Genomic DNA, 70746 nt, shown 5'->3' with positions numbered 1-70746 from the left:
CTATATTGCTCTTAGGATGGGATCATCTTATGATTATGACTAGAACATGTGAAACCCTTTTGGTAGCTGAACCTATGCAAAATAGGTTCACATGTATCAGGACCAAAAATTCCCATTTTTTCTATTTTCGTATTGTCCATTTTAATTGGTGTAAAATGTACTTGTTGAAGACCTATATACATCATCCTTAGAGACCAAAAGTACCAATCTATCTATTTTTGTGCTATTGATGTTAATTGATGGAAAAATGTATTTGTTACAAGAGCCATATACGTCAGCCTTAGCCAAAAGCATCTCTCTCTCACACTACTGAATGGCTATCCGGCCAGTCAAAACACGGTGAGAAAAATTTTTAATTGCGCTTTAGGGCCGTTGCCGATCAAGTACTTGGGGCTCCCCCTACAAGTCAAGCCAACCTCTACAACATCATGGGCACCGGTTGTTGACAAGATGAGTCTTAAGCTCCAGTCTTTGCATGACAAATATTTATCTTTTGTCGGCAGGCATGTTTTGTCTGCGATTTTAGAATTTTTTTATGACGATTTGTGTCATGCCTGTCAACGTTGAGCACCAACTTAAGCACGTCCTGTCGAGGTTATTGTGGCGTTGTGTAAATGAACCTTATAAGAGTCACTTGGTAGGATAGACTCCATCGTTATGCCAAGGACTATGGCTGACTTAGGAATCTTTGCTTTGCATAAAAAGAGTGTGGCATTGACTGTGAAGCAGTGTTGGTTGGCTCATACTTCACAGGATGCATGTGCAAACTTCTTTTGGCTGAAATATGATCAAATCGATTTATTTGCAGTTCATCGGGGGGCTCATGGGCCGTACACATCACATTTGAGGAAAATGTGGTTTAAGACATTGCGTTTGTTTCTTGACAGGGATATGAATGTGGGGGGTAGATGGATCTTGACTTCAATGAGCAATCTCTAATGCGGGAGTTTTCGAAGTCCACAGGGTCTACCATTCTCTTTTACCTCCAGGGCTGGGCTGGCTTCCCAACAATGCTTTATGGGCGAAGGGACTATCCGAGGACCAAGGTATTGGCTTGGTTGATTCTTCATGATCGGATACAGACCCTAACAACATCAAGAAGATGGGTTTTCAGTTTTTCAGTTGATGTGTGCTTTATCGACAGGATGAAGAAATTACACATTTTTTTTGGCCGTGTGCAGTATTTCGAGAATTGTTTTCTAAAACTTGGAGGACTCCATCAGTTGTTGTGTGGGAGGGTCACTTTGCATTGGATCTTATCCTCAACCCTGCTATAATTAGACACGAAAAAAGTGAAGGACTATTTGAAGAGTTTGGTTATTTACAGTGTGGTGGTTCATATGGATGGCCAGAAATGATGTTACTTTTTGGGATGTCCCGTTCAACCTTAACCGTCTGACTTATAGGGTCTTGGCTGATGTGTATGCTATCCTCCACATATACCTCAACGACCTGCCTCTGCCACGCCACCAACCGATCCTCATCTAGATGTCTGTGGTCCTTGATGAAGGTTTTTTTTGTTTTTGTGTTAATGGTGTTCTCATGTTGCTGTTGTGTTTGTGCTTGTGGGACTCAATGCTGTGTTGAGTTTCATTTTTAAGTAATGTTGATCGCTTCTCGGCTCTCTCTCTCTCTCACACAGAGAGAGAGACATCAAGCATGGCCGTTGCTCTCTCTCTCTCATCAAGCATGGGTATTGCTTGCTCGTGCTAATGAGTGTGTGTATGCATTATGCAATGAATGGTTCGAACTTCCTGTTCTCTTTTTAGAGTCGTCCTTGAGCTTCTACCTAGCTGTTTAAAGTTTAAACTGATGCTACACATGCACCATGTTCTCCAAAGGTGGAGCAGGTAGCTTTTAGGCTTCCCCAACATGTCTGCTTTTTCAAATAATGATTGGTGGTACATACACCTACATGTCACATCACTTTAAACCGTGCAACCCTGCACACCTTCTGCAACAAGATCCTTTTACGTACCGGGAAGGCAAAGTGAAGCAAATATTACTCAAAAGTTAAAAAGACATCTACCAGCATCACCCCATACACAAGATTCAATCGTGCATATATGTTTGTTAATATCATATCATGTGCCAGAGCATCTATTTTAGCTGCGTGTCTCTGGTGATACGATTGGACAAAGACCAGACACGTTATGAAACAAGTTTTCCTGTACAGACATTATTGTCTTTGACTCGCTTAGCAGGAGACATATATTAGAATAGTCATTTTTTCATGCTTAGATGTGTTTCTAGATTCGAGGGAAAATCAATGTCTCATAATGCATTGAAGCATGGTGAAATAAAAATTGAGGTTTATCATTAAGTTGATTCGATGCATGGTTTTTAATGAGTATGCAATAAACATATCTGCGGGTTAGCATTAACAGACAACTTTGTTTCTTAGTTTAAGACATTTCACAATATAAAATATTACTCTCTCTCTCTCTCTCTCTTTATATATATATAGGGTAATACATTTGTGTTAAATGAAACATGCTAAATGGGATTTTTAGTTTTTTTGTTGTTTTTTTCTTGGTTCCAACCCCATAAATGTGTTGTGTATGGCCGACTTATGAGTAATCCACACCTGGATCATGTGTTTTTGATAAAAATATGATATTTGGAGCTTCAAAAATTTACAGAGTTTGGATCATTGATTTTCTGAACCTTATAAAGACCCACCCATGTGTCCGAATCCAATGCTTCAATAGCTGGTCCCTATAAAATCAAGTACATAGACTACATCTATACAGTCAAAATTTACAAATAAAATGAAAAAGCTTGAAAACCCCATTTAGCATGTTTCATTGTATATGAAATATGCTGAATGAAACATGCTTAATAAGTTTTTTTTTCGAAACATATATATAACCGAGAAAAGGCATGAAGGGTCTAATTAATAATAAAGATAAAGCATGAATGAAGAAGGTTACTAAGGAACGAAGGAGCCTATTTGAGGTGGGATGCTCAAGAATAGAAGTAGCCGTATGCCGAAAATCGTCTTCTGCGATGTCAGGGAGAAATCGTCCGCTCACTTGCAACAAGAGGTTTTTCATTGATTCTAGCACAACCGATTCGATGTCAAAGGACAAAGGAAAGGCGACAAAAGCTCTTATTTCAACAAGCTCAGAAAAGAAAGAGGAGAAATTGGCTAAATTCTTACCGATGATATTACCAGTTATTCCAACAACAGCTTATATATATATATATACTCCTAATGGTCAGGGTGCAGACTATCTCAAAATTTTTATTTTTTCAATAATTTTTCTTAAAAACCTTAAAGATGTGATGTACATGGTTTGTTTAATAAGAATCAACTTTTGGATCACCTGATTATGACATGCTAATAGATTTTTTTATAAGGATTCAAATATCAATGGCTCAAAGTGGTAGAGGGCCTAGGGATAAGGTGTTCACCCCTTTGTCCATGCCCAACTCTCACCGAGTGCCTTTCCGTAAGTGCTTGGGTGCCAGTGACCCCAACCAGAGATTACTTGCTTTGGCAGGGAACTTCATCATCATCACACACAGTGCAGTTGGAATGATCATTGATCATGTTTTTTTTTTTTTTGTTAAAATAAGATCATTTGATTATGTTGTATGAACAGTTTTTTCAAAAAATTATAAAAATCAATCACCTGCATTGTACTAAAATTTCACAATTAAAATATTAAGTTTTTTTTTTATGTGAAAACAATTAAACCAAGTATGTTTCCTAATAAACGACATGAGGTTAGATCGAGTAGATAAAGCTTGTTTTTTAGTAGATAGCATGCTTACACCAATAACACAAAGTAGTCTCTCTCTCTAAGTTGATTTTCTTAGTGGGAAGGCAATTATTGTAAACATGCCTTTAAAATTAAAGTTTCGATCATGGTTGGGAAATTAACCCTATTCAACCGACAAGATGACGTTAGATAGCAATTTAAAGTTTGAAATGAGGATAATGCAGCCACTAATGTAATCATGATATGGATGCTCTTGCATCAAGCTAGCCACCATTTACATTATGGATCGCCTTAATTATCTCAACCGGTACCGATCGAGAGCAGATCAGGTGATCCGTGAAATCACTTTAAGAAAGTGATTTGACATCTTCACCGTCCATTGCTACATTGTGGACGGTGAGGATGCTAAATCACTTTTCTAAAAGTGATTTGGCAGATCACTTGATCTGCTCTCATCGTACCTAATCAACTCAATAATGTCCTGGTCTCTATTCACTAGAATTGCTTACTCCATTTGATCGTTACGGTAATGCATGTTACAAGAAAATCTGGGCTGCAACTTGGATCGACTTTTTGAAGAACAGCTAGTCCGTGATGGCGATTGCAAGAGAGAGAGGCCTAACGAGTTTTACACTATCAGGACAACAACAACTGTAAGTACAGCTGGCTAATTAACGAGTTTTACACTCCTTGGGTTTCGAACTCAAGATGTCCCCTCCAACTCAAGACAATTGAACCACTTCCTATCCATGTGCACAGAACTGGCGTGGGCTTACAGTGATACTTAACATGAGTATCAAAATGTTGATCTAGCAAATAAACTTGGATCCTATGTCACAAAGACACGTGAACACCTGATGCAGGTTCCATTCGAAAGTTCAATTTTTTTTTTTTAGAAAATGGGACAGGAGGATACAGTTTTTTTGAAGTTTTTAATCAATAAAGGCTATTTTTTTTATATTTTAAAGTTAAAAAATGCATTTTTTATTAGAATAAAACTTTAAAACATTAAAAAACACTGGAATAATATTAAATTATAGCCTGTCATGTCCATGTGCCCGAGCGTGTCACCATGAACACCTCACTAAAATGGTGTATCCCTATGACATAGCTTGAATCTTATAGTGACACCGAGGATCAGGTGCAATGTGATTGCACACTTTTATTATCTTTGGTAAACGGCCTGTCAACTGTGGAGCCCAACAGCAGATGGTGCTGATTAGGTGGGGCAGCACACTTAAAAAGTATGCAATCACATTGCACCTGATATCTAAGACGAGGTCTTAGACTCATCGAGAGACTCGTGCAAGAACATGCACTTGCTAGTTGAAACATCGTTTGTGTTGAGTCTTCTAGACCTGGTTGGACATGAAACTAAAATTCCAAGGTCATGTACTCATGAATTTTGTCATGTGGATTACTTTTTTGGATATTTACACGGAGAACCCACCCCAGGATAAGAGACCTAGCCGCGCTGGCTCTGCCTGCCGTACTTACAATTATCGTCTTGACAACGTAAAACTCTGTGGGCTTAGCCCTTGACTCCAAGGAGTCACCACGCTTTGGCTAAATGAACATGACTGACACATAGCATGCAAATTTTTTTATTTTGTTGATGGTATATGGGTGCCACGGGATTGAAACGGAGTTTTCATTAGGGCTGCAGGACAGATAGGATATGGTCCGGTTCGTGGCCGACATGGTAATTCCAGATATAGATCCTTTATGTAAAATTTTAGGATGGAATTCACATTTCACTACAAGAAATTCATGGATTAGCGACGGTCGCATTCCATCGCTAATCCGTGGCCAATCCCTCACTGAAGAGTTTAGAGACAGATTAGCGATGGCTAACTTTCATCGCAAATTTTTAGTCGCTAATTACCGACGAAACATATCTGTCGTTACTTCTTTCGCTAAATTGCGACGAATTAGCGAATGCTATGATTCGTTGCAAGGCTGTCGTTAATCTGCAGAGATTTGGGTTTGCAACAAATATGAATCAGATTCATATCAACAATTTAAGTTGGATCTGAAATTGGACCGAATCAAAATCTGACCCGATTGCATTTTTACATGTGAAGAGCTTGATTTTGTTCTATTTTTTCTGGATCCAGTATTGGCATATGTATTTCAGAGCTGGATTCAACCATACCTCATCAAATCTGATTGAATCTACTGTGTGAATTTTGGATTTGATTTCGAAATCTGGAAATATTGGCACGACCTGTTTGCACCTCTAGTTTTGGTATTTGGGTTGTAAATGAGTTGGATTCGATCGGTTTGGGATGCAAGCATTATTTGTAATTGAACTACACTGGATCCAAATTTATTGTTATTCAGATGTTATCTTCTTTATCGAATCTGAGTGAATGGAGTTGCATTTGGTCACGATCTTTAATTTGCCACAGTTATTTGGTCATGATCTTTAGCGACGGCCATGGCTAGAGAACTATTTAGCTACGGCATAAGCCATGGTTAAAGCTTCCAGCAATTGTTGCTAAAGCTTGGGCCGAAACCTTTAGTCCCAGTTAAAGCCGATGTCACACTAACACGCCATTTATGGGGCGTGTCATGGGTGACATGAATCAGGCATGCTATGACATGCTGACACAACTTTGTCATGTCCGGACATTTTTTTAATATTTTTAAATAAATTTTTAATGATAAACATATATTAAAATATCAAAAAATAGTACCTAAAAAATCCACATCCTCATATCCTATTTTTTAGAAAAATTTTGAACTCACGTATCAGGTACCCGTATCTTTGTGACATAGGTTAAAACCATCACTATTCAGCCAAACATGTCAATAAAAAGGAAAAAGGATGAAAGGGTGCATTAATGCCTAGGATTTTAAATCCTCAGACCTTTGTTTCATGGCATTTCCTATGAAAGAGGCTCTCCTTGTGAAAGAATAACCTTTCTTAAGAGGTTTATAACAAACATTTCCATGGAAAATATGTAATGGGGCCCACATTATAGATGTAAAAAAGCCTTCTTCCTATCAAACAAGGTCATACCTTCTCCATGGGAAATCACTTTCCTCTCTAGGCATCTTTTTTTACAAGAAAGTGGCTTCTTATGGGTAGAGATGTACCAAAAGCTCCCTTAGTGGTTTGGGGTCTTAGATATATATGTGGATCTCCTGATCTTTTTTTGTTCGAGGGGAAGGTAAGTGTATTTGAGTTTTATTTGAATTGAGATGTGAGGATTAGAGATTTCTTATATCTTATTTGCATAAAAACAAGGATTTGGTGGGAGTCTCACACCAAAACCATTCTTGAGATTTTTCTACAATTAAATTGGCAACTTGCCAAGAGAGATTGGTTTCTTGGAAGGTAATGATTTTTCTTGTCCTTATCTCTATACAGTTTACATGTTTCAATATTCTCATCCCTTCTCAATTTAGGTGAGTTGGCTACTGTAACTACCATTTGAGCTTATATTTCCCTTAGGGTTTGTTTGATGGCACATTCAATATTGTATGGAACAGCAAAACATAATAGACATAACACAAGTTTCACCTGTTCTGTAATAACTATACTATGCTCAGCATTTATTTCAACTGAACAAGAAGTTGTGTTTCTTGCAGTGTTTGATTTTTACTTTGTGCGGATAACTTGAATACATATGGGTAAATAGGCTGGATAACTTCATTTTGGATAGTACGATTCAATCGACTCAACCATACGAGTGTTTTAACATGTTTATTAAGGATTTTACTTTTAGATATGAGTCTCAGATTGGATATAAAACTAAAAAATATTTAAAATTTAAGTAATTTAAGAAAAAAATAAGAATTGATATTTTTTATATATAAATGCTTTAATTGGTTTCATATTGAATCGAATTATGAAAGTTTATCAAAAAGTTATGGATTTTTGCCTCAAATATGGATCTCAAGCTGGATCAAGTATAAAAAATATTTAAATTTTGGATAATTTGAGAAAAAATAAGAAATCATGTATTTTCATTTACAAATGCAAAAATCATAAAACCCTAAAATATAAAAAAAAAACTCAAATAAGCCATAAATAAACCAAAAAATAATAAACTACAAGAAAAATAAACTATAAAATCCAAAAAACCATAAATAAATCATAAAATTAAATATAAAAAGCCCTTAGTCAAAGAAGATCAAAGAAAAACAACCCTAATCAAATACAAGAAAAACTTTAATCAAATTAAGTATAAAACAGTGTAATTAATTTTTTTATTCAAAACCCTCATAAAATAAATTCAAAGAAAAAAAGCCTAATCAAATTAAATATTAAAAACTTTAATTAAAGATATTTGTTTCAAAACCCTAATAAAAAAAATCAAAGAAAAAAAACTAAAAAAATCAAAGGAAAACCCTAATAAAATTAAATAACAAAAGCCCTAATTAAAGATAGTTGATTCAAAGCTCTAATAAAAAAATCAAAGAAAAAAAACCTAATCAATGAAAATGGAAAAGCCCTAATCGATGAGAATTTAAGAAAACAATCTAATAAATAAAAAACCCAAAAAAACAAACAAAAACCTTAATAGAAGAAGAATGGAGAGAGAGAGAGAGAGAGAGAGAGAGAGAGAGAGAGAGAGAGAGAGAGAGAGAGAGAGAGAGAGGAACAAAGGGCACATTTGAAAGCGAGAAAGATGAAGGAAAAGGGAACCAAGGTCGAAAATTCATACATTTTTCCGACCATTCCAAACAAGTTGAGAAATATTTTGAAAAAAATACACCTTTTGATAGAAGAGACTCATACAAAGGGGGGGGGGGGGAGGAGAGTGGAGGAGTCTTTCCTATTAGAGTGTATCATACCAGGATAGACGCCCTTTGTTTGCCTTTGCAGTAGCTTGACCTATCTAAAATGGTCGGACGGCACCCCCATCATCGACGATGCCATCATCATGGACGACACCCTCATCATCGACAATGCCATCATCATCAGTGATGCCACTATTGCCTTCCTAGAATCGGTTTGTGATTCGATGATGCCACCACAGCGTGGATGATAAACAGCTTTTTGTGTAGCATGAGACAATTTTTTCATGCACAAACAAACAAGCAGATTTTTTTCTCTTTCATTTTCAGCACATTTTTCTCATGCTACAGAAACAGGCAAATTTTTTTTTTGGAAAACTTCTCATATCAAAACTTCTCATAGGCCAAATTTTCTTTTTGTGAGAGCTTTTCTCACTTCCAAACACGCCCTAAAAAGAAATGGAAAAAGAAAAAGACGAGAGAGAGAGAGAGAGAGAGAGAGAGAGAGAGAAAGAGAGAGGCAGTTCGCCTGGCTGCTGGCCTCGGTTGATGCCCACTGCCAGGCTCACTGCCTAGTTGTTGGAGGGAGAGAGGGGTGTGTGTGTGGGAGGGAGAATGAGGAAGGCTCAAGGAACACCTCCTTATAGAATGGTAAGTAGATATGGGTGTCCTTATCTCTTCTTTCCTTAATCACTCTTTCGTTCCTTAGCCTTAAATCTTCAGTAGGCTCAAGGAACGCCTCCTTATAGGAAGGCTCAAGCATTATCTTTTCTTTTCTTATCCTTGTGTCATCTAGATATTGGATTTAGATCTGGGTTTGCTGATTAATATGATCCAACTCCATCTCAATCTTCAATTCTTACCCAAACAAAAACTTTGGTGGGCATTTGCGAACTCTGAAACATTTGGTGTGTGCATGAGTTAGGCCGAAATGTTTTGGGGTACTTAAATTTTTTGAAAAAAAAAAACACCCCTAGTTTTCTGCTTGGGGATAGAGTTGGGAACCCCAACAATATATTGCAACATCATTCACAAGATGATGTTTTTGGCAATTCCACCAAAATCATGCAATTCCATGGAATGGAACTAAGAGAAATTCCACTATATGTTTGAAGTTATGGAACCCAATTTGCTAAATTCTATGAAATGCTTGGATTGTCCAACCACAAAGGGAAAATTTTAATGGAAATTGGATTCCAATTCCATCTGAATTCCCTTAGTCCAACCAAACACACCTTTACTGGACCCAAACTTTGATTGTTGTGTCAAGAGTTACAAGCAAAAAATAACCTAAAGCGAAGGGAGCTTTGCAGATTCGTGTATCTTCAAGTTTTCATTGCATTATGGCTATAACAACAACGGTAGATCCAGTCCTTCGCAGACCCCGAATATAAACAGTTCCGGTTCCACTTGTTATCCAAACCAAACCCGTACCGCAGAAATCCTAAATACTCTACTCGCCGAGATTGCGATTAATCGGCGATTTTTTGTATCCCACCCCTCTCACAAAACCCTAACCCTAGGTTAGGGTTTTTTTAGGCTAGCCCGAAGAGTCTCTCTCTCACTCTCTGCCGAAGTTCGCCACTCGGCCACCATGGTATTCCTCTCAAACCCTAACCCTAATTTCTGATGGATCTTTAATCTCTCTCTTTCATTTAATCTCCGTTGTTTCTGTGGGGATGTGTTAGGGTATCGACTTGGTCGCAGGCGGGAAGAGCAAGAAGACGAAGCGCACGGCCCCCAAATCCGACGATGTCTACCTCAAACTCCTCGTCAAGGTTCTCTCTCTCTTTCATTTGTTTTTGGGTTCATTTTCATCCGTGCTTTCTATTTTGTGCTTTAGATTGAGCTGTCTGATTCCTTGTTTCTTCGTCTTCTTCATTTCATTTGATAATTGATGCCTTTCTTTTGCATTCCTCTCTCTCTCGTGCTCCGCAGTTGTACAGGTTTCTGGTGCGAAGAACGGGGAGCAGCTTCAATGCCGTCATCCTAAAGCGCCTCTTCATGAGCAAGACCAACAGGCCGCCGCTCTCCCTCAGGAGGCTGATCCGTTTCATTGAAGGAAAGGTCTGCCAGATTCCCCCTCTCTCTGTCATCTGTTTTTGTTTTTGGCGATTGTTGGATTCCATTGTTTTTTTATGGGATTTTTGGTTGGTTTCTTCTCGGTAGGAGGATAAGATCGCTGTGGTCGTGGGAACCATCACGGACGACACTAGGGCCTATGAGGTGCCTGCTTTGAAGGTCACGGCCCTGAGATTCACTGAGACGGCCAGGGCGAGGATCGAGAAAGCCGGGGGAGAATGCCTGACCTTCGATCAGCTTGCTCTCAGAGCTCCTCTCGGCCAGAATACGGTAACATTAATGTCTTTTTAGACGCTTTCCTCCTTTGATGATTATCTTTCTTTCTTGTTTCTGGTTGGGACGCATTATTGAGATTATGCACCATTGCCTTTCCCTTAACTATGGTCATCTTTTAAATCTGTTCTCTGTTTAGTTTTTGAAGGTATACTGATTTGATTAGAATGTGCAATTTCACTATGTAAAGGTGAAGTGAATCATGGCATAATACTGTGTTTGATTCGTCTTAAGTTCAAGACCCGTGTGTTCTAGTTACTGGTCTCTGATATTTCTTTTGTCCAAAAGAAGACAAATTTTCTTATAGAATTGTAATCTGCAAGTTATAGTAAGCAATATGTCCAAATTGTATTGGGCACAAAAGCTTTAGTTTCCATGAGTATGATGAGTGACAAGGTTTCCTGCTTAAGTGGTTAACACGCTAAGTGGAGACAAAAGGTAAATTTCTAGTTGGTGGAAAACATTGTGCTCATTTCTGATGTTGTTTTTCATGGGGGATATCTAAGGCTTGGTAACGTTGAAGGCTATTTCCAGAAAAAATGGTTTTAACTGTCCCGATCCATAGTAGTTGTGTAGGAATCCATCTCATGTGTTTCAAAATCACATGTACATTGTGATTTCGAGTCATATTAGAAGTGAGTAAAATGTCCTCTAATGTGATTTCAGATCTCACAGCCCCATTTTCTCATGTTTTCTTGCACATGAAAAATGAGTTATTGCAATATTTTCCAAAAATGGGTGGTACCATGTTGTTACAACATTCTCTTTTTGAGACGTTTGGTTGACATTTTTGCCATGTAATTTTTTAAGTTTTATTTTGGGATCGTGTGAAAGTTTATCTGCTCACGTGAAAGCATTAAGGAAAGAGAACAAGCAAGTATAGTGAAGTTGATGTTAAACTATGCCTTGTTCTTATTCTCTTTTTTCTTTTTCAAATTTTTTGAATCCATGAGCTAGAGTTTGTTTTTCTAGTTTGATTTGCTGGTGCCACCTGTCCGATACATTTCGTAAACTGAGGAAATTATTTATGTATATAATAAATATCACATTCTGGTTAAGAAATAACTAACAGCATGATGACAGTTTTTTAACCTAGTCATGCCCTTATGGTATAGAACATGAACATACTTATCTGACATGTTTTTTTATCTTTGCCTGATTGCACGTTTATTGTCATGGCCTATTAAGTGTTGATTTCAGAATCTTTCCTCCTATATTATGATGTCTTCTTCTGGTGTTGTAATAATTCACAGATGTGGTCACATCCATAGCTACTGGAAGTGCCATATAAAGGTGGAAATTTCGTCACTCTATAAGCTTGATTTGAAGGTGTGGGATTCCTCACTTCTGAACTGTGATGAAAGTCGTGCTTCCCGCTTCATGCTCCTGCCTTGCTTCCTGTCATGCTTCCTGTCATGCTTCCTCATGCTTCTGTCATGCTTCCTCGTGCTTCTGTCATGCTTCCCTTTGATTCCTTTTGCTTCCTCCACGCTTCTCGTGTGCTTCCTCTCACTCTTCTTGTGTACCTCCTCTAACTTGGTGACCATGGTTCTTATATTTAAAGGTCTTGATTCATACTCAAAATGATCATAAATTTTAAGAATAAACCTTTTTATTTTTAGTTTTTAAAAGAACATATGAAAAAGAGTTAAAACTTAAAACTAGCAAAGAGTATTATGATTTCACATTCTTTCCCTTTTTTCCCTTGGCTTGTATAGGCATTCGATCATTTTGTTGTTAAATTTTTTCATGTGAAACTCTATTTACTTCACGAGTGCTAATGGTATACTTGGTTTGATGACTAAGTATTTTATGATTGGCATTGAACTCATCAAGTGAAAAATGGCCCATAACATCATAGGCTCTTTTGTCATTTAAAGTCAAATACAAATGTAATATAGTATCATTATTTAGTTTTGTGTTTTAAGATTGTAGCCATGTTAGTTTCATATGGTAGAACATGTACAATATATTTTGTTCAATTAAAGAATATTATGTGTGGTGTGTGTTTCTCATTTGATTTCATTTCTTCTTTCACTTCCTCTCTTGTTTTGTTTCTGATTCAATGTCACCTGGGTACGGGTACAACATGACAATTGCAAAAAATGTGGGTACGGGTACATAGCTATATATATATATATATATTAAGTATCACATAAATACAAAATAAACTTAATATAATCTAAATATATATGCTGTATCTGAATTATATATTATAAACTGAAAATATAATTATAAATTATAAATTATAAATTGAATAATACTTGTATGCTATGTCACAGGGACTCTTCAACTAGGTGCCGCACCCGCACCTGATGCGCTCAACCTGACCCTGGGTGCAGTCAACGCACCCAGGGTCATTTATGTCCATCTTTTGGACTATATATATATATATATATATATTTGCTGCACCCCCGCACCCAAGTTTTTTGAAAGTGCCCCACACCGCACCCATGTGACATAGCTTGTATGTATGCAGGGTAAAATGGCATGTCCAGGTGTCGACACGGGGACACGCATGTCAACGTGGGTATGGAGGGCAAAATTGAGTGTCCGCGTGACAGGATTCAATCCTTATTTCGTTTCTCATTCAATTCCGTCTCGCTTCCAGTTCATTCTATGCTTTCATTTCCAGTTCAATTCCCATTTTGTTTTTGGTTAGATTCCTGTTTAGCTTTTAAATTGATTCCCACGTCTTTGTTCCCAGTCTGGCAACCTTGGTCACATCTACCGTTTAGACTATTGTGGTTAAATGTACTCCTAGGTGACCTAAGACTCCCATTCACTGGCTTAGGCATCACCTACTCAATAATTAGCTATAAACCATAATATTATAACAAAACATGGATTCACAATGTGGTACTTTTTATTTATATATTTATTTAATTTATTTGCAAACTATTTTGTTAAAAATTGGTTTCTATGCATCACCTGTGCACTTAGGTGTTGCCTAATATCCTTTTAGATTAGCCTTGGCAGTGAGTTTGACGACTAATGAGAAGTGAAAGTTTAGTGAGACATGTGCATTGGTTTAGCAGTTCGACTCAAGTGAACCAGAAATCTTTGTCTACAAATATAAAAAAATTTTGCCCCCAGATTTTGTCAAGCAAGCAATGAGATGCCCTCAGAGAATCAGGTTGAGTGTTGGTGCTCTCAAGTGTATTTGAAAGCTTGCCAGCATGCCTCAAAGTTGAGAATTGGGCTTGAAGTAAAAAGTTATGGTGTCATGTCTCCTTAAATGACCTTGTCTACACACTTAAAACACCAAACAAAATTGCAATAAAAACTACTCCCAAGCAATACATGGGTTCGTAGAGTCTTGTATAGAAACTGTCGCAATAACTGTTGAACTTGATCTTTAATGTAGTTTATGATGTTTAATGATACACTGAAGAGTGAGGACTCAATAATGTATCATAGCTCATTTTTTGGTGTCCCATGGATGCTGTAAACTGTACGTTGTACCAGTCAAATCATGTACAAAGTTTTGCAGTGGAATGTGTCAGACGTGAGGATCAAATGAGATAACCGGATGGTAACGTTACACTATCCTAACAGGTCTCTCAGGTTTCAAACACACCAATGCTATCCCCAGCTTGACTGCTAAAAAAAATACCTTTAGATTTGCTGTGTAGTGAACACATAAATATATCCCCAGCTTGACTGCTAAAAAAAATACCTGCAGACTTGCTGTGTAGTGAACACATAAATATTGATGTGGATTTACCAATTAGTTGATTACCTTCTTAGCTTGGGTGACTGAACACATGGAAGTAACAGTTGGCCTTGTTTACCAGCTAACCTATGTCAAAGGGATTCGGCCAGCAGGGTGCCGCACCCTTGTCGACGCTACTCGGGTGCGGGGGTGGGTGCCGCACCCGTGTCAATGCACTCAGGGTCATAAATGTCCAAATCTGGACTTTAAAAAAGAACTGTTAAAAATTAGTGTTACTGCTGTTAACTGTTAAAAATTATATATATACACCCTCCCGCACCCCCGCACCCAAGTTTTTTAAAGTGCCGCATCGCCGCACTCACACCTATGTGACCTAGCTGCTAACATTTTCTGAGATTTGTTCATTTCATGTTGCGCTGTTATTGTGGATGATTGATCATTGAGTTTGTGCATGTGTATCACTGTTGATTTATGAATTATGTGATGGTTCTATCAAACAATATGATAAATCTGGAATCTGCCCTTTTCAGGTTCTGCTTAGAGGTCCTAAGAATGCCCGGGAGGCGCACAAGCACTTTGGAAAAGCTCCTGGTGTGCCTCACAGCCATACCAAACCTTATGTGCGGTCGAAGGGAAGGAAATATGAGAGAGCTAGGGGGAGAAGGAACAGCAGGGGTTTCAAGGTGTGAGCGGGTTACTTCCTGTGTCATATTGTTGTTGGTTTTGCTTTAGGACATTGAATTCTCCAGAACTTTTTCGTATGAAGTTTTGCTTTTGATTCTGCTTTTTGGGGGCGAAAACCCTATGAGAACAAAAAGAGCATTTATGTGAAATTTTTTATTTTAAACTTTGTCTTTAGATTAATGTTTTGTTTTGTTTCATTGTACCGCTGCATGTCTTGCAAAATCGTTAAGGGTTCTCTCTCTCTCTCTCTGAGAACTCTTGTTGTAGTTATTCTAGTCTTCCTAGATTTTGCTTTCATAGGCTCAAGATGTTTATGGGCATGCGAAGGAAGCCAAATGTTGTTGAAACTTGAATCTGTGACACCAACCGGGTGTGGCGGGGGGCGGTGCGGGGATCCTACCCTGTTTGGTAGGGGCTGTTTGTGCACGTCACCATGTGTTGGGACGTTGCAAGTTCATAACCCAATGGTATGTTGTGTAACCGGTGGGGGTCTGCCTAACCCCAGCTTGCCTTTCAAAAAAAAACTTGAATTTGTGACCTTGAAATGAATGATTGATGCTGGTCTTGTACTTGGGGCTTTCAATGTGTTGGTACTTGTTCCTGGGAGAGAAGGTTCGATAAGTTAAAAACGGTGTCAATCTGTAGGATCCAAGCATTATCTGTTTCTGGATTTGATTTGAATGCTTATGAATTAGACCTGTGGCGGAGTGACAGTCCGGACGTGAGGGGCTGCATAAGGTTATTTGGGTTGGGTCTTGGGAGATTTAGATCTGTTTGAACTGTTTCAGGTCCAGACTAGAAATTATTGTTGCTTAAGCCTCTGCCATTAATGGCCATATTTGTTGCATTTGTGGGGCAGCCTTCTTGTATCCTTACTTTTTGGCATAAAATGGGTTGGACGTGAGTGACAGTCCGGACGTGAGGGGCTGCATAAGGTTATTTGGGTTGGGTCTTGGGAGATTTAGATCTGTTTGAACTGTTTCAGGTCCAGACTAGAAATTATTGTTGCTTAAGCCTCTGCCATTAATGGCCATATTTGTTGCATTTGTGGGGCAGCCTTCTTGTATCCTTACTTTTTGGCATAAAATGGGTTGGACATTCCATCCCCTCTTTTTTTATGAAGAACCCTCTCCAAGCGAGGAAAACCCCAGGTGGGGCCCCACGACCACCTTGCCTTAACTGGCCCATCTTTGAAGGCTATGGTCCCACCTGTGCACCAGCGAAGTTTGCTGGCCATCTGCTTTTTTACCTTCACAATCAACCTGCTGTCCATCCCCTTTTTTAACCAGAGAGAGCGAGCCTGGCTCCTTCAGTTGGGTTCTATTGGTGATTAATGAATAAGTGGCTCCCTTCTCTGTTGGGTTTTAATGGTTATTTATGAATAATTGGTGCACCAATTTGGTGAGTTATAGTAGAAATCTACTGTTTTCCGCTTCTGTTGGGTTTTATAGGTTAGTTATGAATAATTGGTGCACCATCTCTGCTCAGGAGCAGCCTGTGTGTCTGCTCCTTAGTTTCCAGCTGCCCTGCTGGGGTGGGGCTCGGCCTCGGCCTCTGAAACGTAAGTGGGATGAGTTTCTGCCTCATACAGCTCGGGCAAAAGATGGGGGAGTCAAGGAGAGATGGGGAGACCCAGTCGCTTCAGGCATGAAAGAGGGGTTACCCCAATAATTCTAAATAAGAATACTGACCGTATAGTTCCAACTCTTTGCGCTATATGATTAGGTGAGAACCATAGTAGAAATCTACGGTCTTAGTAGAATAATGTGCAAGTCCTTTCATTCCTTCTCCCATATTAAAAAGGATTCTCACCACCGAGGTGGTATCCATATGGTAACCAGGGTCCTGTGCCAAGCTGAAGGCCCATGTTCGAATCCCTCTGCCACATGGGGCTTAAGAGATATCTGGTAGGGGTATGACTAACCCCAGCTTGAGATTCTCATGGAAATGCTTGAGCTTGCAGTATTTTTTGGAAATCTGTACTATTTCTCATGAAAAGTCTATCTTCCACGAGAATGAAACAAACTGGCCCTCACAAGTGAGACTAGTAATCACAGCTGAGAAAGTTCAAGATTGTTGGTTAAACTTTCGCAAGATTCAAGGCAGAAACAGTTACAACTTGTACTTTCTCATGTTTCATTAACTTTGAGGAACTATTGTGATTGCCATTTACGATAACAGGATCTTGAGAAAATTTAAGAATCACAGGTTATTGCAAACATGTTTGATGTGGATCTGATTATTCATATTTATTTAGAAAATGCTTCCAACATTTCCTCGTTTTCAGTCATGAATTACAATTATCCTGAGACACTCGCATCACATGTTTGCATGTTAACACATATTGAGCAAGTTTGTCATTTTCAACTAGCTCGTGGACTTTTCTCTATCTTAAAAAAAAAAAAAACTCGTGGACCAAACGTGCATTATATCAATAGAAAATGTGGTAGATGCCTCCACTTTGGCTCTGGCCTCTTCTACCTTTGCCTGATCCCTGGAATGCATTTACGCTGGTAAAAGGGCTCATCTACCTTCAACCAACTTTCTTCTTGGTAAGGTTTGCACCAACTCGTCATCCATGCTCTCAATCCTCTAAAATGGAGGGCCTCAACAATTTCTGTTTGGCCGGTTCAAATCAATTTTAATAACACCAATAATGAATAACAAAACCAAATATGATTCCTAGGATAAGAGATCAGGTCATATTGTATATAACTGATCGTCGGTGGCTCGGTTATATTCAATCCCCACAGACCATCTCACTTGAGATCCATGTACCTTACCTGGGAAGTGTAAGAGTGGGGCACACACATATTTCTATTGTGAGATGTGTGGTGGGAATTGAACATAGTGGAAGGACGGTTATGTCCAATGTGACATTATGTGCTCTGATGGAAGGGGTGGCAATGGGTCGGGTTTACCCGGACCCGACCCATACCAAACCCTATAGGGTCTGGGTATGTTGATACATAAGAAGACCTGATTAAGACCCCGGTCTGATTAATACATGGATCTCGGTGTCCTTATCTCCTCTTCTTTCTTTCCGTAGCCTTGAGTCTTCAATAGATATGCTATGCATTATCTCCTCTTCTTTTCTTCTCCTTGAGTCATCTGGATATTGGATATGAATCTAGGTTTGCTGGTTAATATGATCCAACTCTATCTCAATCTTTAATTCTTACCCAAATAAAAACTTTGGTGGGCATTTGCGAACTCTGAAAGGTTTGGTGTGCAAGAATTAGGCAGAAATGTTTGGGGGTATTTGAAAAATTTTCACTAAAAAGAAACTATCCCCAGTTGCCAACTAGTATTTTTTTTTCATAACGACCAAGCTCCTAACCTGTATTTTTAATTCAATTGAAAGCTAATATTGGATTTTGATTGGAGGCTCTGCTGGTAGGTGTGTTGTGGTATCCCCAATACTCTCTTGCTGTCTTGGAGCAATACCTCATGGTTTTTCCAGTACATTTTATTATTTGGAATAAAGATACCGTGGAGCTCTCTTCCATGGTACAATACTTAAGGAGCACGACAAATCATTTTTTCACTTTGTGTTCTCAAGCTACACAAACAAGTGAAACTTTTTCTTTTGAAAAAACTACCATATAAAAAACTTCCATAGGCAAAACATTTTTTATGAGAGTTTCTCTCTCTTCCAAACATGCTTTTAGGGCACGTTTGAAAGTGAAAAAGATGTAGAAAAAGTGATATAAAATGAAAAATCAGTATAAAATTTCCAACCCTCCCAAACAAGAGAAAATTTCTCTTTGAGAGTTTTTTCTAAAAAATACACTTTTTGATAAGAAACATACCTCTATGAAAAGTGAATGAGAAATGTTTCCTACAAAGTGAAAATAACCCATCTCACCGCCACCATCACCCAGCTCTTGAAAAACATGTTCCCACAATAATTTTCTACTATCCATCTAATCACCACCACCACCACTCATGTCTCAGAAAATCACCCTCTCCACGGTAATTTTTCACTCTCGATTACCACCATCCATCTCACCACTATCACTACCACCCACCATCACTCACCTCCCAAAAACTGGTACCAAGAAAGTTCCACCACCATCACTCATGACAATTTTTCATCACCATCCAACTCACCATCACCCATGCCTCGGAAAACCACCCTTCCTGCTATCAATCACAACCATTCATCACCACCCACTGTCACCCACATCCTGAAAAAACGGTGCCAAAGAAACTCCACCACCATCCACCTCTGAAAAATGAAGAAGCTCCACCACCACCCATCTCATTTTTTTAAGATTTTTCATTTAATTTTTCTCATACTACTTAAACAAGTGAAAAAATTTCATTTTAGAAAAATTATCATATCAAACCTTCTCATGCTAAATTTACTATTCTTATGAGTGTTTTTTTAATTTTCAAAATTCAAACCCGCCCTTAGTTCAACCAAACACACCTTTACTAGACCCAAACTTTGATTGTTGGGTCAAGAGTTACAACCAAAAAACAACCTAAACCGTAGGTATCTTCACGTTCTCATTGCATTCGGGGTTTGAAAACCACGGTAGATCCGGTCCTTTGCACACCCGAATATATACGGTTCCGGTTCCACTTGTTATCCAAACTAAAGCCGTACCGCAGAAATCCCAACTAGGCTACTCGGCGAGACTGCGATTAATCGGCGATTTTTTGTACCTCTCTCCTCAAACAAAACCCTAACCCTACGTTAGGGTTTTTTTAGGCGAGCCTGAAGAGCCTCTCTCTCTTCTTCTTCTTCTTCTCTCTGCTGAAGTTCGCCACTCGGCCGCCATGGTATTCTTCTCAAACCCTAACCCTATTTTCTGATGGATCTTTAATCTCTCTCTCTCTCTCATTCAATCTCCGTTGTTTCTGTGGGGATGTGTTAGGGTATCGACTTGGTCGCAGGCGGGAAGAGCAAGAAAACGAAGCGCACGGCCCCCAAATCCGACGATGTCTACCTCAAACTCCTCGTCAAGGTTTTCTCTCTCTTTCATTTGTTGCCTTTGTTTTTGGGTTCATTTTCATCCGTGCTTTCTATTTTGTGTTTTAGATTGAGCTGTCTGATTCCTTGCTTCTTCGTCTTCTTCATTTCATTTGATAATTGATGTCTCTCTTTTGCATTCCTCTCTCTCTCTCTCTCTCGTGCTCCGCAGTTGTACAGGTTTCTGGTGCGAAGAACGGGGAGCAGCTTCAATGCCGTTATCCTGAAGCGCCTCTTCATGAGCAAGACCAACAGGCCGCCGCTCTCCCTCAGGAGGCTGATCCGTTTCATTGAAGGAAAGGTCTGCCAGATTCCCTCTCTCTGTCATCTGTTTTTTTTGGCGATTGTTGGATTCCATTGTTTTTTTATGGGATTTTTGGTTGATTTCTTCTCGGTAGGAGGATAAGATCGCTGTGGTCGTGGGAACCATCACGGACGATACTAGGGCCTATGAGGTGCCTGCGTTGAAGGTCACGGCCCTGAGATTCACTGAGACGGCCAGAGCGAGGATCGAGAAAGCCGGGGGAGAATGCCTGACCTTCGATCAGCTTGCTCTCAGAGCTCCTCTCGGCCAGAATACGGTAACATTAATGTCTTTTTAGACGCTTTCCTCCTTTGATGATTATCTTTCTTTCTTGTTTCTGGTTGGGACGCATTATTGAGATTATGCACCATTGCCTTTCCCTTAACTATGGTCATCTTTTAAATCTGTTCTCTGTTTAGTTTTTGAAGGTATACTGATTTGATTAGAATGTGCAATTTCACTATGTAAAGGTGAAGTGAATCATGGCATAATACTGTGTTTGATTCGTCTTAAGTTCAAGACCCGTGTGTTCTAGTTACTGGTCTCTGATATTTCTTTTGTCCAAAAGAAGACAAATTTTCTTATAGAATTGTAATCTGCAAGTTATAGTAAGCAATATGTCCAAATTGTATTGGGCACAAAAGCTTTATTTTCCATGAGTATGATGAGTGACAAGGTTTTCTGCTTAAGTGGTTGTCAACACCCTAAGTGGAGGCAAAAGGGAAACTTCTAGTTGGTGTAAAACATTGTGCTCATTTCTGATTTTTTTTCATGGGGGATATCAAGGGCTTGGTAACATTGAAGGCTATTTCCAGAAAAATGGTTTTAATTGTCCCTGCCTCTAGTAGTTGTGTAGGGATCCATCTCATGTGATTCAAAATCGCATGGACATTGTGATTTCGAGTCATATTAGAAGTGAGTAAAATGTCCCCTAATGTGATTTCATAACTCACAGCTCCATTTTCTCTATGTTTTCTTGCACATGAAAAATAGGTTAAATGTGAATCACTTTCTAATGTTTGTCATTTGTGGCCAAGAAAACATGCACTTTACCTGCATGTTATTTATCATGTTAAAATGACAATAAATTGAATACTATCTATGCTTGTGATGTAGGTAGGTGCACATTGAGATATTGCAATATTTTGCAAAAATGAGTGGTACCATGTTGTTGTTGTTGATCCGTTAGAGATCATTGTGGCAATGTTTCACGTAGGATCTCATCCATTAAAGAGAGAGGTGGGCCCACTCTCTCCTTAACGGGTGAAACCGTCCCGTTGAGGGCCTTATTCATTATGAAGCATGCTTTATTCTGGATAAGGTCGGGTCGTGAAACAATTTTCATTTTTCACGCTGGGTTATCGGCTACCCAGGAGGGATTTAGACTCCGGCGTAATCTCTCTTATTTAAGCAAGAGAGGGCTTACTCACAAGAGAGATACAGAGAAGACAAGTAAGAGCGCGAACCCCTCCTGAAATAGTATGTATACAATCCTCATGCACATCTGCATCGATAATTTCAGTGGTATCGAAGCCAGGTTTAGGAGGTGTGCACATGACCATTGCTGGATCGACATTCACCGATCACCAGTTATCGAAAAATCAAACGCCCGAATATAGGTCAGTGTTTTTTGTTTAGACATATCATGCAAGTCACCGGATTTCGACGTCCCTTGTTCCTGTTTGCAAACAAGGGAGATAGACCTTTTGACTTGGGTCTGCCCTTTACAGTAAATGAAAAAAAGATTTTTTTTTTCTGCTTTATTTCGATTTGGGGAAAAACCCCTACAAGGAAAACACTCATGTTCTTTTTGAGTTTTTTTTAAAAGCAAAAAAAGGGTAGACCCTGAATAGGGGTCTACATGACTCTCTAGAAGGTAGAGAGTGAAATCAGTATAAAAAAAGACGTAGAACACAAACATTAGAGGGTCATCAGAGTTTTTCCTTAAAAAAAAGTAAATAAAATAAAATAAAAAATGAAGGGGAGAAAATACAATGGGTCATCAGAATCAGGCGATCCATGTTCTTAAAAAAATACATGTATTTTTCTTTTTCATTGCTCTCGCCTAACCTTGTTTTGGCAGACCGAACAACGTGCCTCTCTGCGTTTGATTATTATATTTTTCGACAATTCACCAGTAGACCGAACAATCTCTCTCTTTTTTTTTCGACGATAGCTACTGTAAGGCGATCAAACCATCTGACATAGATCGATATAGATCGATTGCAAAAAAAAAACAAAATGAAAGAAAAAACACCGAGATTGGCCTTTTCTTCGGTTTTTTTGGCGAACGAACTGACGAAGATCGACATTTTTTCCATTGAAGTTTTAGAGAAAGCCAGTTTTTATACTCTTTCCAGATAAAATTATGCAACTGCCCCAAGTCATTTTCAAAAATTTCGGGCGTATCTTTATCAATTAATATTACTATTTGACTGAGGTCTTTTTTCATTATTTTTGGTCAAGTCCTTGATTGATTAAATTACATTTTTGTCCCTGCACATTTACATTAATGCTTGTTCTATTTGATTGCAATTTAATTATTATACTTCCCTTGCTTTTAGTTTAATTACCTTTTCTATCCCTCAGTTGTAAAATTATAGCGGGATCTTTACTCTTTGTTGTATTTTACTCTTGTGTCCTTAAATTATAGTAGAAATCCTCATTTTTTGGGTAATTCCAAAATAGGACCCACACTCGGAAAATATTTTTTGAAACAGGGTCAGTTTTCTGATTTTTGCAACCCCCCCCCCCCCCCCCATTTTTTTAAGTTTTGTTTTTGGAGGGATCATTTTTTGCAATATAGTGATCTTACTTTTTTGAAATTACAAAAAAGTGCTTATAGTTTGTAGATTGGGTCATTTTTATTAAAAATCAAGAACTTGATTGCCATACATTTTTTAGTATTTGCATAACATAATAAGTTTGATATCATGAATTTGTTGATTATTAACATGATATTTTATGAGTTCATGTCTAATATTCTCTTACTAATCTACTTTTTGAATGTTGGACTTGTACTTATCATGCTTTGCCATCTTAAAATATCCAAAAACAAAAAAATGACAAGGTTTGTGCCATTGAACTAGCCAAAACTGATAAACTTAACGGCACAAACTTTTAGATTTGGAAGAGGATGATTCATCTTGTTCTAACTTTGGAGGGCATCGAGAATGCTCTCACTACTGAAATGAGCGATCCTATTTCTGTAACTACTGGCAAGGTCAAAGCTCATATACAAAATACAAAAAGGACATGTTGGCCGGAACCATCATCTTAACTTATATGGACGATGATCCAATCAGGGTATTTTAAGATTACCTTATAGATACATCCATGTTTGAAGCTATTTCAAAGAAATATGACACTACTTCTGAAACACATATGCATTTACTGTTAAGAACAATATAATTCATGTCGTATGCAAGAAAATGATAATGTTGTTTATCATGTCAAAAAAATGCTTGTTATGGCTAAAGATTTGCCAATTGTTGGGAATGTGATTGTTGACTGGATGCATATATCCATCATTCTGCATTGTCTACCATCCTCTTGGAAGATTTTATAAACAACTCTTAAGTTAAATTGAAAAAATCTAACCTTCGCAGAGCTTCTTGTTCAACTGAAATTTGAGCAACATATTCAACAAGATAGGAAAACCGAATTACACTTCGCTAAAGATGCTTCCTTTCACTGCTATAGACCTTCTAACCTTCTAAATGCCCATAGTTTAAGAAGAACTATTTTAAAGGCAATGGCAAATTTGATAAGAAGAAAGTTCCAACATTCCGCAAGTTGCCTCACATATGAAGTGCTTCAAGTGTGAAAAACCTAGACACTTCAAGAGAGATTGTAAGAGTTGGTCAAACAACACCGGCAAGAGCAACAAAAATAGCCAGCAAAAGGAGAGGCACGATATAATCTGCGTGATATCGGAATGCTCTTTGTTGGACGGGTGGGGGTAAAGAAGTTAGTCCAAGACCATAAAATTAGGTTAGCCACTTGGAACATAGGGTCTTTAACTGGTAAGTTGGTAGAGTTAGTAGATGTTATGTGTAGGAGAAAGATTGATATTTTATGTCTTCAAGAGACCAAATGGGTAGGTGAGAAAGCTAAAGTGATAGAACCTTGGGGATATAAGATTTGGTATACAGGAATAAATAGGAATAGGAATGGAGTAGGGATTGTTATGAGTCGTCAGTTTATAGATAATGTAGTTGAGGTCCGTAGGAAGGGTGATAGAATTTTACTTATTAAATTAGTATTAGGTACGGATATTATTAATATTATTAGTGTTTATGCACCTCTAGTAGGTTTAGATGATTCCATTAAGCATCAATTTTGGGAAGATTTAGATGGAGTAGTACAAGAGACATCTTATGGAGAAAAGCTTTTCATCGGCGGTGACCTTAATGGACATGTAGGCATTAGTAGGGATGGATTTGAGAATATCCATGGAGGCTATGGTATAGGAGAAAGAAATGAAAGTGGAGAAAGGATTTTAGATTTTTGTTTGTCCTATGATATGATCTTAGCAAACACTTGGTTTAGGAAGAGGGAGTCTCACCTAGTAACATTTAAAAGTGGGGTTAATACGAGTCAGATAGATTTTTTCCTACTTAGAAAGAGAGATAGGGGTTGTTGCATCGATTGTAAGGTTATACCAGGAGAAAGTGTAGCTACACAACATAGAGTCTTAATTTTAGATCTTAGAATTAGACAATGCCGCAAAAGGGATAGACATAGGATAGATCCTAGAATTAAGTGGTGGGCACTGAAAGGAGCTAAACAAGGAATGTTTGTAGAGCAGGTAGTTAAGGAAGTTGATTGGTGTCTCGAGGAGGATTCAGAATCAATGTGGAATAAGATAGCGGATGGTATGAGAAAAGTAGCTAAGGAGGTATTGGGTGAGTCTAAAGGCGGTGCACCACTAGGTAAGGATACATCATGGTGGAACGAGGATGTCAAATTAGCTATTAAGGTTAAAAGAGAGTGTTATAGAAATCTAAAAGTCGTGATAATGAGAATTTGGAGAAGTATATGATAGCAAAGAAGGAAGCTAAAAAAGTTGTTCGAAACGCGAGGGCTAAGGTATATAAGGAGGTTTATGACAAGTTGGATACCAAAGAAGGCGAGAAGGATATTTATAGGCGTGCAAAGATGAGAGATAGGAAATCGAAGGATTTGGGTATGGTTAGATGTATCAAAGATGAAACGCAAAGGGTTTTAGTCAAAGATGAGGAGATTAAGGAGAGATGGAAAGATTATTTTGATAAGCTATTTAATGATAGTCATGCTCAAGATCTTGGAGACTTCTCCATTCCTTTTCATGAGATAAATCGTGACTTCATGCGCAAGATTCAAAAGAAAGAAATTGCAGAGGCTTTGAAGAAAATGAAATCAAGAAGGGCAGTTGGCCCAGATGGTATACCTATCGAGGCTTGGAAATGCTTGGGAGAGAAAGGTTTAGAATGGTTGACAAATCTTTTTAACTTGATTTGGCGAACAAATAAGATGCCTAATGAGTGGAGGAAGAGTACTTTGGTGCATTTATTATACAAGATTGCACAAACTATCGTGGTATAAAACTCATGAGTCATACTATGAAACTTTGGGAGAGGGTGATTGAGTCTAGGTTGAGGAAGGTTGTCATGATATCGGAGAATCAATTTGGTTTTATGCCTGGAAGATCAACTATGGAAGCTATACATCTTCTTAGACAACTTATTGAAAGATATAGAGAGAGGAACAAAGATTTGCATATGGTTTTTATTGATTTAGAGAAGGCATACGATAGAGTACCTAGGGACGTTCTCTGGTGGACAATGATGAAGAAAGGTGTTTCTCTCAAGTACATTAGTATAATTAAAGATATGTATGAAGGAGTAGTAACCAATGTCCGCACTTGTGGAGGGGTGACAACCAATTTTCCGATAACGGTTGGGTTACATCAAGGATCTGCTTTAAGCCCTTTCCTATTTGCGATAGTGATGGATGAGCTTACGAGATCAATTCAAGAAAATGTACCGTGGTGTATGTTGTTTGCTGATGATATTGTTTTGATTGATGAGTCTAGAGCTGGGGTTAATGCTAAGTTAGAATTATGGAGACATACATTGGAAGCTAGAGGTTTTAAGTTGAGTAAGAGTAAGACTGAATATATGGAATGTCGGTTTAGTAAGCAACGAAGTAGTGATGGGAGTGTAGTGAAGCTTGGTGAGCAAGATATACCGGTGAATGATTATTTCAAATATTTGGGATCCATCATTCAAAAGTATGGAGAAATTGATGGAGATGTAAATCATAGGATAAAGGTTGGGTGGATGAAATGGAAAAGTGCTACTGGAGTGCTGTGCGATCGTAGAATGCCATTGCGGTTGAAGGGAAAGTTTTATAGGACGACTATTAGACCCGCTTTACTATATGGTACAGAATGTTGGGCTGCCAAGAGACATCATATTCAAAAAATGAGTGTAGCTGAGATGCGGATGCTTAGATGGATGTGTGGAAATACAATAAAAGATAAGATTCGGAACGAAGAGATACGTAAGAAGGTAGGTGTTGCACCCATTGAAAATAAGATGCGAGAGAATCGTTTACGGTGGTTTGGACATATTCGGCGAAGGCCTAATGATGCTCCAGTTAGAAGGTTGGAGAAATGGGAAAATATATTAGTTAAAAGAGGTCGGGGTAGGCCTAGGAAGACTTGGATGGAGATGATAGGAAAGGATATGAATGCTTTGAACCTCACCGAGGACATGGCGTTGGATAGAAATGATTGGAGGAAAAGGATTCATGTGGAAGACCCAAAATGAATTTCTTTTTTGGTTCATATCGCTGACCCCAATTGTTTTGGGATGAAGGCGTAGTGGTTGTTGTTGTTGTTGTTGTTGTTGATATCAGAATGCTCTTATGCGGACCAAGTATTTTTCGGTTGGTGGGTGGACTCTGAGGTAACACGACATATAATAGTGACCAAGGAAGATATGGTGAACATGATCGACTATAAACCTGATGAACATCGGGTGTACATGGGCAACACCTACTTTGATGTTATGGGTGTTGATGTCGGGACTTATCACATTGAAATATCTAAAAATAATGTTCTATTGTCAAATGTTTTGTTTGTACCGTTCATGAGACATAATCTAGTGTCTGTTCCGGTCTTGGTTGCCAAGGGTTTTGAAATTCGTTTTTTACCAGAAAAGTTACTATAGGAAAACATGATCGAGTCCTATTTGATGGGGTATTTGATAAAAATCATGGATTGTTCAAAATTCATGATTCTGATATGAATAAAATTCCTTCAACTTCTGTTTATATTGATACTGTTCTTAGTGTGGACGTAAATGTTTGTCACCAAAGACTTGTTGGACACATTAACTTAAAAAAGATGAAAAAACTTGTTGAATTAAAATTAATACCTGACTTTCATGAAACTTCATTTCATAGATATGAACCTTGTATTTATGGAAAAATGACAAGAAAACCATTTCCATAAAATGTTATTAGAGCATCAGAATAATTAGAAATCATATATACTGACATTTGTGATCTTTTTAGGACTCAAACTCAAAGGAATGCAATATTTTATATCATTTATTGATAATTTTTCTAGATACAATTATGTGTATCTTATAGCTTATAAGTATGAAGCATTAAATAAATTTAAAGAATATCGTTAAGAAGTTGAAAACCAACTTGATAGGAAGATTGAAGTTTTACGGTCTGATCGAGGAGGAGAATATACTTCAAATAAATTTTCTGAATATTGCAAAGTCATTGGGATCAAACCACAAACTTTTACTCCCGACACTTCAACAAAATGCTGTGGCTTAAAGATTTAATAGGACTCTTTTTTATATGGTTAGATGTATCTTATCTAACGCTTCATTACCTAAAGTATTCTGGGGAGAAGCAATACATACGACAACATATGTTTTAAAGAGGGTTCCATGTAAAACTATTATCTTAACCCCTTATGAGTCATGAATAGGAAGAAAACCTAGTATAAGTTACTTTCGTAGATGGGGTTCTGTAGCTCATATAAAAGTTATAGAGCGATCAAGAGATAAACTCGATATCAGATTTATAAGCTATATTTTTATTGGATATTTCAAAGGATCTAAAGGCTATAGATTTTACTACGCAAATAAGGGTTTAATCGAAAGTAGAGATATTATATTCTTGGAAGATCAAAACATGGAAGAAGTTATTCCAAAAATAAATGGAGACGATCCTCTTGATCTCAGTATGATTCTGATGACTTGCAAGAACCTATAAGAAATGACGAACCTTCTGAAATATCTTCATCTTCTTCTTAAGAGTCTCAGGTTGGGCACAAAAGGTTTTGAGCTCCTCCGTCTTTACTTAGATAGAATATTATGTTTACCTATTGGAGGAACTGTGTTATGTTTAAGACATTGATGATATGGAAGATAACCAGTCATATGGTGAGGCAATAAACTTACGTGAGTCAATAGACTAGGTAAAAGCCATGGACGAGAAAATTGAGTTCATTGAAAAAAACCAGGTTTGAGAATTGACTTATTTACCTGAGAAAAGGAAAGCCATTGGATGTAAATGGATTTTAAAGAAGACATTCAAGTTTGATGGTAGCATTGATAAATTTAAAGCAAGATTAGTTTTTAAGGTTTTTTTTTTGAAAAAAGGATTAGATTATATTAAGTAAGAATGATAGTGCAGGTGATGGGCATGAAAGACTAAATGTCCTTTATGGTGAAGTTGTTGGAAGTTTGATGTATGCTATGCTATACACTAGGTCTTATATCAGTTTTGCTGTTGGCCTTGTTAGTTGCTATCAAAGTAATCCTGGTTGATCGCACTGATAAGTAGTAAAAAGAATATTTCGATATTTAAGAGAGACTATAAACATGAAACTAGTTTCCAAGCTGATTCTTTAGAATTAACTGGATACCCTGATGATGACTTTACTGGCAACAGAAATAATAGTCAATTAACTTCTAGATATGTTTTCCTCTTAGGAGGAAGAACAATTTTCTGGTCTTGAAAGAAATAAGGCTGTGTAGAACAACATACTCAGGAAGCTGAATATATTGCATGCAATGCAGATACAACGTTTGCCATTTGGATAAGCTATTCCATTAATGATTTGAAGCAGAAAATAACCAATGGGCCCATCCTGCTTTATTGTGATAATCAGGCTGTCATCTTTCTTATGAAGAGTGGAGCTGATAATTCAAAAAGTAAACATATAATGGTAAAGTACCGTTACATTCATGATATGATTGAAAGAAATAAAATCAAAGTCAGCTATTTACCTATCTGATATGATTGTTGATCCTTTAACAAAGAGCATATCAGAAGAAATGTTCTCAAAACATGTATGATGCATAGGATTAAGATATGTCTAACAAAGACATGTCTCAATGATAAACTCTTTTCAGGAATGTTGATGCAAGGGAAATACTCCAATAGTGGAAGGCTAAATCCTCCATCTATTTTTTGTTTTACATGGCCAAGTGATAGATGTTGATCCGTTAGAGATCACCGTGGCCATGTTTCACGGAGAATATCATCCGTTAAAGAGAGAGGTGAGTCCACTCTCTCCTTAATGGGTGAAACTGTCTCGTTGAGGGCCTTATGTAGAATGAAGCACACTTTATTCAGGATAAGCCCGGGTCGTGAAACGGTTCTCATTTTTCACGTTGGGTTATCGGCTACCTAGGAGAGAGTAAGACTCCAACGTAATCTCTCTTATTTAAGCAAGAGCTGGCTTACTCACCGGAGAGATACAGAGAAGACGAGTGAGAGTACAAACCCCTCTTGAAGCAGGCCGTATACAATCCTCACACACATATGCACCAATACTTTCAGTTACAATATTCTCTTTTTGAGACATTTGGTTGACCTTTTTGCCATGTATTTTTCTTAATGTTTATTTTGGGATCGTGTGAAAGTTTCTCTGCTCACGTGAAAGCAAAAAGGAAAGAGAACAAGCAAGTATAGTGGAATTGAAGTTAAACTATGCCTTGTTCTTATTTTGTTTTTTCTTTTTCAATTTTTTTGAATCCATGTGCTAGTTTGATTTGCTGGTGCCACCTGTCCAATACATTTTGTAAACTGAGGAAATTATTTATGTATACAATAAATATCACGTTCTGGTTAGGGAATACCTAATATCATGATGACAGTTTTTTAACCCAGTCATGCCCTTATGGTATAGAACAAGAACATACTTCTCTCACATGTTATCTTTGCTTGATTGCACCTTTATTGTCATGGCCTATTAAGTGTTGATTTCAGAATCTTTCTTCCTATAATATGGTGTCTTCTGTTGTAATAATTCACAGATGTGGTCACATCCACAGTTACTGGAAGTGCCATATAAAGGTGGGAAGCACGCCACTCCAGAAGCTTGATTCGAAGGTGTCGGATTCCTCGCTTCTGAACTGTGATGAAAAGCGTGCTTCCCGCTTCATGCTCCTGCCTTGCTTCCTGTCATGCTTCCTCCGTGCTTCTGTCATGCTTCCTTTTACTTCCTCCAGGCTTCTTGTGTGCTTCCTCTCACTCTTCTTGTGTACCTCCTCTAACTTGGTGACCATGGTTACTATATTTAAAGGTCTTGATCCATACACAAAATGATCTTAAATTTTAAGAATAAACCTTTTTATTTTTAATTTTTTAAAGAACATATTATTAAAAAGAGTTAAAACTTAAAACTAGCAAAGAGTATTATGATTTCACATTCTCTCCCCTTTCCCTTGGCTTGTATAGGCATTCAATCATTTTGTTAAATTTTTTTCATGTGAAACTCTATTTACTTCACAAGTGCTAATGGTTTACTTGGTTTGATGACTAGGTATGATTGGCATTGAACTCATCAAGTGAAAAATGGCCCATAAAATGTATAATATATTTTGTTCAGTTAAAGAATATTATATATGTGTGGTGTGTGTTTCTCATTTGATTTCATTTTTGCTTTCAGTTCTTCTCTTGTTATGTTTCTGATTCAATCCTTATTTCCTTTCTCATTCAATTCCGTCTCGCTTCCAGTCGATTCTATGATTTCAATTCCAGTTCAATTCCCATTTGTTTTTTGGTTAGATTCCTGTTTTGATTTTAAATTGATTCCCACTTATTGCTTACCAGGAAATTTAAAGTGTCTCAGATCCGCTTTCAATATCGTTGCCCACTTCCATTTCTCAGTCTGGCAACCTTGGTCACATCTGCAGTTTAGACTATTGTAGTTAAATGCACTTCTAGGTGACCTAAGACTCCCAATCACTGGCTTATGCATCACCTGCACAACAATTAGCAATAAGCCATAATATTATAGCAAAACATGAATTCACAGTGTGGTACTTTTGATGTGTATATTTATTTAATTTATTTATAAACTATTTTGTTAAAATTTGGTTTCTATGCATCACCTGTGTACCTAGGTGTTGCCTAATATGCTTTTGGATGAGCCTTTGCAGTGAGTTTGACGACTAATGAGAAGTGAAAGTTTAGTGAGACATGTGCATTGGTTTAGCAGTTTGACTCAAGTGAACCAAAAATCTTTCTACAAATATAAAAAAAATTTGCTCCCAGATTTCGTCAAGCAAGCAATGAGATGCCCTCAGAGAATCAGGTTGAGTGTTGGTGCTCTCAAGTGTATTTGAAAGCTTGCCAGTGTGCCTCAAAGTTGAGAATTGGGCTTGAAGTAAAAAATTATGGTGTCATGTCTCACGAAATGACCTTGTCTACACACTTAAAACACCAAACAGAATTGCAATAAAAAGTACTCCCAAGCAATACATGGGTTTCTAGAGTCTTATTTAGAAACTATTGCAATAACTGTTGAACTTGATCTTTAATGTCGTTAATGATGTTTAATGATACACTGAAGAGTGATACTTGATAATGTATATTAGCTCATTTTTTGGTGTTACATGGATGCTGAAAACCGTACTTTGTACCAGTCAATCATGTACAAACTTTTCATTGGAATATGTGTCAGACTTGAGGGTCAAATGAGATAGCCGGATGGTAGGGTCACACTATCCTAACAGGGCTCTCAGGTTTGAAACACACCAATACAATCCCCAGCTTGACTGCTAAAAAAATACCTTTAGACTTGCTGTGTAGTGAACACATAAATATTGATGTGGATTTACCAATTAGTTGATTACCTTCTTAGCTTGGGAGACTGAATATACACATGGAAGTAACAGTTGGCCTTGTTTACCTTCTAACACTTTCATAGATTTGTGCATTTCTTTGACGCTGTTATTGAGGATAATTGATCATTGAGTTTGTGCATGTGTATCACTGTTGATTTATGAATTATGTGATGGTTCTATCAAACAATATGATAAAGCTGGAATTCTGTCCTTTTCAGGTTGTGCTTAGAGGTCCTAAGAATGCCCGGGAGGCGCACAAGCACTTCGGAAAAGCTCCTGGTGTGCCTCACAGTCATACCAAACCTTATGTGCGGTCGAAGGGAAGGAAATATGAGAGAGCTAGGGGGAGAAGGAACAGCAGGGGTTTCAAGGTCTGACCGGTTTATTTCCTGTGTCATTGTTGGTTTTGCTTTAGGGACATTGAATTCTCCAGAACTTTTCCTCGTGAAGTTTTGCTTTTGATTCTGCTTTTTTGGGGCCAAAACCCTATGAGAACAAGAGCATTTATCTGAAATTTTTGGACTTGAAGATTTTAAACCGTCTTTTGATTAATGTTTTGTTTCATTGTACCGCCGTATGTCTTGGAAAATCGTGAATGGTTCTCTCTCTCTCTGAACTCTCGTGGTTATTCTAGATTTTGCTTCCATAGGCTCAAGATGTTTATGGGCATGCGTAGTAAGGAAGCCAAATGTTGTTGCAACTTGAATTTGTGACACCAACCGGGTGCTAGGGGGGGTGCGGGGGGCGTCAGGGCTTTACTTGTTTGGTAGGAGCTTTGTGCACGTCACCATATGTTGGGACGTTGCAAGTTCAAAACCCAATGGTATGTTGTGTAACTGGTGGGGGTCTGCCTAATCCCAGCTTGCCTTTCAAAACAAAAAAAACTTGAATTTGTGACCTTGAAATGAATGATTGATGCTGGTCTTGTACTCGGCTTTCAATGTGTTGGTTCACCTTCCTGGGAAAGAAGGTTCGATAAGGTAAAAATGGTGTCAATCTGTAGGATCCGATCCTTATCTGTTTCTGGATCTGATTTGAATGCTTATGAATTAGACCTGTGGCCGAGTGAGAGTCGAGAGATGAGGGGGTACATAAGGTTATTTGGGTTGGGTCTGGGGAGATGTAGATCTGTTTGAACTGTTTCAGGTCCAGACTAGAAATTATTGTTGCTTAAGCCTGGGCCATTAATGTTCATATTTGCTGCATTTGTGTTATGGGGCGTCCTTGTATCCTTACCTTTTGGCATAAAATGGGTTGGACATTCCATCCCCTCTTTTTTTATGAGGAACCCTCTCCAAGCGAGGAAAACTCCAGGTGGGGCCCCGCGACGACCTTGCATTAACTGGCCCATCTCTGAATATGGACACACCTGTGCACCAGCGGAGTTTGATCCGATGCCTTCATCTCAACACTTTCACAGCCAACCTGCTGGCCATCCCCTTTTTTACCTTCACAACCAGCCTTCTGGCCTGGCTCCTGCTTCTGTTGGGTTTTATTGGTGATTTATGAATAATTGGTGCACCAATTTGGTGAGTCATAGTAGAAATCTACAGTTTTCAGCTTCTGTTGGGTTTTATGGGTAAGTTATGAATAATTGGTGCACCATCTCCGCTCAGGAGCAGCGCTTCCAGCTGCCCTGCTGGGGTGGGGCTCAGCCTCCGAACCATACCTGGGACGAGTTTCTGTCTCATACAGCTCGGGCCAAAGACCGGGGGAAAGTCAAGGAGAAATGGGGAGACCCAGTAGCTGCCAGTCGGGACAGACATGAAAGACGGTTTACCCCAACAATTCTAAATAAGAAAACCGACCCTACAGCGCTAATGCTTCACGTTATACAATTAGGTGAGCACCAGAGTTGAAATCTACTGTCTTGGTGGAATAATGTTCAAGTCCTTTCATTCCTTCTCCCATATAAAAAAGCTTGCTCATGGAAAGGCTTGAGCTTCCAGTATTTTTAGAAACCCGTACTATTTCTCATGAAAAGTCTTTCTCTTCCATGAGAACAAAAAAACAGGCCCTTGGTTACCAGTGAAACGAATAATCACAGCTGAGAAAGTTCAAGCTTTGATTATCAGGTTAGAGAGTCATTCTGGTGATCAACTTTCACAAGATTTAATGCAGAAACAGTCACTTGCACTTTCTCATGTTTCATTAACCTTGAGAAACTATTGTGATTGCCATTTACAATAACAGGATCTTGAGAAAAGTTAAGAATCACAGGGTATTGCAAACTTGTTTCATGTGGATCTGAATATTCGTACTTAGAAAATGCTTCTAACTGGTAATCGAACCATTTCCTCCTCGTTTTCAGCCCTAAGTTACATTTATCCTGAGACACTCGCATCACATGTTTGCATGTTACACCTATTGAGCAAGGTGCAGACCTACATTATTTATAACTGAACAATGGTGATGCGGTCCTAATGAGTTTTGTATCGTGGACTTCTCTCTTTCTCTCTCTAAAAAAAAAAAAAGTGTGGACCAAACGTGCATTGTATCAATAGAAAATGTGGTAGATGCCTCCACTTTGGCTCTGGCCTCTTCTACCTTTGCCTGATCCCTGGAATGCATTTACGCTGGTAAAAGGGCTCATCTACCTTCAACCAACTTTCTTCTTGGTAAGGCTTGCACCAACTCGTCATCCATGCTCTCAATCCTCTAAAATGGAGGGCCTTGATACAACAGAGGGCCTCAACAATGCTGTTAAAATTAGTTCACTAGGTGAATCAGTTTTTTAAAAAATTGAAAAAAAAAACAAATCAAATCGAAGCTGAATCGGTCAACTTTGACCATCAAATGACATGTTTCGTTTGAAAATAAAAATATTAAAATTATAATAAAAAATTTTAACCCCTTAAAAGAATATTGAAAAACCGAATTGAGTCGCCCTATGAGAATTGCTGTTGGGCCGATTCGATCTGCGATTCAAATCAATTTTAATAACACCAATAATGAATGACAAAACCAAAGATGATTCCTAGGATAAGAGATCAGGTCATATTGTATATAACTGATCGTTAGATATATTCAATCCCCACAGACCATCTCACTTGAGATCCATGTGCCTTACTTGGGAAGTGTAAGACCGGGGCCCACACACATTTCTATCAAGTGAGATGTGCGGTGGGAATTGAACATAGCAGAATGACTGTTATGTCCAATGTGACCTGATGTGCTCTGTGACTGTTATGTACAATGTGACCTGATGTGCTCTGGATGGAAGGGGTGTCAATGGGTCGGGTTTACCCGAACCCGACCCATACCCAACCTTATAGGGTCTGGGTATAGTGATAGATAAGAAGACCTGATTAAGACCCGGATCCGATTAATACATGGATCTGGGTATAGTTTGTAAAATTTTATACCAGACCCGGGCCCGACCTGAGTTCCGATTAAAACCTGTAAATTTTCAATGTAAAAATGATAAAAAAATATTATTTTAGCGAGTATGACCTGGGTCTGATTCATGTAGTTCTTATCGGGCTTGGGTATGGTTTTTCTTATGGTGAGTCCGATTATACCTAGGTCCAGACCTGATACCCAAAAATTGAGATGTTCCACTGGGTTCGAACCAAACCCGACCTGTTGACACCCTTAGATGGAATTCTGTAGTATAAGATTTATGTCTCATGAGCTTCTTCTAAAAAAATACTTTTAAAAAAAGATTTATGTTTTATGAGTCCTTTTTTTTATAACGAGGAACCCTCACCGAAGTGATAAACCCCGGGTGAGCCCCACGACCACCCTGTCTTACTCGGCCCACCTTTGAAATCTACCGAGATTTATGTCTCATGAGTCATGTCTACCAAATTTACTCCTTTTTTTTTGTGATTATATGTTACGGTACCCTCTAGTGGAAACCACTCGTTTTTTCAATATATATATATATATTTTTAGTTGAACCAAGTTTGTGGATATGACCTACTTGTCTTATTTAGTCAAATAAACATATTTTAGATCATCTGATTAAAGGATCGGCGGTGAAAGTGGCACCAAAAATTTAGAATTGAAGGGATAAAAAATCATGCTTTTGATCAAATAAAGCTCGCAACCATGTATTTCAAATAAAAAGTACTGTACAATCAAGTGCATCAAATACAGAGTAGATGGTGAATTTCTTAATTTTCAGGTTTAGTACTCGGGAACTAAGTGGAAGGTTGCTTCAACCATTCCATGTGAAGCTTTTGATAGTATAATAGTGACAAATATTAGCGATGCTTTCAATATATAGGGAAAAAGAAGAAATTTTGGTTGCCACTTTAAATAGCCAAAATATCAGGATAATATTGTTTTAATGGAAATATATGGTTTTATAAGATATTTATGCTAAGGCTATTTTGCAAGAAAATTTTATTTTTACTTTCATTTTTTTACACATTTTATTGTATTTTTTAATTTATTTATTTTTACCAATATATCCAATAAAAAGCAAGAAAATAAAAAAAGTTTTAAACGTTTTGTCACTGTACTTGATGGGTTAACGTACAACATCTCAACAAACCCCGTAATTTAATCATTTCTTTGTACACACTCCATGGAGGGATGGCAATGGACCGGGGCGGAGGTAGGGTACAAGGTTTTCACCTCTGCCCCAGTCTCAAAATTTTGCCTTTCATCCTTGTCTCTATTTCCGTTTCATGTTCTTAGTCTCGTGTCCAAATGGGATGAGGCAGAGTGAGGCTCCATTTTTCTCTCTGATCCAATGCCATCCTTATAAGTATTTTAGCTATTTTACTAACAGGGATTGGAGACGAGACAGGACAGAGTAGCGTGAAGAAAAGCGTAAGTTCATCCCCACTTCCATCCTATAAGGATTTTGATTTTTACCTCCATCCCCAACCCAAACAAGACAGGGAGGGCGGGAACCTGTTTTTCCCAGATCCACTGCCATCCCTAACTCGATGCACATAGCTATCAATACCGACCAAGGACACATGTTAGTAAGCCCTCATCAACAGATCCCACAGCGGACAACCCACATCACCAAATAATTAAATCCCAAAAAGACACCGTTCTTTTCAGTTCTACTTCTACCTATAAGAAAGAACTTAAAGCAAGCACATGTTGCACACATCCCCACTGTTTCTATTTTCCTAGACTAGAGTATAGCTCAGATTGACAAAGTAGCTTGGGTTGCTTGTCAGGGACTGTGATGGCTTCAGTGGGGAGCAAGATTTTGAGCCTAGGGACCAAGATCGTTGCTGTTGGCAGGAACTATGCTGCTCATGCCAAAGAGCTCGGCACTGCCTTGTCAGAGGTATGTGATGTGATTCAATCCAACGATCCCCCCATCTTCTCCCTTGTTCCTTTTTTCTCTCTCTGGTTATTGAGTTTGGTTTGAGAGGTGAGTGTGAGATGTGGTTACCCATTTGTGGGAATGCTCTGATCTGAATTTCTTTCCAACCATAGTTTGTAGTGTCTGATAGACAAAGGGGAACTTGTGTTTAAGCAATTGTTTTCCATGATTCATCATGCGGGCAATCGGAAAATCGGTTTAAAATGGTAAGGTTGATGAGAATTCATTGGTGGCAAAGTGCCGTTCAATTTACAGAGGTCTAACAGATTTGTATCATCCCAACCCTTGAATTCCCATTTGTTGGTACGCACACAAACACACACACTAAGATTCTTGGAAGGAGGCAATTAGAGGTGACCTGAAAGATTGTAAAAGCAACAAATTTTTTAGCTCTAGATAGACAAGAATGGAGAAAGAGGACTCGTAAAAGCCGACCCCATGTAGTTGGAATAAGGTTTGATGTGTGTGTGTGAGAGAGAGAGACCAAAATTTATGCATATTCGAATAGTACATTGAACTTTACAGCATATAGAGTAGTTATTATTTCTTAAATGCATGGTTGAATGCGCTTTTTGACTAATGGTTGTGAACTTGCATTCAGAGTTGAGACTATTTTGGTATTTTTTTCTTTATTTTAAAGAATGGAAGCAGTTTCTTCTCACCTAAAGGTGCTAGGAAGCACCAACTCCATGGATTTGAAATGGGAAAGTGTACGAAAACAGCTTTCAGTAATTATCGTGTTATAGTTATGATTACCAATTTTGCTAAATTGAGATGCTAACTAGCGTGTTTCATTCCACATCTTTCTTTCATGTGAATTTCATTCTTCAGGAACCAGTGTTGTTCTTGAAGCCTACTTCATCTTATGTACAAAATGGAGGTACCATTGAAATCCCCCACTCTTTAGAGTCGTTAGTTTATGAAGCAGAGTTAGGAATTGTCGTCGGAAAAAAGGCTCGTGATGTTTCCCAAGGATCAGCAATGGACTATGTAGCAGGTAATTGTGCTGCATTGACTTATTTTTACTAAATAAAAAAGTCCATATTAAGGAACCATGTCAATTGTGTGTTAGTCTGTATGTTCTCACATATTTTAGTTTGTTATGCATATGAGGTTATTTACATTTGTTGCATAAACACATAGACATTCACATAGGGTCACACATTGACATGTTTCTTCATCATTATCAATACAAGCATATGTTTTAGCGCAGTTTTCACCATATTGGATTTGGCATTTTTAAGAGTGTTCTGATTTTGGTGTTTGATTTAGCCCCACTGAGTGGCATTTAGTTGCTTGAATCCGAGGAGCATGAATAGGAGAGGCAGCATGATGTGTATCGATAGGAAAATCATGCTACTGATGTCTAACCCAAGCCTATTTTTTCATCATATATATACAGCTGGAAGATCTGATATTTTGAACATGTTACGGACATGGGACTAGTTTGAAATATATTCTGAACAAGACAGGCAAGCCATATAACATGTCATTATCCCTCTCAACAGTGTATGAAACAATTGTGAGTTCTTATGCTTGGAATTTGTAATCCCTGCTAGACTAAGCTCATTTTACAATTTGAAACTGCATAAGCTCTTGTAACCAGGCCATAAGAAAATCTGATTCTTAGAAAGACCTAGGCCTAATTCCAATAGCACTTAGCTAACTCTCTAATTGTTCTACACTGACTGTTCTAGTTATTTCGCTTCTTAGAGTGGAATATGTCACATGGATATGGCTGAGAATATAGGGATACAAGTATACAACCATTTTTATGAAGTTTCCAAGATGACATGTATATAAGGGGATACCGAACGGGAGTCAAAATGGAGTATCCATGTGACAGGTGGAATGCTTATGTTTGCGTTGTTTATAAAACTGAGTTATTTCATCCAATAAGAAGAAGGGCTACCAATAACAAAACTAATTTCTTATGGGTAAGTTGGTTACAATCAATATTTTGGTATTAATTTTTCAGTTGAGAGAGAACCAGAAAGGATACTGTGCCTGCTGCTGCAACATGATTCTTTTTATGTGATCTCTCTCTCTCTCTCTGCAAGACTTTGCCTTCCTTTTCTCTCTTTTGATAGGCCTGTATTGTGGCATTGTGTAATCTAGTGACTAGCTTATGACTGCTGAGCTATTTGGTTCATGTAATTTGAATTATGGCCATGAATTTTGAAAGATATGAAGTTTCTTGCTTTGATATCATGCTTGCTTTGTTAGTGTGACCTGTGGTGAGTAGGAAAGGCCGACGGCTTGAGGTCGCTCTGGACTCTCACGATGAACGTCCTCTCGTCTGGGTCCCCGGCTGAGAGGACTAACCAGAGGGCCGAGAAAAGGAGCCACCCGAATCGACTCCGAGTGGTCCTCCCCTTCTTCGGTGGGGTTTCAGGGAGAAGAATGGGCTCGGAGAGGGGGAAAGAGCAAAGTGAGAGGCGAATCTCGACCGGTGGAGGTATTTATTCGCAGGTGGGGAAGAAGAGAGAGAGAGAGAGAGAGAAAAAAGGGCGGTGGCTAGCCGTTTTTCTCAAAATAGGCAAGAGGTGTTCGGCGGGAAATCGTGGACGTTCGACACACGTGCCAATCTCCACGGACACGCAATTACTCGCCTTTTGACACTTCGTAACCTCTTTCGTTTAAGTGATTAGCATGGAGCCAACGGTAAGTCGGGTTGGGTCGGGTCCGTGAAAGAGACCCGCCGAGCAGCGTTTCTAGGGCTAGGAAACGAGATGAGTTGAACGTGGCTTGGTTTATGTTCAGCTTGTAAAGATCTTGTTCAAACTCGTGAAATAGGCTTGATAAGCTTGAACACTAACTATGTGAGCGGATCCTAAGAAACTTTGAGTGCCATTAGCAATGTCAGCATCGATGGAGCAAATGACTAGGGATGTAAAAGTTCAGATTGGGATTGGATGTGGCCGATACCATATTCGACTAATCTGATGTTGGCTAAACGGATTTGAATTTGAATTCAGATCTGGATAATGAAAATCTCATACCACATCCACCTTTTTACATGTAAACGAATTTGGTAGCAAAAGAAATCAAAACCATATCCACATCTGATTATAATATGATATGGTTTTGTCTTACCAAATGCAACTAAGCAGAGTCTAATTCGGCAGGATATCCCATAAAATCTGATTCATTGACATCCCTACAAGTGACTCGGTGACATGAAGGTCCTAAGTACCATCTTTAGGTTCTGATATGTAAGGGTGTAATTAAGCCGATATACCTGACCAGAACCAATGTCCCGAACCAATTATACCTGACCCAACCCCAACCCAAATTTGATAAACCCATCTTAAAAACAGGTCAATCTTTGGACAAGAGAAATGCAGACCCCTACCTGTTTGCATTTTGACCTATCTTTTATGCCTGACCCAAATGGTCCATGCAATTTATATCGGAACCAAACACATTCCTATCCAAGCTTGTTTCATACCTTACCCCCAAACCTGCTGATCCATCAGGTGAACTGATCCAAACCCATTCAAGTGCTGTTATTTTCATCTCTAGATTTTGGTATGTTGAAAATATCGCTGTTAACGTGATTTTTTTGAAGGCTTATATTATGCCATAACATTTGAAAATTATCATGTTTTTATCATGTTATCAACCCAATAAAAACAGCTTTACAATGTTTTATATTTTCCACAATTTTATTATATTTCTATTGTTTTATTTTATATTTGATATTTTTGACAATTTCCTAGAATTGTTTCGATTTTTCAAAATATTGTGGAATTTTGCCTTGCAGATATTATTCGAGAATGAGATTTGTGACAGGGCACCTCTCAACTTGTTTAATTGAACCATAATTGTGGTTTCTTCTCCTTGTTATTAAAGGAAAAAAAAACTTGGCATGACCTGTTGAATGAACTAAGTTATAGATGAACTTTCAACGTCATGGGGAGGAGACAGGGACCACTTTTTTTTTTGATAAATTAAAAAATATATTAAAATCCTACAAGTTACACATAAGCATGAAAAGAATGAGCCCAATGTCATAACACCTAATAACTCATTTGGTTCATAAGCCTATTTTAGAGAAGGTAGGGGGTACATATGTTGACTCACATGTTTTGAGAGCATAGACACATCTTGAGCTTCCAGTCATCGGTACAGGAGATTGAGACTGTCAATTTATCTTAGGTATGCAATTAGGCTCTGTAGCATAAGAATTGATTTTCTGGATCTAAGTTTTTCTCGATTAAAGATCGTTTCAGTGGACATTTGACTTAACTCTTCGAATTAATGGGGTAATTAAAATACATAACATAATAGACCTTCATGTGATTGCTGAGTTAAGATTAGGTCTTGCGTGTGTACCTTTTCAGGATAAAAAAAAGAAACAATGCATTTGATTAAGTTTACAAGTGTTTAAATGATTCAATGTGACATGCATGTCATGTATGATTTCGAGTTCATGCATAAATATAAATTTGTTTTACTATGATCTTGATTATTAATGATATGATGAGGTTTGTTACCATTGTTGTGAATCTTTTTTGTGTTTATATATAAAAAAAATTCAATTGTTGCTATTAATTTGTATTATTTGGCATTCAGTACTATCTAATAGCAAAATACTAAACAAAACTTAGGCCAGCTTACATCTAGGGGCCGTTTGCGTGTTAGGGAAAATTTGGGTTTTCTGCAAAAACCCCGCCGAGCTCACAATGCTAAAACAAACATGCCATCGTGAAAATGCCTCGATGGGTGTGCTATTTTCCACGAAAACTGCTCCCATGAGGGGTCTGATTCAGTTTTTGCGACAGAGGAATCTGTGACAAGCCCCCTCTATTGGCTTATGATTACGTGACCGGGTTTAGTCTCAAATCGTTGTTTTGTGTTATTGGACCCTTTTTTTTTCAATTATAATTTTAGAACTAGTTATTTTATTCTAAAAAAGCGAATGATGTTTTTTTGTGCCGATTAAGCATGATTTTTTTATCTTACCAATTAATCACAATTTTCCAAATAATCTAAAGGCCGAGGATGGCCGATTAATCACGATTTGCCGATAAGAGGATTTCCCGAGGAATTGCTGAGGACGAGTCCCCAAAACGAGATAAAGCCATTTGGGGTCATGTGCTTATGGGACACGAATCAGACACGTTCACACAACCTGCATAAGAACGTTATTTTAGTATACTTTAATATCTTTTAATATGTTTAAAACGTAATTTTATATTTTATAATGTCAAAAATATATATTTTTTGTTCATTTAAAAATAAAAAGTCCTTGTCATCGCATCCTATTGTCAAAAAATTTAGGTACTCCGCGTCAGTGTCACTCTTCGGGTCGTACTCGTATTCTTGTGACATGGGTCGAAGCACAAGCCGCTCCTCTCGTTTCCCGGCACTTCATTCCTCTCTCTCTCTCTCTCTCTCTTTTCCTGCGAACCATGGTCGTCCTTGGGAAATACAATCATCGGCTTGTAGATTGAAGGACGATCTCGAGACGCCCTTCGAATTGCAAAAAGCTATCTCCATCCGTACCCCCAAATCCCTCTTAAACCCTAGTTTCTTGGGTATTTTTTTAGGGACTATGCTTCCTCCACAAATTCGGAAATCCCCTTTAAGACTATGAGCCTAAAGGACGGTTAATGCACTCCTGAGGTTTACATCTCTACTTGCTCATAAGTAGAAACTCTAGATGCTAATGGTGAAGGACTTTTTAGCCGAAATTATGGTCACCCAAAAACTTTGTATGGGTTCTATGGATGTTTTTAGTTGATTCAGATTTGCCAACTTCTTGTTTCTGTTTTTTCCTTCCTGTACTCTTGACCTTTGTTAGTTTACTTTTATCTTCATCAAGAGTCTGGTGAGGATTAATGGGAATCTGTGGAATTGGTTTTGAGGTTGATTGGTGATGATTCGTGTTCTTGGGCAGTAGCTGAAAGATTGTTGCTGGGTTGGAAATGTTGGGTCGAGCTTCGCGTCGTTGGTTTTGCACTTCCTTCGCCGAGGGTCCCTTCGTCGAGGGGCCGAGGCCGTGGCTTTTCGTCGGCTTGGGGAATCCTGGGCAGAAATACCAAGGAACCAGACACAATGTGGGTGATTTTTCTTCTTTCAAGATTGCTTAACATATGTACTGCATCTGTTATTATTGATATTTTTGTTCTGAGTGTAGGTTGGTTTTGAGATGATTGATGCTTTTGCTCAATCGGAAGGAATTCCTATTGATACGGTTCACTGTAAGGCCTTGTTTGGAAAAGGTGCATTGTTGTCTCGAAAAAAAAAAAAACTGTTGCTGCTTTTTTTAAATCTTAATTTTTGCATTCTTCTTGTAGTAGCTTTGATGGATATTCTTGGGGATTATTGAATTATGATTTTAAATTCTTTTTTTGTATTTTCCATTCAGGTCTTGTGGGGAATACACCGGTATTTCTGGCAAAGCCTCAGACATATATGAATTTGAGCGGTGAATCTGTTAGTAATCAACATTCTCCTTTGCCAATTTGTTGTTGTTGTTGTTGTTGTCTTCTTGTTTGTTTTCCTTTGCCAATTTGTATTTGTTGTTGGCGTTGTTGTTGTCTTCTTGTTTATTTCCTCTGGACTTTTGTATGCTTTCACTGAACTGTTGTGACCCTACTGTTAGTTGCTTGGTTTTCAAGTATGTATATTATTTTGCATTTATGTAGTTTGTTGAGGTTTTGGTGAATTAGGATATAAGGAAAAGTGTTACGGGATAAGAGGTTACCAAGAAGTTTCCATCATGAACTTGATTCCTGAATAAAATACTAATTCTGGAGTTCATGACAAGGATGATCGGGATCCAGTAATTTCCTTACAAGTTGCAATTTGTGTTGTTTGGTCTAACCAGGGTTACCAGTCTAAGAAGCAAAAGCAGGAAACAAAATAAGGAGGTATTTTAAAATTTATAAGAAGCGGGAAGCAAGGAATCAATTTAAAAGAAAAAATAGGAATAAAAAAAGAAGTGATGAGATTGAATGGGAAGCAAAATACTAATCGAACGGGAAGGTAATAAAAACAAATAAAAATGACAATTCTTAAATTTTGTAGTGTAAATTAAATTCTTCTCCAAATCTAAAAATGATGATTGTCAAGTTAGAAAAAGTACATGGGAAGTGAGTGTGAAGCGTGAAAGGAAGCACATGAAAAACATGAAAAGCGTGACAGAAGCACATAGGAAGCATGTAGGGAGCTGGAGAAAAACATGTGAGAAGCATAGGAAAAGCGTGGGAGAATCGTGATTCTCATCAAGCTTCGGAAGCGAGGAGTTTTGCGCTTCCGAAGCGAGTTTCCGGGAAGCATGCTCCCCACCTATCTATGAAGCTTCCGGTAACACTGAGTCTGACTAAGGCCACATTTGAATGCTTTCACTGGTATCCATGCAAAAGACAGGATTGCATATAGATTTTTGGGAGCGAAAAACATGTACCTGAATGTTTATATTGTTAGTATAGTAACACTCCCTACAAGATAAATTGTAGGAAATGAAGTTTCACTCTTGACCTGTATATGGAGCAACATTCTCCAAGTGTTGAATCATGGATGGTAGTCAAGAGCTTAAGATCTCTTTGCTTCAAAAAGGTTGTGGACTTGTGGGTAGTGGTGAAGTCATGATGCCTACTATCTGTGCAATCCTAGGAGCCAGTTCATTATTTTTATAGAAGGTCCTCTAATAAGAGTGTTTCCTTTCGATCACTTCTGACAGGAAAGGTGAAAATGTCCCAAAAATGTTTTTTTATCATTTTTTCCTCAAATCCAAGACACCTGCTCATTGTTGGTGTATTGGTGGAGTATATATGGGTTGGCTGCTGCGGTATTTGTGTTGCATCTTAAGTGAGTTAAATGGACTCTTTTGCTATTAAGGATTATGATCTAATGCTTGCACTTATTTGAGTCAAATAAATTTTTTTCCTGTGTGCATCAATACAAGCTTTTCAGATATATGATTTTCCTTCCATGTTGTGTCATCGTATAATCACCGCCTCATGCATACACTTGGGGGTTCCATGGGCATGAAGAACTCCCTGGCATGATTTTTTCTGAATTGAACTCTTTAATCTAAAATGTGTCACAGTTACGTGATATTGGTCACCACTTTTTGGTTGAAGGTTATTCTATGGAAGGAAGCTGACCTATATTTTTTTGCTGTATTCACTACAGAGTGGGCCACTTGCAGCATACTACAAGCTACCTCTCAGCCGGGTCCTCCTAGTATGTTCCCTATTTCTATATAAGTTTGGTTTTACTGGGAGAAAAGTAGATATTGCTAGATTTGTTGTGAAACACAAGTTGGACCCAAGAAATTGGAAACAACTAGGTCTTACACTTCATATTGAAATTTGGTGAGTTTTTCCCTTGTTTTTTCAGCCGGATTGTTTCTCAATTATTTTATGCAGTTGTTCCACTTACATCCCTTTATGGATGGAGTAAACTGAGTACCAAAAAAGTCTGTGGATGATGATTTATTTTGCTTCAGTAGCCACTAGTTTCCTGTGTATGGAAGCCTGCTTTCCAGATTCTTAGTAATGCGTTTTATGGCTATTTAAAGCTTTTAGTGCAGGCACTGGAAATTTTCTAAAAGTAAAAGTTGATTTTGATGATTACTTTTAGTTCTGCTGTGCCTTCTTGAGTTTGTGTGTTATTTTTTGTTCTCACAAAGAATCCTATTAAATCCAGTGCAAAGAAGTTTATTCCTGATTTGTTTACTCTTTGCAGGCTTTTGATGACATGGACTTGCCATGTGGAGTGCTTCGACTGCAGCCAAAAGGGGGACATGGAGGACACAATGGGTATGAAATGCACAAGCTCTTGAACGTTACTACCTTTTGCCTCTTTACTTGAAATTTTTATGTGCATTTATCGTCCATAAAAATCTGAATATTTATTCCAAGTGAGATATTGCTTCTTCTTGGCTTATTCTGTCACAAATAGTATTACCTCCCAACTAGTTAATATGGTTTCATCAGAATGCATAGTTTGTGTCAACTGTCAATGCTGGATACTGTACTTATAGGAGATGCATGCAAACCCAAAGCCAAACACCCCACACCCCATTGGCACCGCAAAACACGTATACATGCACACACGCACATGCACATACACAAGCACACTATACATATGTAGCCTTACATCCCTTACCTTGCACTGTTTTTCTTAAAATCACCTGCAGTGTACCAGCTATTCTCATGGTTGCAATGCACATCTGAATGCATATCGATGCTGTGTAACCTCTTAGTTCTGTGAGGAGGAAGCAATCAGATGTCTCAGTTGAATATGGCATGAGAAAGAGTAGAGCCTTTTCCAATCATTGAAACATCTATCATTCTATTCTTAGATTTCATGATTTATCTATTACCGTTGTTTGAACTGGTTCAAATGGCTGTTGGTGTTAAAATAACTTATGACGAGTTTTCAGAAAGTTAGGACAGTCATTTTGAAATCCTTCAATCTCTGTTCTCCTACAATAAAGCTGAAACCCCTTATTTTCTTTTGCTCCTTTCCAAGTGCAAAACTTTGACCACCAATATGTGAGAGGCACTGATATTTTGCTAATGTGCTAGGTTAAAAAGTGTTATATATCATTTTCGAGGGAACAGAGAGTTTGCTCGCTTAAGAATTGGTAGGCCCTACATTTGTCCTTTCACGTTAGTTCTTTCCTCTTATATTCTATTTCCCATTTGTAATCTCTCTCTCTCTCTCTCTGTGCGAGTTCAGGTATTGGAAGTCCACCAGGTCAGATGGATCCAAAGGCGTTTTTGCTACAGAAATTCAATGCAACGGCTAGGGAGCGGGTAAGTTTGCTGTGGAAAGATGTCAAAAGCATTCATCCATACTTAATGTTGCTAATATGTCAAGTATCTTCTAATGCAATGCACATGTATGGATTGCATGTGTGAGATCAGTACTGATTCCTTTCTAAGATTCATTAATCTTATGAATGATGAACTTACTTTTAGGGAGATCTTGAGGAGTTCCATGGGCCTGCCAAAATGGTGAACTTGTTTAGGGATGTATGCATAAGAGAACCATGATCTAGGAAGATGCTCATCATGGATGATATAACATCATACTTCATAGATTGCATGGCCATGGATGATGGTATTGGTTTATGCAGTACAAAGTCTAGCCACCTCACCAAGTGTTTAATGAATAGTTACATCAATGAATTCAAACTAAGTAGAACTAAGGGATTTAATGGAGGATTTACCCTGGAACAAAGTAGGAGCCTAACCTGTGTATTCACCATGTTCATGGAAGGTTTGTTTTTGGTAAATACGGATGGCTCAACAGAGTGCCAGTGGGACCACTAAAACAAGATCCATCACCAGATTAATTAATATCCCGCTTTAACTTTTCAAAAGGAAAGAAAAAGAAAAAGAAAAAGAAAAAGAAAGAATGCACTGCCATGAGATGTGTGAAAAAGCAAGAAAAATTAGTACCAATTCTATGGGGGAAGTAATCAATGTTGCCATTACCAATTATAATCTTTTTAACTAGCTTAGTAATGAACATTGCCTCAGTAAAATCTATACCTAATTACAGTGATAACTGCTATTGTTATAATCCTAACATCACGGTGCAAAAAAATGCATAATTTGTGAAATGTATGCATACGTCCTCGTGAGTCTTAGTGAGGTTAGTGAGAGCAAATGGAGTACGACCATGTGGCAAATCATCATTATGTATGGTTTGTAGACTAGTATTCCAGCATCTTGTAAGTCGTGAAATGTCCTATGTTTCTGATGATCCAACCAACTATGGTCCATATTCCTTGCTTTAGAAGTCATTATTTCTTGGTCATTTTGCCATTCATTTATCCGAGTTATCATGTTGCAAGAAACATTGATGGTTTCTATGTAGGGAAAATATTTCCTACAATGAATTGTATGTGCAATCAACTTAGCAAAGTGCTGTTTTTTTTTTTTTGCTACATCTAACATCATAGATGTGATCTACATGTCTTTTTTTAGTGGGAACCGGCTATTAGATCACCGGAATCCCATCTGTTTACAGTTTTTTTCGGTGATCTAAAAATCAATGGCCTACAATGTGTGATAACTGTTTTTTCATCGAAAAAGAAAGAACATGATCCAAGGGTTGATTCCTACTAGATCAAACATGCTGAATGCATCTACATGGTTAGATTTAGTCAAAACAGCTTGCATCATCGGATTTCAACTAGATTGTACTTACAATCAACTGTATTAAATATATACCCATCTATTTACCCTGCGAACAGTTGCTTTCTTATGGATATTGAAGATTTAGGCAACTTCATGAAAGGTTATTGAATGTTTTGGTTGTCCATTCTATGACGTGCTCTGCCTTTCTCATTTCTTATTGTAATGTATTATTTGATGAAAGTTTTGTTTTCCTGGAAATGCAAAATCCAGTTTTTTTTCTGATAATTTAGTGCCATTTGGACTGTACAGATTGATGCTGCTTTGAAAGAAGGCGTGGGAATCATGAGACATCTCGTTGCCAAAGGCTTGGCTGAAAGTTCAAGACGGTTCAACAATGAGCAGAAGTACAAGCATTATAACTTATGATGTGCAAACGACCCAGCAGAGTTCAGGTTAATCGTTTATGCAGTGTTCAAAATTGTTCATGAGACTCCACATTTGAATCGAATTGTTTATCACATGGAAATTGGGGATTAATTAGTGTAACTATCCAAAATCATGGATACGCAAAGAACGAGTGCAACAGCACACCAAAAGTGTCCAATCACATTGTACCTGATCTTCCCTCGTCTCATTCAGCCCCACATACGGAGAAAAAATATTACTTGTATGTGATTCCTTGCTTGTTTGGGACGTAGGCGCTTTTTTCTTGAATCTCATTCACTCCGGTAATCAAGGGGAATGAACTACGTAGAAAGTGTTAAAGCAAGGCTCATTCTTGTGGCAAGCCTAGCTGAACACAAGCTCATGGTGAGTCCGAGTTAAACAAGCCTAGCTTGTGCTGTATCATTAAAAAAAAAAACATTTTTTGAAACTAAAAATAATAAAGTTAAATCATTTCCAAAATAATTTTTTCCAAAGTTGTAAGCAATAGGATTTGAATAAACTTTTTATTTTTTGAAAGGCAAGCTGGGGTTAGGCAGACCCCACAAGTTACACATCATACCATTGGGTTTTGAACTAGCAACGTCCCACAATACATGGTGACGTGCACTAACAGCTCGTACCAAACAAGCGGAGCCCCACCCCCCGTTGGTGATTTGAACTTTAAACCTGCGTACAGGCTAAACACTTCAACCAATCTACACTTTATGATACAAAATGTATGTAAAATATATTTATCATTAGTTAACAAGCTGAGTTGAACATTCATCGTTCATGTTCAAATGTCTTTTAGTGCTGAAAATAAGCCGAATCATGAGCAGTTCATCACATTTCCCAGTGCTGGCTGTATCTCGCTTTCATAGCAACTCTATGTACAATGTTCAGTTGTAATTCGGGCCTTTATGTGTGGCATGTAGCTGAACTTAATGACTCAGGAGAGAGAGAGAGAGAGAGAGAGAGAGAGAGAGAGAGAGAGAGAGAGAGAGAGAGAGAGAGGATCTTTCAGGTGAAGGCATTGACGGCTGCCAGAACGAGACTGAATCTTTCCAGTGGAGAAGGCATTGACGATCGCAAGAACTCATTCCAGCACCGGCTCAAATGGCTCATGTATCCACTCCAACCACAGTAGAGTAGAGGAATAGGGGGGAAAATGCCGGGCCAACGTTGACATGATCCATGTCCAGCTCATGTAGATAGACCTTGCAAGGTTTAAAGGTTTATACACCAGACTTGAGAACCAACCCAAGACCCGATTAAAGTCCAGCATGCAATAACGGAAAATGTTAAAAGTGCATGTTTGGTGGATCAGGTTCATTGCATCTGAATCTAGACACAAGTCTGGTACTACCTAAACTAGGTTCAGTCACAGTTTCACATGGACAATAATAGGCTTCATCAGTTACCTGCGAACCAAGGACAACAGAGGCTTAAACCGCAACCAGAACCAAAACTTTACAATAAGTTCTAACTTGGATCATGATCTATATCTAAACATTTGTTAAAAAAAAGTGCTTACAGCATCAGGCCAATCTAGACCTGATCCATGTCTGGCTTGTTTTTATATCTTAAGGTGCAGCTAGGTCTCAACAAGTCAGGCATGACCTTATACCTACCTGGTTCTGGTGCTATAAGACCCTATTTCGAGCTTAATAGGGTGGGTCCTATAGCTAACCGGGCGGGACCAGAAAGACCAAGTAGTACATAGGCGATACCCATGTCTGGTTAGAAGGTTTATAAACCAGACCTGAAATTCAACATGAGATCCGATTAAGATCCAGCATTTTTTAATGGAAAAATTAGAAGTGCATGCTTTCCCTGTGAAACCGAGCATTCTTAATAAATTTTTTTCGTTCCTCAACAGCAGAAGTATTTAGTAGGCTTCAATAAAATACAATCCATATTGAAGGTACAATGGTTTACTAGGCTGCCCTGATCTAGTCCAGTGTCATCTACGTAGATGGAACATACGGGCCAAAGAAGAGCAGCTCAAAACTAGACAGCATGTGCCTGTTCAGATGAGTTTCTACTGGCCGATTCTGGTCAACCACGAGCCCAGATTGAAGGCCCAACAGGATGGGCCGGACTTGGTGAGTACCCACTTTTGACCCAAGACTTAAAGTATGAAGCACACAATGAGATAACCGGATGATAACAATCAGAAGTTTCAGAACCAAATGCACCTCAACAGAGCTAGTCTAGGTTCAAGTATCCCTCCCTGTCAACAAGTTCATTTATTTTGATAGCAGCAGCATCTAGTGTTGCCTTGCTCTTACAGAAGGCAAATCTTACATACCTCTTCTGGTAATTAACATAGCCTTTTTGTGATTCTGGAGACTTAGCCGATGATGACTCTGCACGAATGCCATTGCAGATTCTTGGTGCGGTATGGAAAAATCCACAACCAGGAACAGCTGCTACACCTGCCTTCTTTATTAATTTAGCAACAAACTCAACCTGGATGATACAGAGGTCAATAGTAAGAAACTTAGGGCGAATAAAATGAAGAATCACAACTCAGTAAAATAATTAGGTTTCCTGACTACGCAAAAACCAAAAGAATGAGAGGGCCCTACCTAAGCCCTTGATGATAGTTTCCATATCAAGGACCAGATAATGGATGAGAATATCCACGGAAGATAGGCATATCAGCATATAGTATACAAGCACGATGCACATGGTTTATTACATGCTTATGAGACACTACTAGCTACATACAATCGAGCATAAAAAATCATGAAAGAGCTTGAGAGAGTAGACGGACAATATGGCAGCAGGCACCCATATTAAAGTAGGAAATTTTTTCATCAAAACGTTAGTTATGAGTAACAAGCAGAAAATAATCATAAGATTGGTATAACTTGATTGACCCATTAAAAAAAAAAACAGATGATTCCCGTATGCAATTTCTATGGGAACTTACATCAGAAAGAAGGCAATTCTCAGGAAGCTCTGCAAAAACGAAAAAGGAACCCTGTGGTTTAAAGTGAACTTTGAACCCAACCTCAGCTAGCATCTTAACAATGTAATCTCTCCGGTCCTGATAGTCCTATAAAAGAAAACATTCATGGAAAAACAGGAAGGAGAATTATTCAAAAATAAGAAAACAATGACTTCTTACAGTTCTTAAGGTCTCGAAAAACGCTGGAGGGCTTCTCAGAGCTGTTAAAGCAGCCTCTTGAAATGGTGCAGGGGCTGAATCTGTAAGCTTGATGTGAATATTTTTTATTGCAGATGCAATGCCTGCAGGAGCAATCGCCCAACCAATCCTCCAACCTAGCATTGAGCTTTTTTCACCGATTAGAAGCTGTATGGTACTAAAAAATGTGCCATGAACATCAAGCTAAAAGTGCACACAAACAAGGATAGCTGCAAGATTTGGATGCAGCAAGAAAAGGATGTTACAAAAGAAACAATAAGGCAAGCAGCAACAACCCGTAACACGAAAAGTAATCACTGCTTTTCTCCCTTTCAGTCAGCCTAATTGGAGTAGTATGTTGAAGTCGGATGTCTGGCCAAGGGAAACTTATTGTGCATCTTATATTTGTCCCTTTGTGTTTGGGTTTGTGCAAAATGTGCAGCGTTAACAAAACTTATTTTCTATGTTTTTGAATCGATTATTAGTTATTACCAGCCTCATGCCTACTAAAAGAGACCTTGGTACTGATGGTACCTTAGGAATAGGGCCGGGAAATGAAACATGCCACTTGTGGTTTGGCTTGCATTCGGCTTGTAAAGAGCTTGTTCAAACACATGAAATAGGCTCAGCAACCCAAAACACGAACACAGATGTTCAGCTTGGTCCGGCTCATATAAGCTTATTAACTAGTAATAAATATTTTTTACATATATCATACATTATAAAGTTACATGGTTGAAGTGTTTGGCTTGCAAGTAAAAGTTTAGAGCTCAAGTCTTCTTGCTTACGGCTTTGAAACAATGCATTTATGTTGTAAATGAGCCAATTTGAGCTTGGCTCAGTAGGTTTAGAGTCCAAGTTGGCTTGTTTAACTCGGGCTCACCATGTGCTCAAGCTCGGATTGGCTTGTCACAAGAACAAGCCAAACATGAACACCCTCTGTTTGGTTCGTTCGGTTAATTTAACAGCACTACTTAGGGGTAATGTTCCAATAAATGCTCAACGGTTTCCTCCTATTTCTAAGAGACACGAAGCCAATAGTACTTGAAACCAAGGGTGTCTGTCACAATCAGTTAAGAGTCTCAATTCTATTGCATTTGCAATCTGTTAGATTGCCATATTTCATTAACAGAACAGAGCAGCACTATTTCATCCCTTATACTCTGATCAGCTTGTGGATATTTTGTCTCATTGAGATGTGTGTGTGTGTCCATATGTGAGTGTACATGTGTCTCTTGAGTATATCTGTGCATGAGAGAGAGGGAGAGTGTCAACATCTGTGCACTCGTGTGTGAGTGTGTGCGGGTGGTTGGACATAGGCATGCATGCCTACCACAGGAGAAATGGTGCAAGAACATATAACTTAAACTGCCCTTGCACCAGAGCACCAGAGTTATTCCCTAGAACATCCTCTGTAATGGTATCATGTGGGTAACATGTGAGCATCTCTACATGTATTCAGGATCATGACTAGTGAATCACAATGTACCACTACAAGGTCCACTTATGTCACAAAGACACGTGGACAAGAGGATGCATGACGAAGGTTTGACTTGCAAGTTCAAATTTTTTTTGGAATTTCGGACACAAGGACACAAATTTTTTATTTTTAATCAATAACAACTAATTCTTTGATATTTTAATATTCAAAGATGAATTTTTATATGAAATAATATTTTAAAAATATTAAAATATAGGGCATACTTGTTGGTGCCCAGGGACATGCCATCAAAATGGCATGTCCCTGTGACATAGAGGTCCATTAGCAAGATGAACTGACCCTCACTCAAGAATGGTCAAGCATCTGTAGGGATGTAAATGGGCCAGACTAGGGTTAGTCTAAGCATTATGGAATCAGACCTTACCAGATCTAGCCTAATTCGATTCAGATTTGGAGTCATATGAGAAAAAGGCAGTAACAAATCCAAATAAGATTAACTAATCAGATATATTTTATATGTAATTTGGTATACGTTGGATTCAGACTCGGTTCAGACTTGGGCTCAGATTCAGAAGCAAATCTGCACACTGAATCCAAATCCGGTTATTAAGTGGATCCTGCTTGCTTTAAGAAATCCAACTACTTGGATCCAGATTTGGTCGGATGACATAGATATCTGACTAATCAGATATCAGTTGGCATCCTGCATTGGGGCACATTCTTGGTTGAAATGTGGACATGTAACCTTGAAATCAGACTAATGAGCTATATATACAGTCCTACAGAACAATGCAAAAAACTAGAGAGTAGTTCAAGTATGAAATAGCCTTTTTGAGATCCCAAAGTCCAAACGGGTTGGTCCAACCTTCCAGAAGTTCTTGAACCTAAAGTATCTGCCCCCCAAGGTGTAAACCAATAAGAGCACTGAACTGAGCCCAATAACCAGTGAGCTAATGAGCTAAAATTGGTTTAATATTTCAACCAATTATTTCAAGCTTTCACTTTGTTTGGTTGTTGAATCCTATTCAAACTAATTATGTACAATTATTTCAGTTGATATCTATGTGAACACTTTATCAGTTAAGACCCCCAGTCCTGAATCAAACAAGAATGTTCAATATGTGCAACAATATGTAACAGGTTAAATGAAGAAGGGATTAGAATGAAGCACCTGTAACACTAAAAGTTTTAGATAGTGATGATGTTATTATTGTTCGATCTTGCATCCCTGGAAATGATGAAAGTGAGAAATGTTTTTCTGCATCAAATGTTATGTGCTCATAAACCTGCAATTGAAGAGCGTTCTTAAGCTATTTTCTGAATATCCATTAGAGCATGTATTGTAGGCACCAACAAGTGAAGTAAAGCTTACAGGAAGATAACAAACTTCAATAAGCAAACAGAACAATAATATCCATAAAATCATAAATATTTAGATCCCAGTTCAGATGTCTGACGATAAAAACTGTTGAGAGTAAGAAGCCAAATCCAAGTATACTGGCAAAGATTGCTAGCAACAATTGAGGAAATGATCCCTACCAATTATTCACATACTTGTTAAAACAACCACTGAAGTAGCGATTATCTTGGAACTCAAAACCTATAGTGTCTCAAATTATGTTAAATAAGTTAAACATGTCAGTAAAATGTGACTGAATAGAATGGTACAATACCCAACCTCTTAGTTGGTATGAGGGTAAGTTGCATCATACAGCAAGTATACTCATTCAGATATATGAGATCTCAACTTTGCAAGGCAAAGATTTCAAATGAGCCACTAAGATGATTCCCTCCAGATGACTTAAGCAAGAGAGAACCAATAATGCTATATTAGACTACCATAATTAACTTCCTCTCCTTCAGTCCTCAGCATCAACTTGCTGACTTCTTGACAAAAGAATCGTCCCTGAGATTTCATAAAGGTGCATATGAAAGAAGCATTATACTTTATGCTTGTACAAGGTGTATGTGAATATGCAATCAATAGGTTTTATCCAAAAGAATTGAGTTAGTGAGTGCAAATTCTTTAGATAGTGACACTGCACATGTATTTCACCCATATTCGAGTAACATATGGGATTGACTGAATGTGTACTTGGATTGGAAGAGTCATGCTATATAAACTGATAGGGGTCTTGTGTACGAATCTCAACAGGGGTTAGTCCTCAATTCTACTGAGAGAGAGAGAGAGAGAGCTAATATCAATAAAATTTCCTCACTTCCAACAGAAAGAAACAAGCCAATGACAAATACTTGCTGCATTAGGATATAAACAAGGTAAATGAAAAAGTGCAGCATCACTGAGTTGTTCAATGAGTCCACGTGGAAGTAAAATTAGTGCAAAAATATATACATACTTCATCTGTTATTGCTAAAAGATATACATACTTCATCTGTTATTGCTAGACAATCCATTTCGCAGCAAACACCAGCAATAGCAGTCAGCTCATCCACTGTGAAGACTTTTCCTGTAGGATTATTTGGACTGAGCAATTTATCATTAGATGAATAGGACAACAAGAAAATTTTTCAAATTCTAATACTTATGAACCAACACAAAGTTCTCTCACTTCTCTGACAATAATAATTATATTAATATTATTATTCTTTCTAATCTGTATAAAATAACACAGCCAACTATGGCTCCACACACTCCACAAGCAAATGAAACTGAAAATTAATATAAACACAATCTACAGCTAGTTCAGCCTACAATGATTCCATAGTTTCATCTACATCTTAAGGCCAACACCAGGAACATGGTCAACAGGTTGGATTTGCAAACCAAAATAAAAAGAGCAAAAGAAGCAAAAGTTTTTAGACAACAGAACTCATATTTTCCTGTAAAAAAATGAATGGCACATGCAAGTCTTAGTAAAAAACAGACATAGTAGGCATTAAAACAGTAAAAGACCAGTCAATTCTATCAGCCCTTGAGGCATTTATATACTATCCGAACCTGTTCAGAACTATCGCCTTCGTTCGTGAAGTAAAGGATTTTCTGAATCTCTCTATGTCCAAAGTCCAAATAGGAGGATCCAGTGCTACATAAACCTTGAAACAAATTTATCAATAATTCAATATTTGCTCTTATTTGTAGTCACAAAAGTGTCCATCTTAGCAAAGAAATCACTAAGGACAGAATGGAATAAGTAAAACAGTAGAAGGCTAACTCACAGGAATACCACCAGCTAGAGTTACGCAGGAATCATAAGTTTCATAAGCAGGGTCAAACAACAGCACCTCATCACCATGATTAATTGCTGTGGAATACAAAGAGATCATACAAAAAAGATAAAAAAATTCCTAAAATCTACAATAAAAAAGATTTGCTTGACAAATCAGATTCAAATGTTATTGCCAATCAGGATCTTAGAATATACTTGCGAATATTGTTGCTGCAAATGCCTCTGTCTGGCCACAACAAATGGCAACATTAGTGAGAGGATCCACATCAATGCTATGTGTGTCTTTCATTATTTTTGCCACATAATCGCATATTCCTTGGACATGCCTGCATATGAAAGCTGAGAATTTCATATAAGACATACAACAACAACAACAACAACAAATGGGAGAAAAGACATGGCATTGGATAGAAATGATTGGAGGAGAAGGCTTCATGTGGAAGACCCAGAATGATTTTCTTTTTTGGTTCATATCGCCGACCCCAATTGTTTTGGGATGAAGGCGTAGTTGTTGTTGTTGTTGTTGTTGTTGTTGTATATAAGACATGTACCTAGAAAATTCAGAAAAAGAATTGAACAAATGGGAGAAAAGATATAATTAGCACTACACAATGATGATTGACATATATACGTTGACATAAAATATGCACTACAAATGCATTTCTTAGAAAGATCTCTTCCAATTACAGTCATAACTGTCACTCATACTAGTAATATCTTCTCAAGATAATGGGAACACCAGACTTCTCATTCTAATATTCTGAAGGTACCAATAACATGTAATCATCAATACATGATCAATTTATAAATAACAGTAATGATAGGGTGCTCCAGGAGCACCTACTCCCACCTAATAGAAGCTTTAGATTTTCAAATTTTTTGATGATCAGACCTTATAGATATGATCTATAAGCATTGTCTAGTAGAAAACAAGTTTTGGATCATGTGATTATAGCATACATATAGGTTTTTTAAGACCTTCAAAATCAATGGCTCACAATATATCAAAATTTCATGACTTAAAAAATCATATTTTTATGTCCAAAAAACATTATCCAAAGCATGATTCCTATCAAATAAAATATGTTCAGTACATCCATAAGGTCTGATTGAGAAGATACAACCTACAACTATGATTTCTAGTAAGTGGGAGTAGGTAATCCCGGAGCACCGGAGCATTACTTAATAATAGTAACGATAGGGTACTCTATAAATAAATATGCAAAACAAATGCATTTGTTTACAAGATCCCTTCAAATCATAGTCATAATTGTCAAATATTTTGACAAGATATTGGGGAACAACATTTTCACATCCGGTATTTGAAAAGACTGGTACATTAAAAAAACTAGGAAGCTCCTGAGAAAAATAAGGTTTGTATACTTTTTTCCAGATTAATCTGTTGTTTGTTAATTATTTATCTTTTCTTCGTTAATGATATTTTTTTTATTATTTTTAAGAAGTACCATTCCTTATTTTATATTCTTCTACATTTTTGTCTTTTGGTCAAATAACCGAGTTTTTGTGAGGGAAGCTTTATTTTCTAGAACCTAAAGTCTCTTGAACTGCTATCACTCACACTCCCTCCCGAGCGCTAGCAACAAGATCTTTTTATCCAAATCAAATAATCAAAAACCATGTAAATGAGAGATCCGTTGAGTATCGATCTAAAACAAACAGAAAAGAACTGCGGTCACTCATTTACTGCCGAGCGCTAACAACAGATCTATGAATATCAATCAGAATACGTGCCCAAAACCACAAGTAATCTCAAGAAAACCTAAAGGAAATCAGAAAGCACAAAATCGAAGCCTTCAGAGGATCCGTAACAACAAGAAAAGGTGAAAAGGAGTGAAATTCCGATGATCGCCCGATCTGTGGGTTACCTGTACTGATTATAGTCCGAATTGATGGCATCGACTGCCGCCTGCTTCAATTCTGGCGGGGCGGGGAAGTCCGGGAAGCCCTCGGCGAGGTTGATGGCGTTGGAACGTTGGGCCAGGAAAGAGAGCTCCTGGATCGGGGAGGGCTTGAGCGCGAGGGCCGCTCTCGACAGCCTTCCCTCCATTGCTCCTCTCCCTCCACCGCAATCTTCTTGTGTAAGGAACGTTTGAATCCTACCGCGCCCTTTTATAGATTGCGCGCTTCGAGTGAATTATGCAAAATGCGGCAGATCATTGAGAGTAAACGGGTCAGATTTGGGTATGTATTAGAATGGATATTAATAAGTTAGGATCCGATTAGCTAAATGAGCACATTTTTTGCAATTTTACGTTGGTAGGGTATGACTCGATTTTGGCCGGAATTGAATTGAATAAGACTTAATTTCTGCAACAATGAAATGGGTCAAAGTAGCTATGAGGATCGGACTCATAGGATCTGAGTAATGCATGGACCAGGACCAGGACCAGGACCAGGACCAGGACCAGCTGGGTGTGGTTTATGAAATTTCGTATGAGACCCGGGTCTGACCTGAGCAGATTAATTAAGATCCAAAAAAAATCAAATAAAAAATATAGAAAACATTACTTCATTGGGTCTGGCTTATGTTATCCATATCCTAACTTGCGTTTGGTTCTGTCTATGATAAGACATTAAAAATAATTACTCCGTTGGGTCTGGTTTATGAAATCCATACCCAAATCTATGTTTGGTTCTACCTATGCTAAAGTCCAGTGGGATCTGAACCCAAACTCGGATAAAGCAATTCCATGGTTCCAATGTCAGGAGAAGAAAATCAGGCTTGGTACAACACCTTAGGTGAGAATATCTGGATCAGAACTCATGGGGTTTGCTGCAGGTCCAACCTGTTGACAGCCATGGTTCCAAATGTTACTTAGATCAAAATTTGGGTTTGGATGTAAAAATCTAAAACCCAAAGTGACATGTTTAATTAATCGGGTCTCAAATGCTTTGCGGTAGTCAGATATATGTACCAATCCTGCAAAAAAGACATGTCTAACAGACAATATTGTGTGTATCAATTGATCAATCATGACTCATGAATAGTGAAATGGATCCACTTCAGTCGGGTCTTATATATTGCAAGCCCCACTGCAAATCAATGCATTGTGATTCATAATGCTACTCAAAAATCAAAATGCTGACATGTGATTGATAGTGCACACAAAAGAGATGAGTTGAGAGAACTCAACATATTAGGTATCATTTCTCGTTCAGTCCCATTCTGTCCCATAAGTTTTAAATGTTTTATGATAGATCTGAACCATTAGATGTGTTTAGCATGCTCGATTTAGTGAAAATGGACTCTTGGATCATGTTTTTTTGATGAAAAAACATGTTTTTATGAGTTGAGAAAACTGGTATCTTCATAGCCATTGATTTTGGATCACCGAAAAAACCTTTATTCAGGTCAGATTCCGGCGATCCAAAAGCTGGTTTCCACTAAACAAAGCCTATAAATCACATCTACGGCGTTAGACATGAGAAAAAATACTCAAAACTATGATTTTGAATGGACCTAACGAAACCTAACGAAAAATGAGTGCCTAAAAAGCACATTACTCATATATATATATATATATATATACCCACTAAATTATGTTAAACACATCTAATGGCTCAAATCTATCATAAAATACTTCAAGCTATATATGGGGCAGAATGAGAAAATGGAACCTAATATGTTTAGTTCTCTCTCTCTCTCTCTCTCTCTCTCTCTTTCTATATATATATATATATACCCACTAAATTATGTTAAACACATCTAATGGCTCAAATCTATCATAAAATACTTCAAGCTATATATGGGGGCAGAACGAGAAAATGGAACCTAATATGTTTAGTTTTTTCTCTCTCTCTCTCTCTTTATATATATATATATAGGTTTCTCACACTCAACTAAGAAGGAATGGTCGATTTTGATTTCTCTTTTTTTTTCAGATTTATTTTGCTAGTTTAACCATACAGGGATGTGATCTATATGGTTTGTTTAGTAAGAATTAACTTTGGAATCATTCGAGAATGACATGTGAGCATGTTTTTATAAGGTTTCAAAAATCAACAACTAAAAAATTTCATAATTTTTAAATCTTATAAAATCAATATTAAAAAAAACACACACACAATTCAGGAGTCTATACCGAACAAATAAAACATGTTGGACACATTTATGAGGTCTGATTTTTAAAAATATGACTTACAATATTGAAAATCAGCACTATCCATATTGTTCATCACGTGAGAGGATAGATTGATAGAATATGGTGGGATAAATTTTCGAATCTCTGATTTGTACTCAAATGTTAATGTAGTAAAAACACACAATGATAGGATTTTGGACTATACTTCTCTGCATGATCACGAAAGAGAAGCAACGAAAGCCAAACACTATGATTAAACTAAGAAGGATCGCAACCAATAACAGAGCAGGAAACGGAGATTGCGTGCAGCTTGCCTTTAAAAAAAATATAAAAAAAAGCAATTCTTTTAACATTAAAAGACATTTAGAAAGCACATTTTCCATTATCAAAGAAATTCAGAAGCAACTTTGTATTTTTGGGATGCCAACCTCTTATAAAGCTTGGGAAGCATTGAAAAACAAGCTTCCCCAAAGCAAATTTCTAGGGTTTTGAGAAGCTTCTGTTGGCAGATGTCACAGGGACACGTCATTTTAGGAACGTGTCACACGTTGACATGGATATTGATACACACGAACATTACTTTAATTAATACTTTAAGTACATTTCAATAAAAGTATTTTTTTGTTATTGAAATATAAAAAAATGGTTTTTGTTAAATGAAAAATAAAAAAAATTCTGTCCTCTCGCCCTATTTCTCTAAAAATTATTGAACTTATGAGTCGAACTCGCGTTACGTGTCCTCGCGTAAACGTATCTTTGTGACATATACAGTGGCTATTAGCTGAACTAGGGATGGCAGTGGGGCGGGGCGGGGCGGGGGACAAGGTTTCCACCCCCGCCCCGCCTCAAAATTTTATCCTCCACCCCCGCCCCGCCTCCGCGGCGGGGATGGATTTTATCCTCCACCCCCGCCTTCATCCCCGTTTCATGTCCTCCACCCCCGCCCCGTCCCCGTCCCCGTCCCCGTCCCCGCCCCGCCCCCGCCCCGTCCCCGTCCCGACCCCGCCCCCGTCCCCGACCCCGCGGGATGAGCGTGCTCGTCACCGGCGCCGCTGGCTTTGTCGGCACCCACGTCTCGCTCGCCCTCCGGAAGCGCGGTGACGGTGTCGTCGGCCTCGACAACTTCAACGACTACTACGACCCCTCGCTCAAGAAGGCCCGCCGTCGAATCCTCGGCGACCACGGCGTCTTCGTCATCGCCGGCGACATCAACGACGCCCGGCTCCTGGCCAAGCTCTTCGACCTCGTCGCCTTCACCCACGTGATGCACCTCGCCGCCCAGGCCGGAGTCCGGTACGCTATCGAGAACCCGGCGTCCTACGTGCACAGTAACGTCGCCCGGCTCCAGGGTTAGGAAATTAGGGAAGGGAGTTAGGGTTAGTAAACAGTTCATCTGAGTTGGGGGCGGGGATGGGGCGGGGCCGGGACGGGGATGGGCCGGGGGCGGGGCGGGGATGGGCCGGGGCGGGGATGGGGCGGGGCGGGGCGGGGCGGGGGAACGTGCCAGTCCATCCCCGCCTCCACCCCCGGACGGGGATGGATTTTAACCTTCATCCCCGCCTCCATCCCCGTTTCATACCCTTCATCCCCGGTCCAAACGGGGCGAGGCGGGGCGGGGCCCCGCTTTCCCCCGGTCCACTGCCATCCCTAAGCTGAACCTGAGAGAAGGGTTTGTTTGTCTTTTAGATAAAGCTTCTGTAGAACTGACAATACAGCGACGTTCGGTGGAAAGTGAAAAATGGGTTATGACCGTGGAGCTACGTGATATCGCCATCGAAGCGACTTTGTTGAAGTGACTACCACAGGCTGGTCAGATAAGTGGCAGAGGAATATATTAAAAAAGGTGAACCCATGCTGGCCTTCAACCTCAACCAAGGATGGCTATTATTGACTTACACTTGGCCACATGATCATCCAAACGACGCCTCGATCATCCATGTGGTCAGTCGCCCTTAATTCTCTCTCTCTCTCTCTCTCTCTATATATATATATATATATATATACATATATATATATATTTGTTACTAATCGATAATTAATAAACTAAAAATTATAAGTGCAGATTTTGGGGCTCTTTTAAAAACATATATATATATATATATAAAACCACTAATATATGTTAGCTGAAACTATATGAAATGGAGTATGAACCAAGATTTTCTTAAGTTTTTTTTTTTATTGTTCTTAAATTTTATGGTACGGATGTGATTTAAATGTTTGATTTTTATAAAAATTAAATCTTATATCATTAGATTACAATGCATAAGAAAGATCTTTTAAGGGTTGAAAATCAACAACTGAGAATTTTGGTAAACATTAAGCATTCAAAAATTACATTTTCATCGAAAATACATGATCCAATAGTCGATTCCCAGCAAATAGACCATGCCGAACGCATATGTTGAATTTGCAAAAAAAAATGTCAAAAATACCTAGTTCACTCCCCGGTTTACATATTTTCAATTAACATATTCCAGTGATGAGTCACTATGAGAACTAGAAATATGGGCATTTTCAACATTTTTTTTTAAATTCAACCATGTGGATGTGCTTGGCATGGTGAATTTGCTAGAAATTAACCGTTGGATTATGTTTCTTTGATGAAAAATGTGATTTTTTAATGCTTGAATATTTATGAAGATTATGAGCCATTGATTTTAAAGCCTTAAAGAAAATCTCATTCATGCATCAAAATCAGATAATTCAAGAGTGGGTTTTTATAACACCAAGCATGTTACAGTTAAATTCAAGATAAAAGAACAAAAAATTCATAAAAATCGCAGTTCACACATTAGTTATCATATTTTCAATTCTCATATTCTAGTGACTCTTTTAATGACTATATATATATATAGAGAGAGAGATAGGGTGCTCTCAGAGTACCTACTCTCACCTAATAAGAGCTATAGATTTTTAAAAAAATTGAACTTTTATGGTTGATCAAACCCTATAGATATGATCTACAAGCATTATTTACTATTAACAAGTTTTGGATCTTGTAATTATAGCATACAGTAGGTGTTTTAATACCTTTAAAAAACATCAGCTTATAATGTATCAAAATTTTTAATTGACTTAAATTTTTTATTTTTTTATGTCCAAAGAACATGATCCGATTGGAGAATATGCAACCTACAACTATGATTTTAAGTATGCGAGAGTCGGTGCCGTGGCATTGCCCCTCTCTCTCTCTCTCTCTATATATATATATATATATATATATCATAAAATTCCAAATGAATAACTGTTTCAAAAAAGTTATAATTTCAAATGGTGTTTTACAGATGTCATTTTACAGTTATTTTGTGGAAAACATGCAATAGATAATCTGATCCGACGTAAGTTTTACTGTAAACAAACAATGATAAAACACACTTATAGGTCCAAATTTATAAAAAATGGGTTCAGGTACGACTGCTAAAATCAGTCATTTAAGTGGAGAGAGAGAGAGAGAGAGAGTACAGTATGCTTTACAGACTTGGATATGGTGAGGATGGAAAGCCGTGGGTTGAATCTGTGTCTTTGATTAGAAACCAGCGGATGGAAACCTTCGGTTTTGATGTCTCCTCCACTAGTGTCCAACCTTATTGCAGCCCAAAAAATGGCAAAGAGATTGTCTTTGCTTTTTTTCATTTTAAAAAAAAGTAGATAAAATCAGTTTTAGGCTACTTGACAGATTCAAGTCATCCTTTTGACCTTTTGACATCATGACATCAGACTTCTTAGCACTACGTCTCTCTCTCTCTCTCTCCAGTTTTGCTTCCTAAATATCTTAAACTCTTCATGGCTTGTTTACTGAAAAGCATGCATCACTTTAACAAGAAAATGTGATTTCTTCATGATAAAGTTTTAGTGTGATATGTGGCATCCCATGTAGTAAGAGGGGTCGTGTGTTAAGCTGAAGGCCCCGATCGAATCCCTCTGCCACATGTGACGGCTGTTGTTTTGGTAGGGGTCCGCCTAACTCCAGCTTGCTTATCAAAAAAAATATTTTAGTGTGATATGTGATAAAGATAATGCTTAGCACGACTCTCTCAAAAAACCAAAAATGATAATATAGAAGAATCCAACTACAAAGAGTCCAGTTCATTCTCAAGAAACCAAAAAGGATAATCTAGTCCGGCTCAAACAGGAGACTCATGAGCCAACCGATCATTTGATAATATCAGATTATCAAATATGGTAGATCAGTTATAACCGTTTTTGATAAAGATTATCATAAATGATAGTCTGAAAATATTCTAGAAAATGTAAATCGATGTAGTCGTTTTTGTGATAAGGATTATCATAAATGATAATCCATAATTGTACATTGTATTATTGTTTTTCTGATGTTATAAATAAAGTGCTCGACCTCTCAGTGGACAAGAGAGCAAAAACCGAGCTTTTCAATATCGTTGTAGTTCTTTCATGGTATCAGAGCTAGCAACCCCCTTCAACGAGTTGTCAATGGCCTCTTCATCGTCCTTTTTCTCTTCTATGATCCAGTGGAATGTCATCGCCGGTCTAGTATCGATAAAACTAAATCGAGACAACTACCTGTTATGAAGATCCCAACTTGAATCAATTATGATCAGTCAGGACCTCCTCAAGTTTGTTGACGACTCTTGTCCTCAACCGGAACCCTTTATTGCCATGACAGATGAAGGTAAAATAGAAAATCCAAATTATCCTATTTGGATTCGTTCTGATCAGTTGGCTCTCATCTAGATCAAAGATACTGTTTTTGAAGTTATTCTTGGTCAAATCATGATAACAAAAATGACCCGTGAAGCCTGACATGTTTTGCAAAAAACATATGGATTTCAATCCCCTTTGAGACTCATGCTTCTGAAGAAAGATCTGACTTTTATCAAGAAAGAGAGTATGAATATATGTTGTCTTATTTTGACCGTATAAAGTTTCTAGTCAACTCTCTTGCCACTATCAATCATCCCATAAAAGATGAAGAATTAGTTCAAATAACTTTGAATGATCTTCCATTTGAATACGAAAGTTTTGTGATTTCCATCATTACTAGTTCGACCCTCTATACCTTTATGGATCTATATGATCTGCTTCTTTAACCAAGAAAAATGTGTATTTTTAACTCATGCCAAGCCTCCAGAAATGCCAAAACCTCAGCAAACTACCTTCAGAGGCAGAGGATGTGGCCACAGTTTCTATCGAGACCGTGGCAGAGGACAAGGAAAAAATTTCTCTTCAAACATATCTAATAACAACTCTATCTCTCAAACCCAAGGTAGACGTGGGACTGTCACCTGCCAATATTATAGAAAATGAGAACATACTGCCAAAACATATTGGGATATCTCTAAAGCATTCTTGGCCATGTCTCTTCAACGAACCACTGATGACTATTGGTATCTTGACAGTGGTGTTACGAATCTTCTAACTATAGATGATCAACAATTCTTTCATAAATCATAATATCATGTAGGTGAGCAAATCATGGTTGGCAATGGTAAGATGCTTCATATTAAGCACACTGGTAATCTTATTTTGAAAGCTCATGGCTCTTCATTTGATTTAAAGAATGTTCTTTATGTTCCTACTATTGCAAAAAACCTTTTATCTGTGGGTCAATTTACTGAAGATAATGATTGCATTTTTTAATTCACTCATTTTAAAATTTTTGTTAAGGACCGACAAACAGGCAAGATTCATCTCAGAGGACTGAAATCCAATGTGAAACTCTATCCAATCAAATTTGATGATCATATACAGGTGGCGACATATGCAGGCAGAATTGCAACTTTTGATATATGGCACCAACATCTCGGACATGCGAACACGATGATCATTTCTTATTTAAACTTTCATCATTCTATTTCTGTTAATAAAAATAATAAAATAAAAGTGTGTGAGAGCTGTCTTATTGAAAAATCTCACAAACTTCTTTTTGGTCAATCTTGCTCTTCTACAACATCGCCACTTGAACTTTTACACGCTGATGTTTGGGGCCAGCTTCAGTATCTTTACGTGAAAGATTTCGCTTTTATCTTCTCATAGTGGATGATTTTTCTCGATTTTTATGGTTTTTTCTATTACAAACTAAGTCTCGAGTGTTTGAGTGTTTTGAGTCTTTCAAGCATGTTACTCAAAAGAAACTTCAACTCTCCATCGAGCTTTTCAAACTAATAATGGAGGTGAATTTACCAGTCATGATTTTAAAATTTTTTTGCGGGACTATGGCATTCTTTATTGATTTTTTGCCTGTATACCCTAGAACAGAACAGACTTGTTGAGCGCAAACATCGGTATGTCGTTGAAACTGGGCTTAGTCTATTACATATTTCCTTCCTATCATATACCTTCTGGGTCGATGTTTTTCGCACTATTGTTTATGTCATTAACCATCTTTCAACTTTAGTACTTAATTGTAAGACCTTGTATGAAGTTCTATTTCATAAACCACCCGACTATAATCATTTTTGTGTCTTTGGTGCACGTTGCTATCCTCTGTTAACTCTCTATTGTACCTCAAAATTTTAGCCAAAGATTACCCCATGTATTTTCCATGGCTATGCCTCTCGTCATAAAGGCTACTGTTGTTTCAACCCATCTCAACTTCGTACCTATATTTATCGTCATGTTTACTTTGATGAGTCGGTCTTTGGACCCCTCTCTTCATCTCCTCGTTCTCCATCACCCAGTTTTTTCGAGTGGGGTCTTTCTCCTACTATCGTCTTACCATCCTCTCGGTCCTCTTCTACCACCTCTCTCTCAACCGATGGTTCCCCTTGATATACCTATCCCTCCTACTTCACCTGCTTCTTTCCCCGTGAGCCCTATTATCGATATGTCTGACTCTTCTTCGCCATTGTCCTCTACTTTCCGTCTTCCTGCAGTCATCGTGAGTTGCCCGTCTGATCATACTCACCCCATGATTACTCACTCTATGACCAACTCTCTTAAACCCCATGCGTTCGCCACTACCCACTATCTCTTACTTGCTTTAGCTTTGTTCTGCTCACACTCAAATCTACTTCATTTAAATAGGCTAACCTTGACCCCCAATGGTGCATGGCTATGGAAGATGAGTTTCACACACTTAAAATTAATCACACTTGGCACCTTGTTCCTCATGGTCCTCATTACAATATCATTGGCTCTAAATGGGTTTCTCGTATCAAACAACATGTTGATGACTTTATGGCTCGTTACAAAGCACACCTAATTGCTAAGGGTTTCCATCAAGAGGAAGGCATTGACTTTTTGGAGACTTTTAGTCTAGTTGTGAAGCCGACCACCATCTGTATTGTTCTTGCTCTTGCAGTCTCGTTAGATTGGCCTATACACCAATTGAACTTTAATAATGCCTTTTTAAATGGTCGCTTTTCTCAAGATGTTTATATGGTACAACCTCCAAGATTCGAAGAACCTTCTTTTTCTCGACATGTATGCAAGCTGGATCGGGCCTTGTATGGTCTCAAGCAAGCTCCACGTGCCTGGTACCAACAACAAAGTTCATATTTTTAGTCGCGCGGGTTTCACATCTCTCTTTCTGATGCTTCGTTATTTATCTTTCAAGATAGAGATTTGGTTATTTATTTACTGATTTATTTTGATGATATCATAATCACTAGTAGTTCTACCGTTGCCATTAAGCAACTGATTTAGCAGCTCAATTTTGCCTTTTCCATCAAAGATCATGAACGTCTAAAATATTTTTTGGACATTGAAGTTCATTATGCTTCATTAGAGCTTCTTCTCTGCCAGCGCGCCTATGTACTTAATTTACTTAACCGCACTTTTATGGCTGCTGCAAAGCCAATCTCTACTCCTCTGAGTCATTCAACTTGGCTATCTAAAGATGATATACCTTATTTTCATGACTCCACTTTATATCAAAGCGTTATGGGTGGTCTTCAATACCTCACCATCACGCGACCTGATATTGTTTTTGCAGTCAACAAGGTTTGTTAGTTCATGCATCAGTCCACGGTTGCCCACTGGTTTGCTGTCAAACGTATCCTTCGCTATATCAAGGATATCATTCATCATGGCCTGTTCTTCTCACGGTCTTCCTCTCTTCAGCTCAGTGCCTTCTCTGATGTTGATTGGGCTGGTAGCCTTGATGATCGTAAGTCTATAAGTGGTTTTGCTATCTTTCTAGGATCTAATTTAGTTTCTGGGTCTTCTTGCAAGCAACGAACCATAGTTCGGTTCAGCACTAAAGCTGAGTACAAGTCTCTTGTTTGTGCTGCATCTAATCTTCTTTGGCTCAAGTCTCTTCTCACTTAACTAGGCTTTGCCTCTACTTCTCCACCCATTCCGTGGTATGATAACCTTAGAGCTTTATATCTCGCAGCAAATCTAGTTTTTTTGAAATTGATTTTCATTTTGTTCAGGATCATGTGCAAAAGGGACATCTTCAAGTTTGGTTTATCACCACCTCTAATAAGTTGGCTGACGGTCTTACTAAACCTCTTCCCTTTTCGAGGTTTGCTTTTATTCGTGATAAGCTCAATGTCATTAACCTCACATTGAGCTCGCAAGGGCATGATAAAGATAATGTTGAGCACGACTCTCTCAAGAAACCAAAAGCGATAATCTGGAAGAATCCAACTACAAAGAGTCCAGCTCAATCTCAAGAAACCAAAAATGATAATATGGAAGAATCCAGAGACAAATTGAGTCCAGCTCAAACAGGAGACTTATGAGCTAACCGATCATTTGATAATCTGATGATATTCTAGATTATCAAATACTGTAGATCAGTTGAAATTGTTTCTGATAAAGATTATCGTAAATGATAATCTGAAAATATTCTAGAAAATGTAAACCGATGTAGTCGTTTTTGTGATAAGGATTATCATAAATGATAATCCATAACTATACATTGTATGATAGTTTTTTTGATGTCATAAATAAAGTGCTCAACCTCTTGGTAGACAAGAGATCATAAACCGATCTTTTCAATATCGTTGTAGTTCTTTCAATATGAACTGTTTATTTTTCTCTATTTAAAGCACACCTAGATTAGAAAACTACCACATCGCTAAAGCATGTTGTTTGCTTAGTAAATTACATATAATACATTTGTAAGCTCAGATTAAGCAAACACTTAGTCATTTTTTTAAGTTATTTAAGATGATTTAGGATAAATTAATACAAATCACAATTCCTATTAACTTAATACAAACTGGACATTTTTGGTGTTTTTTTTTTCCATAAATCTGCCCCATGAAAATGTTCGACATGGTTCATTTGCTAGGAATATATATATACTTGTATTATGTTTTTCAATGAATAAATACAATTTTTTTATGCTTGAATTAATATATACAAATTTTGAATCATTGATTTTCAAGCTTCAAAAAGCTTTTCATTGTGCCATATTGAAATGATCAAAGAGCCGCTTCCTTATTCTTACAAAGTCAAGCATATTGAATACA

At 38.0% G+C, this 70746-nt stretch overlaps 5 protein-coding genes across 8 annotated transcripts; 4 read left to right on the top strand and 1 right to left on the bottom strand.

Annotated features, from left to right (window-relative positions):
• The first annotated feature begins 10019 nt into the window (after positions 1 to 10019).
• LOC149820550 (large ribosomal subunit protein eL18y-like) lies at positions 10020 to 15355 on the top strand. Its single transcript, XM_089983269.1, has 5 exons — positions 10020 to 10074; positions 10166 to 10255; positions 10416 to 10544; positions 10647 to 10829; positions 15039 to 15355. The coding sequence occupies exons 1-5, from the start codon at positions 10072 to 10074 to the stop codon at positions 15195 to 15197; spliced, it is 564 nt and encodes a 187-aa protein (XP_089839395.1). The 5' UTR covers positions 10020 to 10071; the 3' UTR covers positions 15198 to 15355.
• A 4553-nt stretch (positions 15356 to 19908) lies between these two features.
• Positions 19909 to 33163, top strand: LOC149820549 (large ribosomal subunit protein eL18y-like). The gene is made up of 5 exons (XM_089983268.1): positions 19909 to 19983; positions 20079 to 20168; positions 20346 to 20474; positions 20572 to 20754; positions 32845 to 33163. Exons 1-5 carry the CDS (start codon positions 19981 to 19983, stop codon positions 33001 to 33003), a joined length of 564 nt encoding a protein of 187 aa, XP_089839394.1. The 5' UTR covers positions 19909 to 19980; the 3' UTR covers positions 33004 to 33163.
• Positions 33164 to 37778: 4615 nt separating this feature from the next.
• On the top strand, positions 37779 to 41705 carry LOC149820548 (oxaloacetate tautomerase FAHD1, mitochondrial-like). Its single transcript, XM_089981818.1, has 4 exons — positions 37779 to 37883; positions 38754 to 38919; positions 40168 to 40380; positions 41689 to 41705. Exons 1-4 carry the CDS (start codon positions 37779 to 37781, stop codon positions 41703 to 41705), a joined length of 501 nt encoding a protein of 166 aa, XP_089837944.1.
• Positions 41706 to 43302: 1597 nt separating this feature from the next.
• LOC149820547 (Peptidyl-tRNA hydrolase family protein) lies at positions 43303 to 49604 on the top strand. Of its 3 annotated transcripts, none has more exons than XM_089983265.1 (9): positions 43303 to 43553; positions 43828 to 43987; positions 44068 to 44152; positions 44299 to 44366; positions 46071 to 46121; positions 46626 to 46699; positions 47471 to 47529; positions 47625 to 47701; positions 49343 to 49604. In XM_089983265.1, exons 2-9 carry the CDS (start codon positions 43856 to 43858, stop codon positions 49457 to 49459), a joined length of 663 nt encoding a protein of 220 aa, XP_089839391.1. In that variant the 5' UTR covers positions 43303 to 43553; positions 43828 to 43855; the 3' UTR covers positions 49460 to 49604. The 3 variants fall into 3 exon arrangements, with proteins under 3 accessions (XP_089839391.1, XP_089839393.1, XP_089839392.1); XM_089983267.1 differs by having other exon boundaries at positions 43424 to 43553; positions 44068 to 44131; XM_089983266.1 differs by having other exon boundaries at positions 43436 to 43553; positions 43831 to 43987.
• A 1742-nt stretch (positions 49605 to 51346) lies between these two features.
• Positions 51347 to 59322, bottom strand: LOC149820546 (uncharacterized). 2 transcript variants are annotated; one of them, XM_089982657.1, is made up of 9 exons: positions 59129 to 59322; positions 57438 to 57568; positions 57232 to 57317; positions 57014 to 57108; positions 56443 to 56539; positions 55226 to 55340; positions 52596 to 52750; positions 52398 to 52523; positions 51347 to 51931 (listed from the first exon to the last, which is right to left on the bottom strand). In XM_089982657.1, the coding sequence occupies exons 1-9, from the start codon at positions 59308 to 59310 to the stop codon at positions 51668 to 51670; spliced, it is 1251 nt and encodes a 416-aa protein (XP_089838783.1). In that variant the 5' UTR covers positions 59311 to 59322; the 3' UTR covers positions 51347 to 51667. The 2 variants fall into 2 exon arrangements, with proteins under 2 accessions (XP_089838783.1, XP_089838784.1); XM_089982658.1 differs by having other exon boundaries at positions 57438 to 57581; positions 59129 to 59287.
• Between the last annotated feature and the right edge of the window lie 11424 nt (positions 59323 to 70746).

Source organism: Nuphar pumila, chromosome 12, assembly GCF_984573655.1.
Source record: "Nuphar pumila chromosome 12, dmNupPumi1.hap1.1, whole genome shotgun sequence".
In the NCBI taxonomy this organism is placed as follows: domain Eukaryota; kingdom Viridiplantae; phylum Streptophyta; class Magnoliopsida; order Nymphaeales; family Nymphaeaceae; genus Nuphar; species Nuphar pumila.
Note: the sequence above shows the minus strand (reverse complement) of the source record. Positions and strands in the feature narration are given on the sequence as shown.

Coding starts and splice junctions, on each gene's coding strand:
- LOC149820547 (XM_089983265.1), top strand. CDS start 43,856: ATGTTGGGTCGAGCTTCGCGTCGTTGGTTTTGCACTTCCTTCGCCGAG. Junction 46,122..46,625: donor CTCTCAGCCGGGTCCTCCTA/GTATGTTCCCTA, acceptor TACTCTTTGCAG/GCTTTTGATGACATGGACTT. Junction 47,702..49,342: donor ATGCAACGGCTAGGGAGCGG/GTAAGTTTGCTG, acceptor TGGACTGTACAG/ATTGATGCTGCTTTGAAAGA.
- LOC149820550 (XM_089983269.1), top strand. Junction 10,256..10,415: donor ACCTCAAACTCCTCGTCAAG/GTTCTCTCTCTC, acceptor CGTGCTCCGCAG/TTGTACAGGTTTCTGGTGCG. Junction 10,830..15,038: donor CTCCTCTCGGCCAGAATACG/GTAACATTAATG, acceptor TGCCCTTTTCAG/GTTCTGCTTAGAGGTCCTAA.
- LOC149820548 (XM_089981818.1), top strand. CDS start 37,779: ATGGCTTCAGTGGGGAGCAAGATTTTGAGCCTAGGGACCAAGATCGTT. Junction 37,884..38,753: donor TCGGCACTGCCTTGTCAGAG/GTATGTGATGTG, acceptor TTCATTCTTCAG/GAACCAGTGTTGTTCTTGAA. Junction 38,920..40,167: donor AGCAATGGACTATGTAGCAG/GTAATTGTGCTG, acceptor TGTGGTGAGTAG/GAAAGGCCGACGGCTTGAGG.
- LOC149820546 (XM_089982657.1), bottom strand. CDS start 59,310: ATGGAGGGAAGGCTGTCGAGAGCGGCCCTCGCGCTCAAGCCCTCCCCG. Junction 55,341..56,442: donor GTCTAGCAATAACAGATGAA/GTATGTATATCT, acceptor CTTCAATTGCAG/GTTTATGAGCACATAACATT. Junction 51,932..52,397: donor AGAATTGCCTTCTTTCTGAT/GTAAGTTCCCAT, acceptor TGTATCATCCAG/GTTGAGTTTGTTGCTAAATT.
- LOC149820549 (XM_089983268.1), top strand. Junction 20,169..20,345: donor ACCTCAAACTCCTCGTCAAG/GTTTTCTCTCTC, acceptor CGTGCTCCGCAG/TTGTACAGGTTTCTGGTGCG. Junction 20,755..32,844: donor CTCCTCTCGGCCAGAATACG/GTAACATTAATG, acceptor TGTCCTTTTCAG/GTTGTGCTTAGAGGTCCTAA.